The sequence below is a fragment of the Schistocerca cancellata genome, chromosome 4, assembly GCF_023864275.1.
Source record: "Schistocerca cancellata isolate TAMUIC-IGC-003103 chromosome 4, iqSchCanc2.1, whole genome shotgun sequence".
Classification (NCBI taxonomy): Eukaryota; Metazoa; Arthropoda; class Insecta; order Orthoptera; family Acrididae; genus Schistocerca; species Schistocerca cancellata.
Window position 1 is genome coordinate 95,503,883 of NC_064629.1, and position 72,089 is coordinate 95,575,971.

Sequence of the window (72,089 nt, forward strand, 5' to 3'; positions counted from 1 at the left end):
ATGGTAATGAGATGGGGAGCCATTAATATCAATGGGGGCTACTCTGGGGAGAAGGTAGAGCTGGCAGAGGCTGCAAGTAAGATGGGGCTGGACGTTTTAGCTGTTAGTGATATTCGGATAAGGGGTGAGAAAGAAGAGGAAGTGGGAGAATACAAGGTATACCTGTCAGGAGTCAAAGCAGGAATAGCACAGTGGGGTGTAGGGCGTTACATCAGGAAAGAAATGGAACCCAGCGTAGTTGCAATAAAGTATGTAAACGAACGACTGATGTGGATAGATTTGACAGTGTCTAGCAAGAAAATTAGGATTGTGTCAGTATATTCGCATTGTGAAGGGACAGATCAAGATAAGATGGATAGTTCTTATGATGCACTCACTGATGTAGTTGTTAGAGTAAAGGACAAGGACAGTGTTCTGCTCATGGGTGATTTTAATGCCAGGATTGGAAATCGAACAGAAGGGTATGAAAAGGTTATGGCTAAATTTGGAGAGGATACGGAGGCCAATAGGAACGGGAAACAACTCTTGGATTTCTGTGTCAGTATGGGCTTAGTAATCACAAACTCCTTTTTTAAACATAACAACATTCACCGGTATACTTGGGAAGGCAGGGGAACCAGATCTGTCATTGACTATATAATAACAGATCAGGAATTCAGGAAGGCTGTGAGGGACACACGTGTATTCAGGGGATTCTTTGATGACACTGATCGTTATTTAATCTGTAGTGAAATTGTTATTGTGAGGCCGAAAGTGCAGGAGGTCAGGGCCATATGTAGGAGGATAAGAGTGGAGAAACTTCAGGATAAGGAAATCAGGCACAAGTACATAACAATGATCTCAGAAAGGTACCAGTTAGTTGAATGTAGTCAGATACAGTCATTGGAAAAGGAATGGACAAGGTACAGGGACAAAGTACTAGAAGTGGCTAAAGAATGTCTTGGAACAGTAGTGTGTAAAGGTAGGATGAAGCAAACAGCTTGGTGGAATGACACAGTCAAGGCAGCCTGTAAAAGGAAAAAGAAGGCATATCAAAAATGGCTACATACTAGAACTCAGGTAGACAGAGAAAGTTATGTTCAAGAAAGAAACAAAGCCAAACAGATAATTGCAGCATCCAAGAAGAAATCTTGGGAAGACTTTGGAAACAGGTTGGAGACTTTGGGTCAAGCTGCTGGAAAATCATTCTGGAGTGTAATTAGCAGTCTTCGAAAGGGAGGTAAGAAGGAAATGACAAGTATGTTGGACAGGACAGGAAAACTGCTGGTGAATCCTGTGGATTCCTTGGCCAGATGGTGGGAATATTTTGAAGAGTTGCTCAATGTAGGTGAAAATACGATCAGTAATATTTCGGATTTCGACGTACAATGGGATAGGAATGATGATGGAAATAGGATCACATTTGAGGAAGTGGAGAAAATGGTCAATAGATTGCAGTGCAATAAAGCGGCTGGGGTGGATGAAATTAAGTCGGAACTCATCAAATACAGTGGAATGTCAGGTCTTAAATCTCTACACAGGATAATTGAAATGGCCTGGGAGTCGGGACAGGTTCCATCAGACTGGACAAAAGCAGTAATCACACCAATCTTTAAACATGGAAACAGAAAAGATTGTAACAACTACAGAGGTATCTCTTTAATCAGTGTTGTGGGTAAAATCTTCTCAGGTATTGTTGAAAGGAAAGTGCGAGTATAAGTTGAGGACCAATTGGATGAAAATCGGTGTGGGTTTAGGCCTCTTAGAGGTTGTCAGGACCAGATCTTTAGCTTACAGCAAACAATGGAGAAGTGTTATGAGTGGAACAGGAAATTGTATCTATGCTTTATAGATCTAGAAAAGGCATATGACCGGGTTCCTAGGAGGAAGTTATTGTCTGTTCTACGAGATTATGAAATAGGAGGCAAACTTTTGCAAGCAATTAAAGGTCTTTACATGGATAGTCAGGCAGCAGTTAGAGATGACGGTAAATTGAGTTCATGGTTCAGAGTAGTTTCAGGGGTAAGACAAGGCTGCAACCTGTCTCCACTGTTGTTAATATTATTTATGGATCATATGTTGAAAACAATAGACTGGCTTGGTGGGATTAAGATATGTGAACACAAAATAACCAGTCTTGCATATTCGGATGACTTAGTGGTGATGGCAGATTCGATTGAAAGTTTGCAAAGTATTATTTCAGAGCTAGATAAGAAATGTAAGGACTATGGTATGAAGAGTAGCATCTCCAAAACGAAAGTAATGTCAGTAGGAAAGAGATATAAACGGATTGAGTGCCAAATAGGAGGAACAAAGTTAGAACAGGTGGACGGTTTCAAGTACTTAGGATGCATATTCTCACAGGATGGCAACATAGTGAAAGAACTGGAAGCGAGGTGTAGCAAAGCTAATGCAGTGAGTGCTCAGCTACGATCTACTCTCTTCTGCAAGAAGGAAGTCTGAAGCGAGGTGTAGCAAAGCTAATGCAGTGAGTGCTCAGCTACGATCTACTCTCTTCTGCAAGAAGGAAGTCAGTACCAAGTCTAAGTTATCTGTGCACCGTTCAATCTTTCGACCAACTTTGTTGTATGGGAGCGAAAGCTGGGTGGATTCAGGTTACCTTATCAATAAGGTTGAGATTACGGATATGAAAGTAGCTAGGATTATTGCAGGTACTAGTAGATGGGAACAATGGCAGGAGGGTGTCCACAATGAGGAAATCAAAGAAAAACTGGGAATGAACTCTATAGATGTAGCAGTCAGGACGAACAGGCTTAGATGGTGGGGTCATGTTACACGCATGGGAGAAGTAAGGTTACCCAAGAGACTCATGTGTTCAGCAGTAGAGTGTAGGAGGAGTCGGGGCAGACCAAGGAGAAGGTACCTGGACTCAGTTAAGAATGATTTTGAAGTAATAGGCTTAACATCAGAAGAGGCACCAATGTTAGCACTGAATAGGGTATCATGGAGGAATTTTATAAGGGGGACTATGCTCCAGACTAAACGCTGAAAGGCATAATCAGTCTTAAATGATGATGATGATGATGATGATGATGAGCATGAGAAGACAACTGAGAGATACAATTAGCGTTGGTTGTCTTCAGGATTGGGAGGGGTTGGGAGGGGAGGGACCCATGTGCCAGCTGGGGAAATCCCATGACGGCATCAGGGGTTGGGTCTAATTTATTAATCAATTTTCATAATTAATTTGATGTCAATTTGATATCAAAATTGGGTTTGGAACCCCATTGCTCCTCTACTTACATATACTTCGCAAATGGGAAAATCTTAAAAAGAAGCTGTGCACATTCATTAGAAGTTGAAGAACTTGCAGTAGGAAATGATAGAAAAAGAAACGTTAAGAAGGTTAAAGATACGGCTATACTCTTTCGTGAGGGCGAGAATAGAGCTTCTCACTAGTGCCACAAAGTGAGAAATAAATACAGCATTTGTTCTGTAGCTAATGTCTCCTGGCTTGGAACCCCATAGTAATCTCTTCACCCACAGTTGGTGGTCGTACTGCTGCTCAGCAGCGTTGATCTTTGGTCGAGGACACTTCTTGGATCTTCTTACCGCCTCTGCTGCCCTTCCAGGAAGCTACCGTGATAGGAATTTGGTGTCTTCTCGAGTAGTCTGCTCCGCTAAGGTTGATGGGTGTCCTTTCTTGCATACTTCAGGCAACAATGGCTGTCCTAAGCTAACCTCTCAAATGCAACCTACTCAGAAACAATGGTGAGAGGTGGCTTTATCTTTTTTCTGTTAAGAGAAATTCGACGGCAGTAGTTGCTATACGGCTGACGCATGAAGTTCGTTATCGTTGAATTGGAATTATTCGCCCTAGTGGGTCTGACTTCATAGCGACACTCTCTTGCATAGCGCATTCTCAGAAACAAGTTGCGTCTTACGTGACACCCTCTAGCAAACTAGAGGTCAAAGCGTTATAGTATCATGGTGGGCAGCAACTTCAGTACAGTGATTTCATATTGACAAAAGTTGTACAATAACGAAAAAAAGTTTCTTATTAAGACAGTCAGCCATGCTTATTTAACTACAGTACGGTTTTGTCATGTTTTCAAATACTGATATTATACGTTTCTTCTCGCGAGTGAAGTTCACATTATACTCTTTAAGAAGAAATTATGCAGATATAATGGAACGTTAACGCTTCGTATGTGAGTAAAGGTGTATAGCTCATTCTGACTGGCTTAATGTGCCTGTGAAATGAGGTATCGGAAGAATTTAATAAAACATTATCGCTTCATGCACGAGAGATCACTTATCGATATTTCACAAACACTCTTAATTATATTACACGTTTTCCTCGGGTCTCTTTTGTTATTGTTGAGTTGTGGTACTGGAAAGAATTATTTCTTTTACATTTCATGCTATCTTTTGCAACAAGTCTGTGCTGTTATACGAGGAGAGAGAATTGTTGGAAACAGCAGAAAACGCCATTTTTCCGTTTTATATTCCCTGCGTTACAGTTCAATCAGCTCCTATTTCCTGGTCGCGATGACTTCTGGGAAATGGAGGGCGTTGTCCTTTCACGCTGACGGAGTAGACCTGAAAATAACATCGGTTCAAGACGTAACAGGGGGTCGTGTATCAGTTCATGATTTTGTGAACATGTACTGGAAAACGTTAGGTGATACGGGATGTGCTTATTATGAATATACTTATTTCGCCTTCAATGGGAATAAGCAAGCACTTTTCCTGGGCTGCCTCACTTACTGTGATCTTAAATTTCTTCAATGTTTGGTGCAACAGTAGTAGAATTGCGACGTAGAATCACTTAGTACGGTAGTGCTTACATTATTACTAAAGTAACTATCATGTAAGAGAGCAAGTCTTGTTCAAAGAGTTCGACTCTTGAATACCTCTGAAATTTATTGGCGGCGTTTAGTATATATATATATATATATATATATATATATATATATATATATATATATATATATGAGCACTATAATATATATATATATATATATATATATATATATATCGAAACCCAAGAATTGGACTGATTCCGAATTTAACCTTACTACTGTCGTAACGTTAGTAAACTGAGAAGTACCGTTTCTGAATGAACAACACGGTTTTATTTAACATACCGAAACGCCGAAATAATCTAGGCGTCATCTGGGAACCAAACATTGGCTGATGACAGCGAGTACGATAGATCAGTCTATAAAATGGATTTGTATGCACTGATTAGTCAATGGGCATTATGGGGAAAGACGATAAATGCGGTTGTGAATAGAGACGGGAAATAGCTAGACTGGAAAATATATTCGAATACCGAGACAAACACGGCAGGAAGGACACAGTGGCTAAAAGGAAGCAGCGTCGCCCTGGTAGCAAGAGGGCGTAGACGGGTACCTGTGGTACTGACTGCTTAGGGTGCACTTGTATCCGTCGCTGAAGAAACTCTGCCAGTAATCCGCAACATGTGTTGTGCTCGACTCTTCTACAGAAGATGTCGATATTAGAACTACTAACTCTACGCGTTTCATATGATCTACCAGCAGTACTCGTCTTCATCTGGCCTCAGTGGTAGCTGCACTTTATTTTGGCAGACATTGTGCTACAGTCTTGTGCTCAGAAGTAATGGAGCCGATTGGTGACATTAAAACTATTTGGAACTTTTAAAAGAATTTATGTTATTATATTATTAATTGTCTTCTATGTGTATATATATATTTATTTGAAATTTACACGTCACACACAGAAATGTATGTTACTGAGATCAGTGAGATATTAACAAGAATTTCAAAGTTTGTTCACGAGCACAAATAGGAATAATAGCTCAGAGACGCAGTCTGTTAGCTCTCCTTTCATAATGTTTGATGTGTTGTAATAATGTCGCTAGTAATGCACTTATTTTCGTGCCTTTCACGGTGACACCCTTCCATAAAAATCAGTCCTCCATCATCGATCCTGCAACGCCCAACTTTTCTGCAATTATCTCCGGAAAGGCGAAACTGCCGAAAAATATGGGAATAACTCCTTAAATTTTGACTGAAAATTCACAATTGACACAGCTGTAAATGAGTTTGTTTATTGCTAGAAGTGTAAAGAGTGTAAATACCATCTCTAATCTTTTAAGAAGCATGCCATGTAGCTTAGCTACACAGTGACTTACATTTCTTCGTCATCCATATGTTACATCTAATTTTGAGTTTTCTGTTAATGCAATTATAAATATTTCTGAGATAAATTAAATTAAATCTAAAAAGGGGGCAAGGGAAAAATTTTGTCGTGTGTATTGTTGGAATTGGGCACATTTATGTCATACGTGACTGTCTTTGACCCATATTCCACCACCGCCCAAGTAACATGTGGCCAAATTTTGGTAACTACTCTGGTAAGAGCGAATAAATTCTCCAGTAATTTTAATGTTTCATTTCCTCTTTGTCGCGCACAGACAGAGTAAATTTTAACGACATTTAAAGATGCTATGCGTTCATTAACAGACTAGTGCGCCAGGAAGTGCTGACGCACGTATACACGTTTGCTACGTAAAATGCTTAAAATAGTAGTTTATGCAATTGCGGGACACTAGTATGTACTTTAGCATTGGTTATATGTGTTACTTCATCCTCTGTGTATAGAGGAGAGTGTTTTCCCTCGATACACTTTTCAGCCATGCAATAGTAGTTTAATACATTTTATGATTCTGTTTTGTAATGACAGCATTCACTTTTTGTGTACCGCAGGCTTTCCTGAAATTACAGAAATTACTGCAGAAAATAAATATTTTTCAAAATGTGAAAAACTGTTCCAAGGTACAATATGGTCATATACCTAGGAACCAATAGTCTCTCCAAATTTGAAAGTGTTGCAGTCTAGAAAATCTTCTCAATACTTTATTTAATAGTATATGTGTTATGTTATTACTGTAATATATACCAATGATCAGTAAGTGAAATCAAAGTAAGAAGTACGCATCATTTAAATCCATTTGCAAGCTAAATAATTTTTAAAACAGAAACTATTGGAAAGAAACACGAATTTCCATTTTCAAGAGAGGGAAAATTGTTAATACATTAAAGAATCTCATATTTTGCAAATATCACGTGTTCAGTGGCAGAATACCTTCTGTTTCAATGTCCAAGATGGCGTCCACACTTTATGTAACTAGTTTTAAAAAAAATGTAGAATTTCACTCGCCATAAAACTTTGTAATTGACGAATTAACAATATCCTCAGAATAGCTTTAATGCATTATACATCACTTAAATATGTCGGACTCGTAATACTTTCAAACGCAGCACACAATACAAACTCATGCCTCAAAAGAACAAAAGCAGTGGAAAGTGCCCGAAACTGCTTATGGCAATCGCTACCGCGCGATCCATTACAGGATTTCAAAATCGGTCACTAGAATGAAGCACCGACCAGGAGACATCATGTATTCCTAGGTACACTTTTCTCCAGAAGCAACATTCTTCCATACATGTAGTCAGTGTCTCTGACAAAGCCGTGAATTGGAAGTACCGAAATAGATGGAGTACAAGTTAAGATACTGGACGACTATTCATTAGGACTGCAACTGAAATCCTCATTCGGCCTTCGAGATTTATGTTTGCAGACGAATGTCGAGTTGGTCAGTTGTATATGATACGGTCAACGTCCTCCCCTAACCTTCCACAAAATGGTTAAAATGGCTCTAAGCACTATGGGACTTAACATCTGAGGTCATCAGTCCCCTAGACTTAGAACTACTTAAACCTGACTAACCTAAGGACATCACACACATGCATGACCGAGGCAGGATTCGAACCCTCGACCGTAGCAGCCGCGTGGTTCCGGACTGAAGTGCCGAGAACCGCTCGACCACAGCGGCCGGCTAACCTTCCACAATCCGTGCCTTCCCTAATTACCGTAACGTCGACGAAACATTAAGCTCTGGTTTGTCTTGCATCATTTGAATTGAAAATATCAAAATTACTAGCCACTGAGGCGCTTACAAGAAGATAGCGCGAAGGAACTTTTTAACAAATAACTAACAAGAAAACCTATTTGAATTACTCTACTTAAAAGCAGTAATTGTGGGCAACAACTGTTTGTACTGCAAGCGAGGAAGAACGAAGAAACTTAGTATAGACTTATATAATTGAGAGGAAGATTATCAAAACTGCAATGCAAAATTTGAAATATGAGCATTGTATAACGATAGCTAATTTTCTTCTCTTTGCCTACTTCAGTGGACCATTTGAGAAACGTGAATTTTCAGACTTCCCTCTTAACAGAATTACAGCTACAGAAAAAGTAACTGTGTTCTTTGAGGAACGGTACAGAAAATAGTCCTAAATTCTTCGGTAATCTTTCTATTACTCCCGATTCACAAAATGACTCTATTTAAAGTACAACTCCCGACGCGGTATGCGAATGCTGCTAGGTTTATTCATATGTCCCTATGAATATGAAGGCGGAAAGCGTTTTAGATGTAAATTGCTGCGATAAGATAGTCAAATATCGTGAAAAGAGTTTGTTAAAATGCAAATGCAGGCCGCTTCTGCTGAAACACGCACGTGCCGGCCGCGGCTGGGCGCGTTAACGCCCGCAAGATGCTATCAGCGGCGCCGCAATCCCTCATAAGCGCCAGATCTGCGCCCAGCTGCAGACAAAAGGGTCGTCCGCGCCTCCGTAATCTAGCACAACGTTCGCCTCACTTGGGTGGCTTCCACAGAAACTGCCTTGTGTTAAAATGCCGACTGTGACATGCGCGTGACTCACTGTTCATCACAGTATTTGCCGCGACAACAAATGGTAAAGGATAACTACCGAATTCGTTAAATCTGTGATCTTCATTTGTTACATAAAAATCTTCTCTGCACAAGACTCACAGCTATTATACCTCATATTTTAAATGAAATATCATCATTGTTATAACAACTTGTCCTACATACCTGCATTAGCCATCGATAGAGGCCTGCGGGGATAAGAGAAATACTATCCACATCCGATAGTCTTTTATCTGCATCTGCATCCGCGGATATTAAAATTTTGTAAATTACTTTAATCCATTCAGTACCCAAGACCTCTGTGGGTAGGCTTGCTGCTGGCCTACACTTTCGAGTCGGAAATCATAAATTACAATCTGTAGCCTAAGAACCACAAACCAGAGGCACTGCAGAGGTGCATCCACAACGGGGTGGTCACTGTGGAGAGTCCAGACACATGTGTGGATCCTGAACAGCGGTAGCAGCCTTTTTAGTAGTTTCAGGGCAACAATCTCGATGATTGATCAGGCCACGTAACATCAGCCAACACTGCCTTGCTGTGCTGGTATTGCGGACGCCTGAATGCGAGGGGATACTATAGCCGTTACTTTTCCCGAAGACATGCAGCTCTTTCGCATGGTTAATTGATATGGAATCTTGTTGGTTAAATATTCAGGAGGAAAAATAGTCTTCTGTTCTGTTTCCGGGTGGGAAATACTCAGGATATCGTATCAGGAAGAAACAAAACTGGCATTCTACGAGACGGAGTGTGGAATGATAGATCTTTTAATCGGATAGGTGGGTTAGAAAATTTGAAAAGGGGAACGGGTACGTTTAAGTTAGATATAGTGCGGGTTCTAGGCGCTTCAGTCTGGAACCGCGTGACCGCTACGGTCGCAGGTTCGACTCCTGCCTCGGGCATGAATGTGGGTGATGTCCTTAGGTTAGTTAGGTTTAAGCAGTTCTAAGTTCTAGGGGACTGATGACCACAGATGTTAAGTCCCATAGTGCTCAGAACCATTTGAGCCATTTGATATAGTGCGGATAAACGAAGTTCGGTGGCAAGGGGAACAGGGCTTCCCATCAGGCGAGTATGGATTACAAGTACAAAACCAAGTAGAGCCAATGCAGAACTAGGTCGAATAATTAGTAAGGAAGTAGGAATGTAGGTAATCTACTACAATCAGCGTAGTGAATGCTTTATGGTAGCCAATACATACCCGAAGTCAACAGCCACCACAGTAGTTCAAGTTTATATATGCGAACTAGCTCCGCAGATGATGAAAAGATTGAAAATAATGTGTGATGAGATAAAAGAAATTATTCACAAAGTTTAGGGGAAGGAGAATTTAATTGTGACGGGTGACTGAAATTCGGTGGCAGGAAGAGGAAGAGAAGGAAAAACACAGGAGAATATGGACTGGGGGAAAGGGATGAAAGAGGAAGCCAGCTTGTAGAATTTTGACACTTGGTTTAAGAATCATGAAAGAAGGTTATATACGTGAAAGACAACTCTGGACGTTGGACGTATTTCAGATTGATTATACGTATAATGGTAAGACAGAAATTTCGCAACCAGATTTTAAACTGTAGGGCAATTCCAGGGACAGATGTGGACTCCGAGCACAATTTATTGGTTAAGAACAGTGGATTAAAACTGAAGAATTTGCGAAAAAGGAGGAAGTTTATGAGATGGGACCTCGATAAGCTAAAACAAGCAAAGGGAGCGTTTGGCGGCTATTGTCTGAAACAGGGGACGTGATGCAGTAGGGCAGCTTTGAGAGATGAAATAGTGGAGGCAGAAAATAATCGAATAGGTAAAAAGGCAAGGACAAGTAGAGATCCTTGGATTTCACAGGAGACACTGAATTTTACTTGTGAAAGGAGAAAATATAAAAAATTCAGCAAATGAAGCAGGCGAAAGGGAACACAAGCGTCTAGACAGAAGGTCCCAAATGGGTAAACTGGCCTGGCTAGAGGACATATCTTAAGCATGCAGAAACATGTGTAACTAGGGGAAAGATACATACAGCCTACAGGAAACTAAAGACGTCTTTGGAGAAAAGGGAAGCAGTTGTATGAATATCAAAAGCACAAATGGAAAACAAGTACGAAACAAAGGAGGGAAAGCTAAAACGTCTAAGGAACATATAGGCTGACTACACAACGGAAATGAACTTGAAGGCAATATTGTAGAAGGAGAGGAGGTAGATTATGGTGAGATGGAAGATATGACACTGCGAGAATAATTTGACAGAGCACTGAAAGGCCTAAACCGAAACAAGGCCCCTGCAATAGGCGACATTACCTCTAAACTGCCGATACTTTTAAAGGAGCTAGCCTTGACACAACTATTCCACCTAACGTGAGAGATATATGAAACATGTGAAATAACCTCCGACATCAAAAATTCTGATTCCAAAGAAAGCAGATGCTTTCATGTGTGAAAATTACTTAACTATCAGTTTAATGAGTTGTGGTTGCACAATATGTTCACGAATTACTTACAGACGAATGAATGAAGTTGTAGAAACCGACATCGTGGAAGACCACGTTCGGTTCCGAAGAAATAGTGGAACACGTGAGGCAATACGTACCTTACGACTAATCTTTGAAGATAGATTACTGAAGAGCAAGTCAACGTTTATAGCTTTTGTAGACCTAGAGAAAGTGATTGACAATGTTGAGTCGAATACACTCTTAGAAATTCTGAAGGTAATGCTGGTAAAATACAGGGGGCGAAAGGTAGTGTACTACTTGTACAGAAATCAGACTGCAGTTACATAAGTCGAATAGCATGGAAGGGAAGTAGTGGTTGAGAACTGAATGGGGCAGGGCTATATCCTATCCCCGATGTTATTCAGTCTGTACATACATTGAGCAAGCAGTAAAGAAAGCCAAAGAGAAATTTGGAGAAGGAATTAAAGTTCTGGGAGAAGAAATAAAAACTTGCGATGACACTGCAATACTGTCAGACACAGCAAAGGATTCGGAAGAGCAGTTGAACAGGATGGACAGTGTCTTGAAAGGATATAAGATGAACATTAACAAATGCTAATTGAAAGCAGTCGAATTAAATCAAGCGATCCTGAGGAAATTAGATTAGGAAATGATACACTAGAAGTAGTAGCTGAGTTTTGCTATTTGGGCGGTAAAATAACTGATGATGGCCACAATAGAGAGGATATAAATTGTAGACTGGCAACGGCAGGAAAAGTGTTTCTGAAGGCGAAAAATTTGTTGATACAGAATCTAATTTTAAGTTCTAGGAATATATTTGTTTGGTGTGTAATCTTGCACGGAAGTGAAACGTGGTCGATGAGCAGATGAGACAAGATTAGAACTGAAGCTTTGGAATGTGGTGCTACACAAGAATACGACAAAATCGGTGGGTGGATAACGCATAACTGATGAGGATATACTGAGCAGAACTGAGCAGAAAATAATTTGTCGCATAACTTGACTAAAAGAAAGGATCGTTTGATAAGACACATTCAGAGAAATGAAGGATTCGTCAGCTTAGTAGTGTTGTGGTGGTGGTGGTGGTGGTGATACATATAGGGCGCTCCACAGCGAGGTCATCAGCACCCGTATTCAACTAATAGAGCACAAGTGTGGTTACGAGTTGTTAGAAGCATGCAACAGAATGCTGATTAGAAAATTTAAACCGCAGCTGTCCTGAGACTCTCTCACTCGCACTGTCGCACAAAACATTAAAAGACGTACGCGTGAAGGCAATGTATGACTAAAATAATAGTGCAGCAATGAACTGAGACAAAACGATCAATTGCAAAATAAAAGATGAACAAACCAGCCTTGGAACACTTTAAAACCTTCTACCTAAGGCATTAATGACAAGATCAGACGTCACATAGAATTTTAAAACACGAACCACATTCGATTCATCATCATCTAAAATAGAGGGAAGGCTTAATGGTAAGTGGGTTGCAGACCGCACGGCTTAGTAAAAACGCATTCAGTTAAAATGTGGCGCACAGAAACCTGTACACCATAAGCAATGCATAACGGTGAGTTTTCCTGCCGAAGGAGGAATTCTTGCGTCAGAGGACATTGTCCTAATTGGAAGCACGTTAAAAGTACTTGCTGCCGCCGCAGTGGTCGGAAATAGGAACGCCATGATTGTGTCGTTGGTTTCACGGTCATCGGCTTGTTGTTGTTCTCCGACCGTAACCACTTCTCCTCGCACAGACGCATTATGTTGTGTGTCAATAGCTAGGTATCAGCATGGACAGGGGCAGTACATTCGGAAATTGTAACTTCCAAGCAGGCATCCTAAGCTGCTGCATCTGCTGCCTCATTCTAATGAATGCAGAAGTACCCTGGTACCCTGCAGAATAAAACATCCTATCCCTTCCTCTATAAGTAGAAAAGGATATCATGAATCAACTGGAGATACTTTTCGGCTGGATGCATGTGATCGGCAGCCTGAAACGGTATCGGGGCAGTGGGGAATTTGGTAGCAGGAAGGCACAACGTCTTCTTGAATGCCCTCAAGATCTCATATAATTAAGCGTTATATACTGTGAATGTACCAGGTAAGGGAATCTTGATAACACAGTGTGGAAATAACACATCACAGCCCATGGAATTATCCTGCTGAGGCCCATTGGTGTAAACGACCACATGGTCACAGTGTTCGGCTAAAATTATATATAACACAGAATTAAAAACAGAGGGAGGAATAAAAATGTATGTACAAAGCAGATCTAAAATGTTTCTGGGTCTCCGTATTAACCAGGGTGGCGAACGACTACAGCCTCGATAAAACGTAGAAATACACTATTTGATCAAAAGTATCCAGACACCCCAAAAACGTACGTTTTTCATATTAGGTGCATTGTGCTGCCACCTGCTGCCAGGTACTCCATATCAGCGACCTCAGTAGTCATTAGACATCGTGAGACAGCAGAATTGGGCGCTCCGCGGAACTGACGACGATGATGATGTTTGGTCTGTGGGGCGCTAAACTGCGCGGTCATCAGCGCCCGTACAAGGGCCCGAGTTTTACACAGCTCAATTTTTACACAGTAAAATCTAGCCACTATCATGAAAGACGATGAAATGCTGAGACAACACAAACGCCCAGTCCCCGGGCAGAGAAAATCACCAACCCGGCCGGGGATCGAACCCGGGACCCCGTGATCCAGAGGCAGCAACTCTAGCCACTAGACCACGAGCTGTGGACGCGCATCCCATGACTTCGAATGTGCTCAGGTGACTGGGTGCCACTTGTGTCATACGCCTGCAAGCGAGATTTCCACACACAAAATGGCTCAAATGGCTTTGAGCACTATGGGACTTAACTTCTGAGGTCATCAGTCCCCTAGAACTTAGAACTACTTAAACCTAACTAACCTAAGGACATCGCACACATCCATGCCCACGGCAGGATTCGAACCTGCGACCGTAGCGGTCTTTAAACACTCCTGAACATCCCTAGGTCAACTGTTTCCGATGTGATAGTGAAGTGGAAACGTGAAGGGACACGTACAGCACAAAAGCGTACAGGCCGTACTCATCTGTTGACTGACATAGGCCGCCGACAGTTGAAGAGGGTCGTAATGTGTAATAGGCAGACATCTATCCAGATCATCACACAGAAATTCCAAACTGCATCAGGATCCACTGCAAGTACTACGACAGTTAGGTGGGAGGAGAGAAAACTTGGATTTCATGATCAAGCGGCTGCTCATAAGCCACACATCACGCCGGTAAACGCCAAACGAAGCCTCGCTTGGTGTAAGGAGCGTAAACATTGGACGACTGAACAGTGGAAAAACGTAGTGTGGAGTGACTAATCACGGTACACTATGTGGCGATCCGATGGCAGGGTGTGGGTTTGGCGAATGCCCGGTGAACGTCATCTGCCAGCGTGTGTAGTGCCAACAGTAAAATTCGGAGGCGGTGGTGTTGGCCTACATTGATGTTTTAAGCACCTTCTTGCTTCCCACTGTTGAAGAGCAATTCGGGGATGGAGATTGCATCTTTCAACATGATCGAGCACCTGTTCATGATACACGGCCTGTGGCGAAATGGTTACACGAGAATAACATCCCTGTAATGAACTGGCTTGCACAGGGTCCTGACCTGAATCCTGTAGAACACGTTTGGGATGTTTTGGAACGCCGACTTCGTGTCAGGCCTCACCGACCGACATTGATACTTCTCCTCAATGCAGCACTCCATGAAGAATGACCTGCCATTCCCCCAGAAACCTTCCAGCACCTGATTGAACGTATGCCTGCGAGAGTGGAAGCTGTCATCAAGGCTAATTGTGGACCAACACCATATTGAATTCCAGCATTACCGGTGGAGGGTGCCACGAACTTGTAAGTCATTTTCAGGCAGGTGTTTGGATACTTTTGATCACATAGTGTATTGTCTGCACCGAGAGCCACTAAGTCCTGCTACACTTGAATCCCGAATGGCTTTTTGCTTGTTACCTATTTGTAAACAGTCGTTCCATTGGATGGCGAGCAACAGTGTGGAATGCCAGTCATAGTGGCGTGGAGAGTGGGCTGCACACATGATTCATCATGAGGACTCGCCACCGATTGGCAAGAGATAGTTCACCAGCCTCAACACAGAGGCTAGGATTCGTACTCTTCCTATACGCTCCTGTCGCCGACCGAATCCCCTCATGGTGAACAGCATCATTAATCTTAAGACAAGATGATCGAGCGGAGCCATAAGCTGTGCTACCGTAGTCAAGGCGCGATCGCACAAACGTCTTGAAAAATTGAAGCAGACATGTTCGGTCTGCTCCTCACGACCTGTGGAGGAGGAATTTTAAAATATTCAATGCCTTTAAACCTTTGGCCTTAATAGGCTTCTGTTGTGTTAACCAAGTGAAGCGTTCATCAAAAGTGAGACCGAGAAACTTCAGTGAACTTTTAAAATTAAGGACTGTGTCCCTCATTGTAAGAAGAGGCAGGTTAAACGGGCGACAAGAACAATTAAAATTAACACAAACACGTATCTCTGAGGAAAATTCAAAAACTGTACTGTCGGCCCCCTCCCCCAATCGCCATATCGTAACTTGCAATTGACGAATGGACGTCGCAGAGTTAGAGGAGGAGCAGAAGATGGCAAAGTCGTCCAAAAACAATGCACATCGAACAGAAGACTTAACTGCAGACGTAATGCCATTGATAACAATAGCGAATAGAGTTATACCTAAAACAAGTCTGTGATAACTACTGCGCAATATGTGGTCCTTCCCTGGTTTCTGAGGGAGCACTAAAATTGCCTCCTTCCACGATTCGGGTAAGTCCCTGGTCAACCAAGCCGCATTAAAAGAGGACACAAGTATTTCCTTTACATACTGGTGAAGGTACTGTACCATGCTGTATGGGATTCGATCCTTACCTAAGGTGGTCTACTTGACTGGAGACAGGAAATACTCAAGCTCCTACTTGGAAAAGGGGCAGTTGTAGTCCTCTGTGCTGGTACAATCAAAATTCCAACTACCCCTCTTCACCAATGCCAGATGGGGGCAGAAAGCTGGACCATGATTGGCAGTGGCAGTGATCGAATCGAAGTAATCTGCCATGGCTTTCGCTATGCACCAGGTATAAATTATAAACATCCCTGCCTCAGTACAGCAGTTATAGGTCGTCTGGCACATTTGCCTCTTGTGGCTTCCCACACCTCCGAAAAGCTAGTGGAACGATTCATCGAGTCCAGAAACACTTGCCAAGACCTATTTTTATTCTCCCTGATTGTCCGTCGTGCCTGTGCCTTCGCGATTCGAAAGGCTGCGAGGTTCATTGCAAAAGATTGGCATTTGAACCATCGCAAGGCTGCCTGATGGCTGAGCGACACTCATCGTTCCGCCATGGGACATGTCGTCTATGAAGTCGGTGTGAGGATCACTCTCTCAGTGTTCAAAACCAGCTAATTGACTGGACAGTGACCAGTTTGTTCCGATAAGCATCCTTCGTGGCGGTTTCCTTTCAGGGACAGCTCTGTCTGAGAGGTGGATCTAGATAATAGGGAAGTGGTCACTGGAATGCAAGTCATCGACAACTTCCCAGTGAGCTGCATCGATAAGGGCAGGAGAAGAGAAAGCAAGGTCTGTGGCCGAAAATGACCCCATGGCAGTGGTAAAAAGTGTGCTACCACCAGCGTCAAGAAAGCATAACTCCTCCAACACAATAAGGCTTTAGTCAGTCCGACCCCTGAGACACACTGATGGAAATCGTCACAGCAAGTTGTGTGCATTACAGTCTCCTACAAGTAGGAAAGGTGGAGGCAGTTGTGAAATCTGGTCAGAAAGACTTGCTCTACCCAAACTTTCGTTGGGTGGCAGATACACACAAAAGATGGTAACAGCGAATGGAATACACACCGTGACAGCTACTGCCACCATAGCTGTTCTGAGACCGACAGAAGTGGAGTGGGGTAATGTCACTCACGAAGATAGCGACTCCACCTTTACCAATGTCTCCACTGAGGTCATCTTTCCGGTGGGGCTGTATCTCGTGATCACAGGGGTATCGCTAAGTTTAAAATGTGTTTCCTATAGACACAGATAGAGAGGTCCCTCATGTGCCAATAGTTTCAGCTCCACCACATGTTTTCTGTATCCGTTCATGTTTCATTGAAGCAAAAGAGCCATTTATCTGGGAGGTTTATGTTTTCCCCTTGCCCTTCGGTTTGTAGGAGAACCCACTTCACAAAGGAAGGAACTGAGTGCACTCGAGGGGTCATAGGGGCAGAGTTCTACGTCCAAGTCCGAGTCGTCATCCTGCAAGTGTTTCTGGCTTTGACGATCCACCTGTTTCGATTCTGCCTTCTTGTCAGTACTCCTTACCATAGTCTTCTCCTTCAGGTTCTAAGGCGCCGAGGTAGGCTGTGCTAACCCAGTGTTCGTCATTTGCTTTGCCAAAGTGGCACCAGCGGCAGGAGCGGAAGCAATTGTCCCCGTTGGAGTTTGTGTGGAGCCACCAACTTTTGCATCTGAATTGTAGCTTCCAAAGGTGCACTTGCAAAATCATTTATTGCTATCAAGTTCCATAGGTGATGTCTGGGTGTAAGCACTGGCTGTCACATGTTTCCTCGTGAGAACTGCAGCGAAGTAAGTGAAAAAGATTGGAGGTTGAAGGGAATTGTACATCTTCTTCGCTTCAGCGTAAAAAACGCTCTAAGTCATCTATAGCTCCTGTATTTTGTTTTCTTCCTTGAACACCATACACTCTCTGTGCAAAGCTAGATGTGATCATGAACAATTGACACAAAGGTCAGGGAAGGTATATGTAGTTCCATCAGCGTGGGGAGCTGCACGACACTTACCAAACGTAGCTCGTTCATTACACCCACGAGTGGTGTGCCTGAATTTCAACTCCTCACAGGGCTGGGGAAGTATGATCTGACTTTCATTTTTAAAAGTCCTGCGTTAATATAATCTGGCAAAACCGGCAAATCAAACGTCGATGAAAACTGGTCTGATTTTTCCAGTTATCCATCCACAGGACGCATTACATATTTCACCATAATGATTCTAGTTAAGGGTGTGGTTCTGTTCAACGATAATAGGATACTAAACCAAAACCAACGACAATAGGATACTAAACCAAAAATTTGGACTTTATAAGCTTGTTAACTTGCTGTGATGTCGCTATTTCGACTATCAATGTGCCATTACACAATCATTTAACGTATCTGAGGGTTCCAGTCAAACCATCCTGGTTTTTTGGATATAGAAACCCGATACCTTCTTAAACGTACCATATTCTCTCCTTATCACAAGAAACACATTGTAACACGTTGTGCGTGCCCTGTTACGACACAATTCCTGAACTTTAGATGAAGATTTCTCACGAGGGCTATCCTCCTATGCTCGCTTCGAAGGATAGGAATTAGTACTACTCAACGGATCAACCGAAGCGTCGAGTGCAAGTGTCTGTTAAATCATGGGTGCCATAGTGATCTCAAGAGCATATAGGAAAACAAACAGTACACCCAGACACAGCTCTGATGCCTAAGTACGGCTTACACGACTGACGGCGGAAGGTTCCCCAAAGGTTGCCAGTTAACGAATGTTCCGCTTCAACAGGTATGCATCTCATCGACGCGCAGCAAACCTTAAACAGAAGGTTTTTTTTAGAGAGCTTAGTACCGTCGTCGCCAGACAGGCGGTGAAGCCAAGATCCCCGGCCCCGTGATAGGTAATGTTCCACCTGCCCAGAGGTTACGGTGACAGAGGCCTGGCGGCGCTTAGCAGCTCAGAAACCCAGTTTCGTCAAGTTCATACTCAGCAAACAAATGCTGAATCCCTTGTGTGTGTGTGGGGGGGGGGGGGGGGACACAGAGGGAGACGAAGCGATGGATAGCCTACAGTAAGCCCGTACAAACAGATGTGGGTTGCATAGTTACACGAATATGAAGAGGATTTCGTGGTACAGAACAGGATGGAGAGCTCCACCAAGTCACAGACTGAAGACCACAACAACAATACTCTCAGAATGTAGCATCCTACAGTGATCATATTTAATTATAATATAGGCCCTCACATTATTGATACATTTCGTAAGTTATGCAACCTTCCGCCGTAGTGAGTGAAATGGGTTTTTCCAGATTTCTTTGGAACTTTCTGTAATATTGTGAAGTCAGATAAAGTCATCTTAAAAGTTGTTGTTATAATTTGCTTACTTTTATATGTTATTGATATACACTGAAAAGCCAAATAAACTGGTACACCTACCTAATATCTTGTAGGGCTCCCGCGATCACGGAGAAGAGCCGCAACACGACGTGTATGGACTCGACTAATGTCTGAAGTACTGCTGGAGGGGACTGACACCATAAATCCGTAAGAGTACGAGGGGGTGGAGATATCTTCTGAAGAGCACATTGCAAGGTATCCCAGATATGCTCAATAATGTTCATGTCTGGGAACACTGGTGGTCAGCGGAAGTGTTTAAACTCAGAAGAGTGTTCCTCGAGCCACTATGTAGGAATTCTGAACGTGTGGGGTGTCGCATTGTCCTGCTGGAATTGCCCAATTCCGTCGGAATGCACAATGGACATGAATGGATGCAGGTGACCAGACAGGATTCTTACGTACGTGTGACCTATCCGAGTCGTATCTGGACGTACCACACGTATATTAATTCACCATCATGTAAAACGATTTTAACGTGCTAAATTTCTCAATTTAATAAGACTCGTAGTGTTTACGTGTAAAAATATTTCCGAGAAACATAGATAGACTCACTGATTTTGTATTAAACATCATTCATTTACATGTAATGCAAGAAGACAAATATCGTAAAACTGACACTGTCCTTTAATGTTCAGCCTCAAAGTAATTATTATTGCAGACATTCGTGGATATTCGCGAATGCGCATGCTTTTATCGGCAAAGTATTGTTACTGCGCAATTCCGTGGATATTTCTCCCGATATCGGCAGGAATTACATTTGACCACAAGAAATAAGATGAACGAATGTGCGTCATGTTCGAATCATATCAATGGGAATAACGTCAGAAAAACATAGAGTGTAGGTTCTGCGAGTTAAGGTGCGAAACTCTTCTGGGGAGGAGTGATTTCCAAACCCCAGTACAACCATATTGATTTAGAGTTTTCCCAGTTCCCGCTAAATCACTCTCGGCGACTGCCTTTGAGAAATCCACTCCCATTCCTGCATCCTATATTCCTCTCAGCCTGAGCTAAATCCCAGTCATTTACAAATGACAAAGACCGCTCAGAAACAACCCTGAAACATGCTGTAAGGAGAGAGAAACGGACAGATTTTGAAACGGAGGTAGTGTGTAATGCATGGTCAGCTGTACCTGGAATTTACAGGAAGTATGAACTGGGCTACTGTTGGCGTTAAATACGTGTGTTATCGGTTGGTAGGTGGCTGCAGTATGAATTACTTGCAAATAGCCAGTCCATGGCCTTATGGGAAGTGTGCAGTAGAAAGAACGGAAGACAGATTAGGATTTAACGTCCATAAGAATATTATTTCATTAAAGGGGAAGCACGATATCAAATTGGACAATGATGGACCAAGAAAGCAACCATCCCGGTGTTCATCGCATATGGTTTTGGGCAACTGCGGGTAGCCTAAATGAGGATGGCTGGACAGGTATTTGACCCCCACAAGTCCTGTGCTTTCACTAATGCGCCATCTCCATTTGTAATAAGCATAAGATACATTGACAGTATACAGATAATTTTTTTCGGGAAAATATCATATAAACACGCACCTGACATTTAGTTCTTCTTCTCTCAAGCAATAAACAAAACGAAAAGGAATCACGTGCTCCGACTGCGTCGACTCAATGAATTATAGCTAGTATTTCGTGTGAGGCACCTCGTGTACTGTATATCTAACTGGAGACTAGGAAAGGTGCGTGAAGCAATTCATGTCTATGTAACTGCAGACTAGGAAAGGAGATTTTTCTGCATAAAATTAGCGACTGATTAAATTTTGGGTGTATTTCTGTTCTTTGTTATTGGAGATCTGCTTTGTAAAAATTCTGTGACTAGAAATATCCGAGGAAAAAAAGTAATATTTGGATTTCCGTATAAGATTTGAAATGAGGATCCATTCGCTAGAATGCACGCAGAGTCGTTTCCCCTGCGGTGTACAACACGTCTCGTTCGACCAACTACCGTTTTTCACTATGTTGGCAGGTCTTCATAATAAGAAGACGTATCGGCAGTACATGGAACCGCAAATATTTTCAGCGTGCATATGCGACATTTTGTGTTTACTAGAACTGCGAATGAAGAGGCCTGATAATTGGAGAGAGCAGTGGTTGTTTTCTGGAAATCTATAACACGCTACGCTACACATGTATTTATGTACAGCCGATTAAGCCGTCTTAGTTATTGTTCTAAATAACATTTGACTTTTTCTGTTTTAAAAATGAGACTCATGCGATAGACGCGGGCTACTAAAAATTTGTCTTTAGTTATTTTACGGCGACCGTCCTTGAGTAAGCAATAACGCAGGTGGGACACAAAAGGACAATGAGAAAAATCTACTATTCTTCAGAAATTCGGCAACTAACCAGAAGATGGTATCATTTCTCTAACTCAGTTTTTACCACTACAATTTACTGAACCATATGACTGTTTCTTTTCTATTTGTGAAAAGGTATCTGCCACTGTACTACGCCTGGCACAAAATGCTCGTTATTGTGTAAAGAAATATTTAAATAGCTAACAAGAAACAAAGACATTTGGGTAAATAACTTGTCCGCAAATGTGAATTAGTGTTTAGCCTTGCAGAAATGTTGTCTTTTCTGGTTTCCTTAATAACAAGTAATACATATTTTGCATTCATACATATTGAATTATGTAGCTACAAAACAGACAGTAGCTAGAACATTCACTAGGATCATTAAGACAATCTACAATACAGAATGTTTAAACCCTGCTCCTCCCCAATGAGAAACCAACGCCATTTTCAAAGTCACCTCACTCGGTAGATCCGTTACATATGACAGTTCGTTCTTTTCTAATGAACCTGTAGAGATATATGTGATGGTAATCTTTGCTAGTTCCAGCCTCTCTACATTTTTAGTAATCGAAGATCGTTCTGATCATATCCAGGATACATAAGCTGCTACAAAGTAAAAAACTATTTTGGGGTTCATTCTTCTTTCAGCAATTTATTCACAGTAACACATTGTATACTATTATTGTGGCTTCAGAACATACGCGTTAAAGTTTGTAAAAACGACTGAAGAGCTTAACTATTCAAGCTGCCAAGTTCCACCAAAAAAAATTACCACACTGATATGACGCTGGTCATGGTATAAATGACAATTAAAGTTGTAAAATGTAGTGGAATAACAACCGATTCCTTGTAATTCTCTCACTGTTCTTTTCGATTTTGAACATTATACGTCTAGTTGTATGTCTAGTCCATGTGGATTTTGTGTTATTGACTATACACGAGTCTAGGAGCTACAGCAGCAACATGAAAAGGGTCTAGGCGTGAAACAGAGGTGGTGTAATAACCATTTTTAAATGTCATCCAAGCTCAGTATCGTAAGCCGGATATGAGCCTGATCTGAGGAGTATTTTTGTTTGTACCACTTTTCAGAACGGCCTTACTGAGTATGTCTTGTTCATGTCAACAAACTGGAGTAACGTACCGTCATAAAATGCTTTGTTCTGGACGTTTTATCGATAACGAAAATACATCAAAACTTGTTTAGTATCTGCAAAGGCTAGAGAACGTTAGCAGTTAAATTTCTTTGTTTACTTGCTTAAATTACTTAATATTGCTACATTTTTCTAGATATAACCTCAACATCAAGTAACATTGCCAATACAAATCATTTTACATGGATATATATGAATCTTAATGTAGTAATTTCCAGAAACAGAACAGAGAAGGGCAAAGCACATCCCAAGCGACAAAACTACTACACTAATGTGAATGTGTATACATTTGAAATGTTTTGTATTAAGGATTTTCACCTGATGATGGGGTTATACTTCGAAAGTGTTGCAATTTTATATACAGTACATGAAGATAGCTAACAAAGAAGTATAGCTAGAAGCGGTCCTTGAAAATGTTGTTTATAAAAAGCTATCTTCATCTGTTTCCAACAAATAAGATAAGGGCGGCTGCAGTCAAACGTAAGCCAACCGAAAGACGTAATATAAGTAAAGTCTCTAAAATAAGTACAGTGTATGAAAATGTATATGAGACGGATCCTGGGTTGGAAAATCTTTCATCATCAGAGGAATGCGCCTATCCAAATGCTTTGACCAGTAGAAAAACAGAGATATGAAATATTGATGGAACATACACAACAGTCACAAGATATGTAGTGTCTGATTTCCATCAATTCAAATGGTAAAGGAAATCAAAGGATTATTTTTGCTATGGATGGACATTTGTCAGAAGTTAGAGGACCGCAGTTCACGTACGGCATCCACTCACCGAAAAGTGCGTTTACCGAAAAGGAGACTACATCGATAATTTTTTTTACCTAAGAGACACAGTTGCCCTCTGTCATTCCTAGAATATTTCAGCTCGACCCCGTATGTTCGGGTACTGAAGCCTGACGAATTCATTGTTCGTCTGGGGCAGCTGTGGCGGTCTGACGACAACGTCCAGTGTGATCCGGGTGCGGTCAATACGAGGGAGAGTGGAGGGCGCCGTGAAGATGGCTTGTTAGGCGAGAGTGCGGCGGCCGGGTCCGGCGTCCGGTGGCGAGCGCGCTCAATGAGGCGATAATTGCAGCCGACCCATCTCTGATGCCGGTCAAGTGCTCGCATTGTGCCTCCCTTATGTGAATATGGCTCATTACGCGCCGTAATTGCCACAATTATTCGCAATGTCCGGCATTGTTTATTCCGTATGCTGGTACCGCGCAGCGGGGGATGGTGGCTATCGATATGTGGGCCATTCAATATTTTACACTCTTTCTGTCGATCGTTGTTAGGAGGCGAACAATATGGAGTCATCCATTTTGACGCAGGAGCGACGCCAGATACGGACGTAATATGTGAGTCAGTTTAGATGCATATAGCACTTGAGTACATTTGAGGGTCCGCGTTACGATCCCTGGGGCGCCCTGCTGCTACCGGAGGGATCTCGCCGGCTACTGTCGCTATTTATTATCAGTCGATAAGACACGCGCCGCAGAAGTACTCCATTAACGTCCTACGCAAATGCGGAGGAGAGCGTCACTCTCCAGCCTATGCGAAATACCGCACAGATGCAAGTTGACGGAATAGTTATTGAGATCGTTTGCTAGATCTATCTCAGCCGTTCACAAAAGTGAATTGCGATTACGAAATGCGACGGCAGGCTGGTGGACGAGAATCTTTACGTCCCCTGTCAACATTTTCCCGTATGAGAGAGTACTTATATAAATAATGGGTTCGTGGATAGGACTTGTTCGGAATCGTTTACTTTAAAGCCTTGTCGTTGTCGAAATACTAAAAGTAGATTAAGTTGTAATCTGGGAGAGTGTTTCTTTGTAAGTACATATTCACAACAGCACAGCCATGACTGATATAGAGCGTTTCTTTGTAAGTACTCATTCTCAACAGCACAGCCATGACTGATGCCTTTCACAACACGACCGACAGAGGTGTTTGACCTGTCGTAAATTTAAATTTTTTCTCACTGTCATTAAACATTACAACTGATGTCAAAATTTCAGTACAAAATATTTATTGGTTGTGAAGTTATAGAGGAGTGTATCTGTTGGTATGCGTGTGACATTTGAACATTCTAGGCCCACTTCATCCATTAGTTCCTAATTCTTAGATTTCTGACTGTCAGTTTTAGTTTGAATGTATTTCTCATACTTCGGTGTCGCAGGATGGCACTGCAAATATCTTATAATTGTAAGGCATAGTTTAGTTCCTCAATTTTTCGCCTTAGAACTGTTCGTTGCTTGAACTGTGATGTGTTGTTGAGGGTGCAGACTATATTTTGCAGCTGTTTCAGTGCGATATCTGAGATGATTCATTTTGATTTAGAAATGGGAAGCCTTAAAACATCTTATAAAAGTAAAAGGCATGCTTTAATGGAAACAAAGTAATTTGAAGGGGAATGCTAATAATCGTAACCACACAACAAGACCTTCGATAAAAAAAAGTGAACACGTATTTCAGTCCTATGGAATCTACAGAAATAGTTCTAATGTGTAATATAGATTTAATTTTAAGGAAATAAAAAGGTGTGTGGGTGGATTCACTCAAAACACTTATGAGTCATTCCATTCCAAAATCTGGGAAATGTATCCAACTACTGGCTTCTTTGGAATAAGAATAATGAAAAAAGGGACGTTTGATGCTGCGATTACTTTTTATGATGGAGTGAATGGCACATTAAAAGTTATTGAAAGACTTAAAATACCTGTGTGCAAAATATGATAAAATATTTGAAGAATGAAGGCATACAGAGAACAAACTTCTCCAAAAAAATGGACAGAATAATCCACCAAGGAGGCAAGGAAAGCAGGAAAGGGGCTGAAACTTCAAAATGAAACAAGAAAGTACAAAGAGCAAAGTGTACATTACTCACTCTGGCAGTTTTAGTTCATAAAAGTCATCCCAACGTAAAGTTGAACATTTTTCAACGTCTAAGTTGATGTTCGTATATTTAAAAAAAATGGTTTCCCCGGTAATTTTTTCTATAATGCATGTATCATGTTATAATTTTCAGAGGATACTCTACTTATGATGGTCTACAATACCGAAAATCACTAAAGGGAAATGTTGAGGTGGTTCCTTTGAGAAAGACAAAGCGGGTTTATTATCCCAGCCTTGTGTTATGCGTCTAACCATCTAGCTCTTTAAGTCCTAATCCTCCTTCATTCCTTCATTTTATCTACTTCCTTCCAAATGTTTCAGGAGTGTCACAGAACTATGTGCAAACAGAGATAACCATTTCCACGTTTTATATCATTTATTACGTAAGTCATCCGTCACATGAAGCGGTAAAATTTTAAGTTTGTCAATTTGAGAAGGTAGATACATCCATAAGGAAGCTACCGAGATAGATAAAGAGATTTTAAAGTTATGTCACGTAAGATAGAAGACGATTACTTTGTGTACGTCAATAATAAGTTCAATTTAACACAAACATTTTTCAGGCCTAAGATGACACAAAAAAAAATAGAAAACTATAACAGTTGTGAATGCAGTTTCCCGACGTATGCCACTGATGAGAAGCTCTCGGGTTTCCAGCCACGTGGCAGTGTTCAGATACCGTGACTTTTCAACAAGTGTTACATCTTTTGGCGAAGAAGAGGATCAATATGACACTCGTCAAAACGTCACGGTATTTCAGTACTTCAATGTAGCTGGAAAACCGAGAGCTTTTCATCACTGTAATAAATAGTTCACATGTTATATCTATGATAGGAACTGAAAACGAAGTAGAGACACCGATGTATAACGTCCGGTTGACTAAGTGGTGGCTAGAGACGGAAGACAAGTCCTAATATGGTGGAATGGGAAAAATATTCAGCCGTACGCTTTACAAAGAAACCATCTGGGCATTAATCTTTTCTGATTTAGAGAAACCAAGAAATAACCCAATAACCAACCAAGAAATAACCTCGCTCGACAACAACAACTGCTTCTGAGATAAAGAATAGCACATTCGTGAACACATCGAGTGGAAAATTTGTAAGAATGAAATGAAACGAAAAATAAAACGGTATTGATACTCTGATTACTTAGTAATAAAAGAGCATAAAACACTCAAGCAATTACGGAACTGAGTCGTACATACAGCATATGAATAAAGACGTGATAGTGAAAATAATTCAGCTCGTCTGAAGATGTGTTGCGACTCTTAAATTTTTTTGAAAAAAATATATTCGTTACTTTTCCATGTCTTCGATCGTAAAAAGTATTATTCGCGTAATACCTGAAAACACTGGGAGCGGTGATTTATGGGGCTAGCTGAATCGGCACAAAACCAAGTTACTCTAACGATATTGATCGCCTGGTTGGCAACAACATAGCATCGACAGCAGACAACACTCAGATTAGTAAGTCGTTTGCTTTTGTATATCACAGAAGACGTGTCATGCGGGAATAATGATAGACGAACAAAACTCAGAACAGCGAAGACGACAACATTGCCAGAGTACGCGGGCTACATGCTGACCTAAGATTGATTGCGACTCCAAATAATCGAATATCGGGGGAAACTGTTTTTAGACTTTCGTTGTTTCGCTGAGTGTCTTCCTGGAGTGTGCTATTAGTAAATCTGTTTGCAGTACAACGAATGTGTTGTACTGCGAAGAGACATAAAAGTTTCTCACATCTCTTCTACTGTGCGTTTTCAGCGGTGTCTTCTCTTTTGTTTCTGCAATGTTTATTTCACATCAAAACGGAGACTGTGAACAAAATCTGTCCAGCCATATACAGGGTGAGTCACCTAACATTACCGCTGGATATATTTCTTAAACCACATCAAATACTGACGAATTGATTCCACAGACCGAACGTCAGGAGAGGGGCTAGTGTAATTGGCTAATACAAACCATAAAAAAATGCACGGAAATATGTTTTTTAACACAAACCTACATTTTTTAAAAATGTAACCCCGTTAGTTTTGTTAGAACATCTGAACATTTAAACAAATACGTAATCAGTGCCGTTTGTTGCACTGTAAAATGTTAATTACATCCGGAGATATTGTAACCTAAAGTTGACGCTTGAGTACCACTCCTCCGCTGTTCGATCGTGTGTATCGGAGAGCACCGAATTACGTAGGGATCCAAAGGGAACGGTGATGGACCTTAGGTACAGAAGAGACTGGAACAGCACATTACGTCCACATGCTAACACCTTTTTATTGGTCTTTTCACTGACGCACATCTACATTACCATGAGGGGTGAGGTACACGTACACGCGTTTTTTCCGTTTTCAATTACGGAGTGGAATAGAGTGTGTCCCTACATGTCAGGCCAATAGATGTCAATGTGGTGGCCACAATTGCTGCACACAATTGCAATCTCTGGCGTAATGAATGTCGTACACGCCGCAGTACATCTGGTGTAATGTCGCTGCAGGCTGCCACAATACGCTATTTCATATCCTCTGGGGTTGTAGGCACATCACGGTACACATTCTCCTTTAACGTACCCCACAGAAAGAAGTCCAGATGCGTAAGATCAGGGGAACGGGCTGGCCAATTTATGCGTCCTCCACGTCCTATGATACGCCCGTCGAACATCCTGTCAAGGGTCAGCCTAGTGTTAATTCCGGAATGTGCAGGTGCACCATCATGCTGATACCACATACGTCGACGCGTTTCCAGTGGGACATTTTCGAGCAACGTTGGCAGATCATTCTGTAGAAACGCGATGTATGTTGCAGCTGTTTGGGCACCTGCAATGAAGTGAGGACCAATGAGGTGGTCGTCAATGATTCCGCACCATATATTTACAGTCCACGGTCGCTGTCGCTCTACCTGTCTGAGCCAGCGAGGATTGTCCACGGACCAGTAATGCATGTCCTACAGATGATGCTCGCCGACCGTGGCCCGTGTTTGTTACAACACGCAACTGAACGTCGGAGGTTTCAAGCGTCAACTTTAGGTTACAATATCTCCGGAAGTAATTAACATTTTACAATGCAACAAACGGCTCTGATTACGTATTTGTTTATATGTTCAGATGTGCTAACAAAACTAACGTGGTTCCATTTAAAAAAACGTAGGTTTGTGTTAAAAAACATACTTCCGTGCAGTTTTTTATGGTTTGTATTAAACGATTACACTAGCCCCTCTCCTCACGTTCGGTCTGTGGAATCGGTTCGTCAGTATTTGATGTGTTTTACGAAATATATCCAGCGGTAACGTTGGGTGACTCACCCTGTATGAAGAAAGTCTGGTAGAGTCTATATATGCATTACTCTTCGAAGAGAGTGAAACTAGCAAGCTAAATTCAAATTCTCTGTTTCCTGGTACCATTTCCAATGCGCTTACACGTAGTCTTATTGCGATGATGTCCTTTGGCAGTAACAAGGGAATCCTGAGTTATCTCCTCCCGAAGAACTATGACAGATTTTCATTAGTCAACGAAGAACCTAAGGCGCTACAGTCAAGGACTGTGCGGCAGGTTGCGGCGGAGGTTCGAGTCCTCCCTCGGGCATGGGTGTGTGTGTTTGTCCTTAGGATAATTTAGGTTAAGTAGTGTGTAAGCTTAGGGACTGATGACCTTAGCAGTTAAGTCCCATAAGATTTCACACACATTTGAACATTTTTTTTTCAACAAAGAACGCAAAAACAAATAAGGTCCTTCTTAATACGGTGGGTTACTGATGGAGGGATGAATGGACTGGAAGAGCGTGTACGGATATACTGAGCCACCTTAGGGCAACGGAGGATGTACTTGAATGATAAGTGGTGGCTCAAAAGCCGGAAAAACGCCATCTGCTGACAGGGCGGTGTGCTGACCACCGATCCTTCCATACCGCATCTAAACGACGCCATTACGCAGAGGATGACGCGGCAGCCAATCACCATTCTGTGGTCTGCGAGGCCTGGGCGCTCAGCTCTTCTTTATGTGGTGCTATGAAACGAAATTCCTCTATTTTTAACAATCATACAAATATCAGAAATCAGTTGTTTTAGGGCCACGTAATAACCTTTTCCTGACGCTAAAGGAGAAGAGTATTATAGAGCTATTTGTTATAGATGTTTTCATAATGTTCGGTCAATGGTGATGAATAAGAACCACCAGTCTAGAACTCCATGAGAGCCGGCCGCTGTGAGCGAGCAGTTCTAGACGCTTCAGTCCGGAACCGCGTTGCTGCTTCGGTCGCAGGTTCGAATCCTGCCTCAGGCATGGATGTATGTGATGTCCTTAGGTTAGTTAGGTTTAAGTAGTTCTAAGTCTAGGGGACTGATGAGCTCAGATGTTAAGTCCCATAGTTCTTAGAGCCATTTGAACCTTTTGAACTCCATGAGGTTTCAGCATTACAGCCAGATGACGTCGAAATTTCGGCTGACAGTCGTTGAGCCATCTTTAGGTGCGATTTACACTGTCCACTGCAAAACCCACCTGAAGATGGCTAAGTGGTTGTCAGACGAAATATCGTGGGAGGGTGTCGACATCATCTGTATTAAATCCTGAAACTTATTGGAAATTTTCAGTTCCACGGGAAAACTTCAAGAATGCCACCAGTCTAAAGCAGCAAGAAAAACTGATATAACTGACAGTATATATGGTTTCAACATATATCGTTAGTTCCCTTCGACATTGTGATTAGAATGAGAGACCTCTCGTATTGAAGAAAATCACGACAACGGAACGAGCTAAATTTTTTGGTGGCTAAGTCTGTAATTGTTTGAAATTGGAAAGGTCCTTTATTAGGATGCCTAATATTTAGTTCATGAACAGCGTGTCCCAGTAGATGTCACACACACACACACACACACACACACACACACACATAAGCTGAGAGTTTAAAAAATCACTTTTGCATAACCCCTATGCGGGAGTCGAACCCGCAGACATTAAATGGACACTGGTAGGCGACTACGCAGAGCACACCCCTGATTAAGGGAAAGACTATCCGGCAACTGTATTATATCGTACCCGTGGAGTGGACTGGCCGCCGGTGTCCACGTGTCCAGCTCTGAATCACGAGCATCCAATTAAAATATTCGGCGAGTCAGGGAGATGCGGGCGGCGGCCCACATGCGTTCGGGGGCGTTGACCCTTTGCGCAAAGACCGTCCTTGCGTCGCTCATCTGCAGGCTCGGCCGCTTCATCGTGCTAATGACCGAGCCGCTGTTTTTACTGCGCTGCAGGAGTGACCTCTTGTGCTGCTGGTAGAGTATCGGTTGCTACAACAGCGCCATAACACGACACAGAAAATTCCCTAGCATGAGGCAGTGTCCATGTAGGCCTAAGAGCAGACTGCGGAACTGAGTGTCGTAGTGCGTCCTTATACAGGGTGTTACAAAAAGGTACGGCCAAACTTTCAGGAAACATTCCTCACATACAAAGAAAGAAAATATGTTATGTGGACATGTGTCCGGAAACGCTTACTTTCCATGTTAGAGCTCATTTTATTACTTCTCTTCAAATCACATTAATCATGGAATGGAAACACACAGCAACAGAACGTACCAGCGTGACTTCAAACACTTTGTTACAGGAAATGTTCAAAATGTCCTCCGTTAGCGAGGATACATGCATTCACCCTCCGTCGCATGGAATCCCTGATGCGCTGATGCAGCCCTGGAGAATGGCGTATTGTATCACAGCCGTCCACAATACGAGCACGAAGAGTCTCTACATTTGGTACCGGGGTTGCGTAGACAAGAGCTTTCAAATGCCCCCATAAATGAAAGTCAAGAGGGTTGAGGTCAGGAGAGCGTGGAGGCCATGGAATTGGTCCGCCTCTACCAATCCATCGGTCACCGAATCTGTTGTTGAGAAGTGTACGAAATGTGCAGGAGCTCCATCGTGCATGAACCACATGTTGTGTCGTACTTGTAAAGGCGCATGTTCTAGCAGCACAGGTAGAGTATCCCGTATGAAATCATGATAACGTGCTCCATTGAGCGTAGGTGGAAGAACATGGGGCCCAATCAAGACATCACCAACAATGCCTGCCCAAACGTTCACAATAAATCTGTGTTGATGACGTGATTGCACAATTGCGTGCGGATTCTCGTCAGCTCACACATGTTGATTGTGAAAATTTACAATTTGATCACGTTGGAATGAAGCCTCATCCGTAAAGAGAACATTTGCACTGAAATGAGGATTGACACATTGTTCGATGAACCATTCGCAGAAGTGTACCCGTGGAGGCCAATCAGCTGCTGATAGTGCCTGCACTCGCTGTACATGGTACGGAAACAACTGGTTCTCCCGTAGCACTCTCCATACAGTGACGTGGTCAACGTTACCTTGTACAGCAGCAACTTCTCTGACGCTGACATTAGGGTTATTGTCAACTGCACGAAGAATTTGCCTCGTCCATTGCAGGTGTCCTCGTCGTTCTAGGTCTTCCCCAGTCGCGAGTCATAGGCTTGATGTTCCGTGCTCCCTAAGACGCCGATCAATTGCTTCGAACGTCTTCCTGTCGGGACACCTTCGTTCTGGATATCTGTCTCGATACAAACGTACCGCACCACGGCTATTGCCCCGTGCTAATCCATACATCAAATGGGCATCTGCCAACTCCGCATTTGTAAACATGGCACTGACTGCATAACCACGTTCGTAATTAACACTAACCTGCTGATGATACGTACTGATGTGCTTGATGCTGGTACTGTAGAGCAATGAGTCGCATGTCAACACAAGCACCGAAGTCAACATTACCTTCCTTCAATTGGGCCAACTGGCGGTGAATCGAGGAAGTACAGTACATACTGACGAAACTAAAATGAGCTCTAACATGGAAATTAGGTGTTTCCAGACACATGTCCACATAACATTTTTTTCTTTATTTGTATGTGAGGAATGTTTCCTGAAAGTTTGGCCGTACCTTTTTGTAACACCCTGTATAGCAATGCTTTGTCCTCTTCGATGAACTAAGGAGCGGTGCGTTTGCGATGAGGGTGGATAACACATGGGAATAAATCAATATATGCATCTACACCTATATCTACATACATACTCCACAAGCTACCACAAGGTGCATGACGGAGGGTACCTTGCATCATTTCTAGCCATTCACTTTCTTGTTCCACTCCTAAATGGAACGAGGGGAAAATGACTGTCTATATGTTTGCGTACGAGCCTTGATTTCTCTCATCTTGTGTTCGCGGTTCGTACGCGAGATGTACGTTTGTGGCGGTAGACTCTTTCTACAGTCTGCCGCAAATGCCGCTTCTCTAAACATCTTCTTTCCTCCAGTAATTCCCATTCGAGTTCAAGGAGATTTTCTGTAAAACTCGTGTGTTGATGCAACATACTAGCAACAATTCTAGCAGCGCGCCTCTGAAATTGCTTTGATATCTTTCTTCAATAACTGGCCGTAAAAGTGTTCTGTGTGCAATCTCCTTTATATATGAGCTACGATTTCCTAGAGTTCTCCCAGTGAACTAAAGTCGGCCGTTCGTTAAACAAATACCTTTACAAAACGACTCCTCAAGAATTTTTATCGCCGGCGGAGGAGTAAAAATTAAATGAATGTATGCAAAACAATGAAGGGAGTCAACCATGGCTTTATTCAAAAAACTAAGTGATATTCGCCTGAAGTGATTCGCGGAAACCGTTGAAATCATAAGTGCGATACCCGAGCTCATATTCAGGTGGAGGACGATTCTAAATCGCGTCCGCTCATCCTAGGATAGGTTTTCCATGGTTTCGTATAATCACCTGAAGCCAATACTTGGAGGCACCTTCAGTAAAGCCACGACTGTCCCATCCTTATCCAACTCAGCTACTTATCCCTCTCTGGTCTCGGTTGTAAATTACGTTGGTCGACTGGGATCGCAACGCGACTTCTGTGAATATGATGCAAGTGTTTTATCAGTGGGGCCTACCGTGTAGGCAGAAGATTTTGGATAATCAAAGATATGAATTTCGATGCTCTAAGCACCGCTTAAAAAAACCATTGAACGAAAGACTACATTCTTCCTGCTCCTGTCAGAACGAAGCGAGGATTCAAACAAAGAAAGAAATTCTTGCAGCGAGAGGGAAATATAATCGCTATGTAAACACATTTGATTTTCTCATAAATTATTTCACTGTGTGTGAGTTCATATAAAAAAGAAAATACAGTGTATCTCGATTCGATACCGCTTCGTTCTATGCCCCTCTACTCCTCTCCTGTTTTTCATCTCATAACAATATGCACGCCAATTCACATGCACGAAAACATAAATTTACTGAAGTTCCACGTCTAATCACTTTACAATTGATTTACTGAATTTCGATACAAGGCAAAACCTAAATTTTGGATAACTTTTCTCACATTATTGTAGCAGTTTTTATTTGTATTACTGAAACATACAACAGAACAGACCCTAGTGCATAAAATTTTATCATATCGCCAAGTAAAATTACGCTCCCCGTGAGATGGAGTGTTAATAACAAAAAGCAGAAATCTAACGAGATGAAAAATTAATTTGTCTGTGAACTTATATGGACAAGAGTTTCCAGTGTATATCGACTTAGAATAACCAACTTATGCTTTTACTAGCTGGCAGGTCCATTATTCGAAGAGTCACTCACTTTAATCTGATAGCGCATAAATATCTCTATCATGCTGTGGTATTAGAATCTGAGTTGTATCCTATGAAAACTACTGATACACCAACGACAGTGCAGACATCGTCTTGCTCAATAATAGCTACCGCACTGACGGACAATGGTTTCGAGTCGCTGCTCCGACCTAAAAATATTTTAGTCATCATAACTATTAACACAGAAGAGAATAGAAGCTCCTGAAATGTGGTGCTGCTGAAAAATATCGAAAATTAGATGGGTTGATCGAATAACTAATGAGGAAGTACAAAATGGAACTGGGGAAAAAGAAATTTGTGGTACATAATGACTAAAAGTGCCGATAGGTTGATAGGACTCATTATGAAGCATCAAGGAATCATCAGTTTGGTAATGGAAAGAAATGGTGGGAGGGAAGGGGCAGGTAAAAACTGTAGAGGAAAAGCAAGGCTTGAATACATCAGCAAAAAAATGATTCAAATGGCTCTGAGCACTATGGGAATTAACATCTATGGTCATCAGTCCCCTAGAACTTAGAACTACTTAAACCTAACTAACCTAAGGACAGCACACAACACCCAGCCATCACGAGGCAGAGAAAATCCCTGACCCCGACGGGAATCGAACCCGGGAACCCGGGTGTGGGAAGCGAGAACGCTACCGCACGACCACGAAATGCGGGCAATACATCAGCAGGTTCAAATGAATGGAGGTTGCAGTAGTTACAGAGAGATTAAAGGGCTTGCACAGAACAAAATAACATGGAATACTACACGAAACCAGCCGCAGAACTGAAGACTACAACAACAACCTACATGAAACCAGCCGGAGAACTGAAGACAACAACAACTACTATTAACAACAACAACAACTAACAACAGATTCGAGCGCAGTGACAGTGTCATCAAAGAGTGAGAGATTAGTGACCATGATGCTATAGTGGGGATGGTTGCGTAAGGTAGAAAAATCATCAAAAAACTCAGAGAGCATTTGTGCTTGGTGACGACAGTCATTATCAGCCAACCTAAAAGACGAACGGAGAAGGTTTAACTCACATCTGATTACGGTAGATTTGTGGTCAGCTTTCAGAAACGTCATAAAATACGCACTAGGTATGTCCGTACGAACTAAGGAAACAAAATTATCTACCTAAGTTTAATGACACAGTAGGAGAATATTGATGAAACAAAGATTGCTCTTCTTGCTCCAGTATGGAAACGGAGCTTCCTATGACGCCACTTAGTTACGATAAATTACAATTAATTAAAAAGTTTTCTCTTTCAGAAACCATCCCCTAATATAATTAGGAAAACGTGGTTGCGATTCGTTGTATTATAACATTGTTTAACTTCAATAGTGTCATTTTGTATAGGTTAAGGATGTCTGCTACCCTCAATGTGCAGGTGAAATACATAGTACAGTAACGTAGTCGACATAATGCTGCTTTAGACGTTAAATATTTGTTACTTAAGTTAATTTTTGGCAGGTAAGCACACGTAGGACTTGTCTTTGTGCGCTATGTGTTTGCGTGTCTCATAGATATTGCTGTTAAATGTAGAAGTTGGAGCAATTTTAAATGTTCTGAACCGATGCAAAATGGCACAACTGATGTTGAAAATTATTATGACATTGTGAAGCATGAATGTAAAAGCATCAATGTAACGCAATAACAAACATGTCAAAGAGCTTTAGAAACGAGTCGTGCTAACTCAGTTAGTAAACAGGTTCTTCAACAGAAATCCATGTTGAATGCAGATACTTATACACTCGATCCAGAGAGGGTAAGTTGAGAACTCAGTGAAAAAACTGATAATCAACTCGCTCATATGTAAGAATGGCTTTGTGTGAATTCTAGTACAATTACCCAATCAGATTCCGCGGAATAGCGTTTGGAAAATCCTTCGAAGCTTTGGTCAGATTTAAAAGGGATCGAAATGTTCCATCCAGCCTCTCGGATTTAATCTGGTATCGAAACATAAACGGAAGACAGAATGTGCAAAAATTATATTCTGTATCTGAAAGCGACAAAAATTCGTAAATAAGTAGAAAGGAAGTAAAAGCTCTTGGCGTTGAAAAATTTTTGAATCTGCCCGAGCAAACAAAGCCCCAACTCAATTTTATTACATTCTGCTACACTGAATATGCTGTGACGTAAGCATATGTACTGTCTCAGGCCTCTGCCGTTTACAGTGAGGGAAACAGAATGGCTCCACATAATGAAGAACCACCTATAACAACTGTTTGTTGCAGGATCATACACGTGTGAAACACAGCTGAGTTTCTTCACACTCGATATCTTGCAAACAGTATTTATGGGGGGGAAGAAAGATTTTGTCTTACTAGATTTTTGAACAGAGCTAAACGCTATACCACACTACCCATTAATAATTAGGCCATAATCAACTGGATTATCTTCTTAGATGTGTGAACGCCTCACAATTTTTGTTTTGATTGATAGATGCCCGTACATAATACTGGGCAGTGAGTATTCAATAAGATCGGAGACAACATCTACTGTGACGCAAAGAAACGTAAAAGAACTTCTGGTGTTCTCGGTGCATATAAATGATTTGTCTCTATAATTAGAAACACAGATTTATTGCACACGATGCTGATGCCTACTGGAAGTTATCGATGCTAGGTGATGGAAATGCAGTATATCGGCAGTACTCTCACCTGTTGTACTCAGTAGTAGCTTTCTTTATACGTTGCCAATACAAGAGGATGTTGACCATCAACAGAAAGAACACTATAAAATATGAATACAGCATTAGGTTTCGAGTATTTCACACATCGAAATAACTTGGGGTAATAATATTAGATGATACTAATTAGAGTACAATAAATTACAAATAAGGAAGACAAATCGAATCTTTACTTAGATTTCTTAGGAAAATTTTGGGAATTTCTATTTCATCAGTTAAGCAACAGGCATACAAGTTTCTAGTCCGAATTATTCTGGAATAGCGGCCCAGTGTTTGAGAAACTTACCAACTCAGTTTGATGGCTGACGTCGAAGTTAACAGCGATTCACTGACAGTATACTAACAGGGCGATATAGTTCTTACGAAAGTGTAACACTGGTGAGAACATTTAATTTGAAGTTCGGATAACCTGTATTCTGAGTGTGCGAAAAGCTACGATTATGCTTCATGAAATTTTCAGCAACTGTAAAAAATGGTAGTGTTACCAAGTAATAAAAAAATGTAAGGTGCTTGCTTGGTGGGTTTGTTGGAGAATAACAGTATGAGAGCATTTGTAAAGATCAAGTCTGTTGTTCTGTTTGTAAAAGTGAAGTTTGACTGACCAAATGAACGAATGGCGATCGCCCAAGCGTCAGCGCTGAAACGAAAAAGTAATGTTGTTGTTAATTCTTGGCCATGTTCCAGGTCGTACAAAACGTCCCGTACATACCGTTAATCTACTTCAGGGTAATAACAGCTTCCTGGGAAGCATGCAAGTAATCATTAAATGAATTTTATCCATAGTGGATGCTGTTGAACTCCGTGACTGTTCCTTTACAGGGTGTAGAAAAATTTCCGCTACCAGTCACAATAAAAGGTTATTTATCCGTCACACGACCGGTTTCGGGCATGCGCTCATCCTCAGGTGTTTATACATTCATGTACATGTTTATATTGCTGGAGATCACTGTATAAATACAAAAAAATATTTGCTGGTGACTAAACAGATACAAGTGGGACAATTGTAAGTGGCAAGGCAGCATATCTTTACTTACATAAAGACGAAGCATCATTATTAAAGTCACGCTGTGGTGACAGGGTTTTCCACTTAGTTGCACACTTATTATCATTTTCACGTCCATATTGCAGTTTTATAAAGTTTAGCTGCGTATTTCACTATTACGATGTGCACTCGTGAAATACACTGTGTTTACATGCAAACATGTGGGCTATGGTCAAAGAACTTAGACGTTGCAGGTCAATTTGACCATAAGCTACATGTTTCTGTATGAGCAACATCTTTACACCTGCTACGTTTTCTCGCATCGCGTTTGGAAGGAAGAAAAATTGGCGTTTAACTTACCATCGACGACAAGGTCAACATCGAACAGGTGAAGTATAGCACAGGAATTCTATCGTGTCCTTTCAAAGGAATCATCCCGGCGTTTGCCTCGAGCGATTTAGGGAAAAAACTTAAACTTTGATACTCGGACGAGCATTAGAACTGCCATCATCCAAGTACGACTCCAGGGTCTTCATAACTGCACCACATCGCACGGTTCAGTTTCGTAACGTTCTACTCAATCACTTGCGGACCAGAGTTTATTATCTCCAAGTGAAGTGTTTTGTTTTGTCCTTTATTCCTGAAAGCTTTTATGTACATCGCCAAAACGCTGTGTATAGTTTATTAAATACTGCTCCACGTCTTTCAGTCGTCCATCACTTGAAAGTTATATCCTACGACAGAAAATTTTGATGGTGTAAGTATGTGCCTTCGAGCAGGCTGGTGTACAAGGTATTTGGTTGGAAGACTCCAAGTTCTGGTGAAACTATCTCTCAACTTCATGTACAACGGCGGGTGCATGATATTTTAGCACCCTGTCATACCGGATCTACATAAATCTTGGCTAATGTATACATTCCATTCACAAACACAAGAAATATTTCCTCCACAGCTTGGCCAAGCTGAGTGTGTCCTGAAACGAAAAGGGTGCAGTTTAGATCTACTGTGGCTGTAACAGTCTCTTTTATGATTTGTTACCCAAATAGAACGAAATTTTACACAAAGTGCTCTTATTTTAACTTACTCTGAGTACACCAATATTTCAATGTTTCCTTCAGAAGTACGACATGACGAAGAGTTGTCACATTTTGCTTGGCTGAACCGCAAAAAACTTAGTAAGAGAAACAAACCCAACGAAACGTAGTTACACAGTAACGAGCCACTGGGGACCACACATTCCTCTACAAGAGGGGAACTCCATGAATAAAATACTATTCGTTTAACCAGACGTTTTACCGGTTTAAGCTTGTAACACTCCAATCGAAGCGCCTAACGATATCGGAAGGCTATTCCGGTAACATGTGGCACATTATCCGCTTGTAGACGATGTTGCCAACGCACGGAACTACAATGAAACTCGATACTTAGATAACCGATTCAGAATCTTGGACAGGAAAACATTTTATCTCTAGTAATTGCCTGAAAAAAAAACAGCAGACTAAGTGGGTGCAATTTCTGAACATAGACCCAAGTAAAGCAGGTTGAATTAGGTGAACAAGAGAATTTGTCAACTTGTCGCATATACAGCATTGATATCAATAATATTTGTATCTGATATATAGGAACATACTGCATAATAATGTATATAAAATGTTAATTTGTTCTGCGAAATGATTTTTATAGATCTAGTTAAGGTACTCGTGTTATGATGTTTCTATTAAATGCAGAAACTAGAATACAACGCAACCGTGAAAATCTGTTTTGACGGTTTATCGTCAGCTGAAAGTTTATACGGAGCTTACTACTTCATTTTTGACAGTTGGTAAATGTGCAACTGAATGCAAACTGTTCATACTTCTCTTGAAACTGATCGAGGTGAAGAAGGTCGGAAACTACAAACACAGATGAAAGTTTCTATAAAGTGCTCAAATAGTATTGGACGGTTGCAACTGAATGTGTATGAAATAATTGCTTTTAGGACCTTATCAAAAGAAGGAATGCATTAAAATTTATGTGAATGTGTTACCATTATTTTTTTCTTTTTACAAAACGAGTACCTAATTTGTTGAATGCTGAACAGCAGCGTATGTGAAGGCGAATCTATGAACTCTTTTAAGAGGCAACAAAGAAATTTTATATCCTAATTTGCTATTGTGTCGTCACCTTCAGCTCAGAAATGAAACGTGTATGGATGGAAGGTGATGGCCCTTCACCAGAAATGGCGATGTCTGATTAACCTACTGTAACTGGCGGTCTTACCGTTCACAGCGTGAGTTAACAACTTGTGAATACTCTGCACCAATAAGTATTAGGTTGGTGCATAAGTTCGAAGCGTTTTTGTTTTGCATGTTGATATTCCGGTTGCTATAGTTTTATTTATCAAGTGTCATTTTTTATTTGTCGTTCACTGTTGCTTGTTTAGTTTACATGTTGTCATTTTGTCGCTTGGAGATAGTGAGTGGAGCTGTGGACGCTAGAAAAGAGAGTACAAAGTTGAGAAAACGGAACATTTCGGATATATTCTTCTGTTTGAGCTCAAAAGAATGGTGACAGTTGCGGAGGCAGCAAGAAATTTTGCGCACTGTATGGGGGTAATGCCATTGGAGAGAGCACGGCTAGTAAATGGTTTTCTCGTTTTGAGGTGGATCGTTTTTATATTAGTGAATCTCCACGTTCAGGGAGACCTTCGAGGTTTGATAAAGATTGTTTAAACGCATTACCTCACAATGATCCACGTCAGTATATTCGAGAACTGGCAAATGTAATGAACTGTGATTATTCCACCATCGTGCGACATTTATATGCAATGGGCGAGCTTCAGAAATCTGGTGTATGGGTACTGCATGCTCTAAACAAAAATCATAAATATCAGTGCGTGGCGTAATGTGCATCTCTGCTTGTCATCATCAATTGGCTGGTGAGCAACACCGACCATTCCTGTCCTGTGTCGGTACTGGTGACGAGAAATGGTGTCTTTATGCTAACACAGAGAAAAGAAAGGAATGACTGAGTCCAAACAAAGCAATAATTCCCCGCATAAATACCTGCGCGCATCCACAAACGATTTTATACATCTGGTGAAACAGCGACGGTGTGGGGTACTACGAATTGCTTCCTGGAAGTTCAACCATGATCGCTGCCATTTTTTGTCAACAATTGAGACGTCATACAGACACAGTCCAAGAACAACGACCAGGAGTACTGTGTGATGCGATGCGAATCCATCCCGCCCGCATTCTACCAGACTGGCTAAAAAACATATAACACAGACAGGAGTTAGGTTGGGAAATCATACCGCACCCACCATAATCACCTGATCTTTCGCCCACAGATTTTCACGCTTTCCGCGCTCTATCGAACAGCCTTCAGGGAACTTTCTTTCCGGATGAAAACGCGGTCCGAACACGGCTCAGAGAATTCTTCGCTTCAAAACCACGTGCTTTCTACAGCCGCGGAATCGGAAAGTTACCCCAGCGTTACTAGACTAACGTGAATGGTGAAGGAGGATATACACTCCTGGAAATGGAAAAAAGAACACATTGACACCGGTGTGTCAGACCCACCATACTTGCTCCGGACACTGCGAGAGGGCTGTACAAGCAATGATCACACGCACGGCACAGCGGACACACCAGGAACCGCGGTGTTGGCCGTCGAGTGGCGCTAGCTGCGCAGCATTTGTGCACCGCCGCCGTCAGTGTCAGCCAGTTTGCCGTGGCATACGGAGCTCCATCGCAGTCTTTAACACTGGTAGCATGCCGCGACAGCGTGGACGTGAACCGTATGTGCAGTTGACGGACTTTGAGCGAGGGCGTATAGTGGGCATGCGGGAGGCCGGGTGGACGTACCGCCGAATTGCTCAACACGTGGGGCGTGAGGTCTCCACAGTACATCGATGTTGTCGCCAGTGGTCGGCGGAAGGTGCACGTGCCCGTCGACCTGGGACCGGACCGCAGCGACGCACGGATGCACGCCAAGACCGTAGGATCCTACGCAGTGCCGTAGGGGACCGCACCGCCACTTCCCAGCAAATTAGGGACACTGTTGCTCCTGGGGTATCGGCGAGGACCATTCGCAACCGTCTCCATGAAGCTGGGCTACGGTCCCGCACACCGTTAGGCCGTCTTCCGCTCACGCCCCAACATCGTGCAGCCCGCCTCCAGTGGTGTCGCGACAGGCGTGAATGGAGGGACGAATGGAGACGTGTCGTCTTCAGCGATGAGAGTCGCTTCTGCCTTGGTGCCAATGATGGTCGTATGCGTGTTTGGCGCCGTGCAGGTGAGCGCCACAATCAGGACTGCATACGACCGAGGCACAAAGGGCCAACACCCGGCATCATGGTGTGGGGAGCGATCTCCTACACTGGCCGTACACCACTGGTGATCGTCGAGGGGACATTGAATAGTGCACGGTACATCCAAACCGTCATCGAACCCATCGTTCTACCATTCCTAGACCGGCAAGGGAACGTGCTGTTCCAACAGGACAATGCACGTCCGCATGTATCCCGTGCCACCCAACGTGCTCTAGAAGGTGTAAGTCAACTACCCTGGCCAGCAAGATCTCCGGATCTGTCCCCCATTGAGCATGTTTGGGACTGGATGAAGCGTCGTCTCACGCGGTCTGCACGTCCAGCACGAACGCTGGTCCAACTGAGGCGCCAGGTGGAAATGGCATGGCAAGCCGTTCCACAGGACTACATCCAGCATCTCTACGATCGTCTCCATGGGAGAATAGCAGCCTACATTGCTGCGAAAGGTGGATATACACTGTACTAGTGCCGACATTGTGCATGCTCTGTTGCCTGTGTCTATGTGCCTGTGGTTCTGTCAGTGTGATCATGTGATGTATCTGACCCCAGGAATGTGTCAATAAAGTTTCCCCTTCCTGGGACAATGAATTCACGGTGTTCTTATTTCAATTTCCAGGAGTGTATTATTGATGACTAAAGTCTCTGTTACGTATAATGGTTCAAATGGCTCTGAGCAATATGGGACTTAACGTCTGAGGTCATCAGTCTCCTAGAACTTAGAAATACTCACACCTAACTAACCTAAGGACATCACACACATCCATGCCCGAGGCAGGATTCGAACCTGCGACCGTAGCGATCGCGCGGTTCCAGACTGTAGCGCCTAGAACCGCTCGGCCACACCGGCTGGCTGTTACGTATAATTGTTGTGTTTATTAAACTTATCGAAAAACGCTAAGAACTTATAAGCCAACCATGTAAGTGCTCATATGTATGTGGGCATGTACGTTCTTCATCTTCTTCTGCCCTCAGAGGCTCAGCATTCGTTTGCTGGGTACGGGCTTGGCGACACCGGGGTTCCCGAGCTGGGGGCTGGTAAGCGCCGCCAGTCCTTTTGTCACCGTAAGCTGTGCTTCAGCGTCTACCATGCGGCGTGGCGGTGGAAAGTTGTGTGTCGCGGAGAATGGGGATTTTGGCTTGACCGCCCAGATCTTGACGATGGTTGGAACCTCTACAAAAAAAGCCCTCAATCTCAAGGTGTTCTGCGCACTGATGAGATGCGTAGCTGTTGAGGTGGAACAGTCGTTAGCGCGCAACCTTTGGGGAACCTGCCGCACCTCAGTTGTATGAGGCTTACCTAGGCAAGCCGGACTTTGTCTAGGTGGACTTTTACTTCACTAGCTGCTCGTGGGGCCGAGGTGCAACCATCAAAATTTTCTCTTCGTTACCCCAGAAGAATGAGTGGGCCGCTGGTAGCTACCAACACCCAGACTAATGAGAGGTCTCGGGTAGCCAGTCCTCAAGCCTCAGTTAACAGTAACAGAACGCATGCTGGTTGTCAGAATGTGTTTCTAACAGTTAAACGAAAAGGGGGCAGCTTCGGTAAAGTTTCACCATTCTACATTCAGAAATATTTAGAAAAAATTGTTGGAACCTTAAAATCCTTCAAGCGCTTACAAAATGGGACTCCGTTGGTAGAAACGTCTTGTTCCCAACAAGTGAAGAACCTCCAGATATCTCAGTGCCTCAGGGAGTATGCAATCGAAAATCAACTGCATGACACCTTGGACTACAGCAAAGGTCTTGAGTGATATTACCAAAGAGGAAGAACTGGAAGCTAAGTGGGCCAAAGAAGGCATTGTTGATGTGCAAAACATCATGAAAAGGGTGGATGGCGATCTTATCAAATCAGGTTCTTTGAAACTTACATTTAACAGAATCAAACTTCCAGAGAAGGCCTTTGCCTAAGTGTACAGCCTTATTTCCCCAACCCCGTGCTGTGTTTTAATGTCACCACTTTAGGCACGTTACTCTTGGTTGTAAGGGAGAAGCCATTTTGGTAATTGCGGTGAAGCTGCCCATGATAGAATTGGTTGTTCATCTCTTCCGAATTACGTGAACTGTTGTGGGAATCAGCATTTCTGGAGTGGGGACTGCAATGTCCTCCTTGAACAACGGAAGACGCAGGAGATAAAAACGACAAAGCGCATCCTGATGACGAAACCAGAAAGCTATACAAGTCCGTGCAGCCACCCACGTTCGCTGTCTGATTTGCTTCCGTTCTCAAACAGCCAATCCAGGAAACGGAAGCAGTTACACAAACGGAGCTTGCGAGTGGCTGCACTAGTACATGCATATGTCAATACACTTGTGCTGCTGTAGCTATTTCCAAGCCTGTCCGTCCCCAGAACTTTAGAAAAGGCCGTGGTTGCAAAAAAAATCAAAGTCGAAGGCGAAGACTCGCCAATTGACAGAGACAGGAAGCAAACAATCCGATGATGCTGACGGCATCCTCTCTGACGTGTCTCTCGAATTTTCCTCAGGTGCGGTGGACTCTGACGTCCGAATGGGGGCAATGATCTTGCAGCAAGGCTGAGACTCCGCCTGGTGCGGGCTACCTCCCCAGGAGAAAGTCAGGATGAAAGTGTTACCCCAATGCTAGGTGGATCTCATCCTACAGTGGAACATTAACGAGTTCAGGATACATGTGGAGGAACTGAAACTCCTAGGACAGGAATGCCCCCTCCGCTTGGGTCTGTAAGATACACACTTTGAAGCATCTGATGCCCCTGTGCTACAGGGCTATACACTCTAAACAAGGATGACCTCACTAGGGGAAAGGCCAATGGAGGGGCCACTGTGTTTTTCAGTAACGCTCATCACTCCTCTTTGCTCCCCCTACCCCCTAGCTAGTGACCTGCAAGCGAATGCAGATGTAGTTCATGTGTGTCGCAGGATCACCGTTTGCTTGATATATTTACCTCCTCAAAATGCGACTGACACTGAGGATCTAACAGATCTCATAGAACAACCCAACCATTTCTCATACTGGTAGACTTCAATGCTCATCATTTATTGTGGGATTCGACTTCTTCTTGCCCTCAGGGTCGCGGTTTGGAGAACCTTAAGACGTCTCACGAGCTGTGCATCCTGAACATAGGCACTCAAACTCATTTCTGTGCTGCTACTGGGTCATTCTCGGACATCGATCTCTTTCTGTTCTCCAGCCCTTGCAGACTATGTTCAGTAGGAAAACTTCGACTACCTTCATTCCAGTGACCACTTCTCACTCCGCGTTCGCCTCCTGGATGGTGGTGTTCTCCCTGAAAAGACGCAGCAACGTTGGATGATCAGCAGAGCCAACTGGCCGCATTTTAGACAGCTTACTGTCTTTGAACTCCACGACAGCGTCCAGGAGTGGCTGAACCATATCACGCCTGTGATTCAGCATGCCGCTGATTTTTCCATACCAGTGTCCCTTGATCACCCTTCATCACTTTTCCCTTGGTGAACAGATGAGTGCCTTTCAATAACTGGCGTCAGGTGTGCAGCTCTGCAACAGTTTAAGTGGCGCCCAACGGTGTCAAACGTCGCAGTCTTTCGCTTAGCAAGTGCAAAGTTTCGACGCATCATCAAGAAAGCAAGAAAAGGTCATGGCAAGCGTTCCTGCACTCGGTCAGCCGCTCCACTTGTTCCACTTCAGTATGGGATGGGAAGATATCAGGTGGATTTCCGATGATGACAATGGATTACATATTTCAGCGTTTTGAATCAGGTGTGTCTCCAAACAATACGTACAGACATCGCGCAGACAATGGCGAAGCATTTTGCAACGTCTGCTGCCACTGCCATCCAGGATCCAGTGTTCCGTCAATACCTTGCCACCATTTAAAGAAGTAAGTTGAACTTCAGGTTTACCACTTGGAGTCATACAACTGTCCATCGTCCATGTGGGAGCTGTATTCAGCAGCCCGTCGCTCGTGGTACTGCACCCACTTAAGACTCAATCCGATAGAGCATGCTGTGGAACGTTAAACCAGCGTCAAAGGAATGTTTTAATTCGATATGGCAGACGGGCCACTTTCTCCACGCGTAGGGTGAGGCATTTTGATACCCCTCCTTGCGACTGTACCTGATGGTTGCTGCTAAGTGTACTTGCTCTTCCAAACAGCATCCAATGCGAGAAAGCCAGTTGCGCCTTTACTGCGGTTACTCGCACTATAGGTGCTTGGGCTCGATGTAGTCATAAGGTAGAGCCGCACACGTCTGCTTTCATATCCCGCAGCTAATTCGCTGCAAATAAGAACTTTTAGCTGTACTCCTTCAATCAAATAGTCTGTGCGTTGGCTAGAATTGTGACTAAATGAAATGCACAGAAATACAAAATAAAAGTTAAATGAATAATTTAATAATAAGGGCTCTATTCTAAAGTCTGTAATTGATGAAGACGACAGATAATTGCGTTGAATAATTAAAATACAGACAGAAAATATCCTTATCAAATGCAGTAATGTTACGTTAAGAGCGTTACGAGAACGGTAGCAAAACGCCCAAACTAAGTAGTCATCGAAAATATGCGAAAACAAATTCAATTTCGTAATCACAACTCACGAAATATTCACCAGCTCAAAACAGCTAAATGTTGAACATGATGATTCACAAATGAACACACGCGTTACGGAGAATAGTTGCTCATCCTCTGCCTTATCTCATTTCCGTAAATCAGGCAGTAAAAGTTGCAGAGTCCTACTCTGGAGCAAATTCAATCTCTCGAATTATAAGTCCATTCAGAAGGTAAAGTTTGGCAGCGGCCGTTCACCTCCACAATCGAATACATGCATCAAATTCACCTTACCTCGTAGCAATTCTAGGCGGCCGACTAGAGCGCCTAGATACGCGTAACGTTATATTCTCAAACCAGGGAAGCACCGAAGCAGTTCCAGTAATTACGGTGGCGTCGCCTTAACGAGCGTTGTAGGGAATATCTCGGAGCGAATGATTAACCGTCGCCTGGTCTGAATGTCAGAGACCAGGCAGTTCCTAAGTCGCACTCACTGTAGATTCAGGAGATGTCGATCCACTGTCGACAACCTGATTCATCTAGAGATGGCTATCCAGCGGACTTTCCTGCTTAAACAGCATTAAGAGGATATTTTTTGATATCAGCAAGGCAAACGACACTACTTGGAGATACATTATTCAAGAGGAGTTTCACCAATGCGTGGCTCTCTCCCCATCTGTATTTGGTCCTTCTTATTTTCTCGATACCGTGTTGGTGACGTGTTGTCGAATAATGTCGAGCAGGTGGATGGTATGCCTCACGGTAGTGTTATAGGTGTTACCCTCTTTGCCATAGCCATAAAAGGTATCACGTCTATGGTATGGTCAGTTGAGTCCTGATTTCAGTTGGTAAGAGCTGATGGTAGGATTCGAGTGTTGTGCATACCCCATGAAACCATGGACCCAAGTTGTCAACAGGGCACTGTGCAAGGTCGTGGTGGGTTCAAAATGGCTCTGAGTACTATGGGACTTAACTGCTGAGGTCATCAGTCCCCTAGAACTTAGAACTAATTAAACCTAACTAACCGAAGGACATCACACACATCCATGCCCGAGGCAGGATTCGAACCTGCGACCGTAGCGGTCGCGTGGTTCCAGACTGAAGCGCCTGGAACCGCTCGGCCACACTGGTCGGCGTGGACAATTTTGCTATTATCTGTTCTTACTCTAGTATTGTAACAGTAACTCGTCAATTGCAACTTACAGTAAAGAAGCTGCAGAAGTGAAATGGAAAGACTGGCTTTATGTTTCCTACAGAGAAGTCTGTGTGTTTTCATTTTAACCGTTCTCGTCGTATTTTCAGTTCACTTGAACTGCATAATTATGTGGAACAGCGTTTTCCCTTTTGAAGACTCTGTGCGGTGTTTGGGCCTAGTATTTGACCTGTAGGACCTGAAGGCAAGGGCCCAGAAGCCACCGAATATTTGTAAGTGTCTTACCCACAAATATTGGGGAGCGGACAAGGCGCGTCAGCTCCTGTATTTTCGGGCTTTTGTTCGATCAATAAATGGTGCTATTATACGTTTGCTAATTAATATTCTGTGGCGAATTATTGATTTTAAGTTAAAAATCTGTTCTTTGTAGGAATTTCCCTTTCGAAAGCGTCCCTTATATTCTCCCAATAGTAATGACATACTGGCCTTTACTGTGGTACCGAGAAGCTCTGGTAAACACGTGGAAGCCACTGTGTTTATCTGATTATGTATTAATGCACATCCTCTTCCTACCCCTGTTATTTTTCTCTTAATTGTCAGAATGAATGTTTGCTTTGTGTATGATTCTGTGAATAGGACAGCTGTAACGCAAAGATGCACATTGTGTTTGATTTGGTGCCAACTTAACTCTCGTAGATAGACTGGCAAAGATGCACAAGTAGTGGAAAAGTATATCCCCCTCAGGGATGAGCAGAGTGACTATTATGGGCGTTGCGCCATTTTTCGTCACTCCGGTTCAGGATGGCTGAGAGTATGGACGGAACCTGTGCTAGTCACCGTCAAGCAGTTTGCTAATTTAACAAAAGGATGAGGTATATCATAGATTAGGTCACTAATCGGTTCCAGTATCGTCACAGTTAGGCTTATGTTACGACCACCTTTTTAAATTGTTTTCCAACTATATTGGATAGTTACAGTTTACGATTCTGACGTGAGTATGGAGAGTTTTGTAAATGAGTTTTAAATTGTTGATTTTAGTTTGCTATGTTGCTCCCTCCAAAATCAGCACCTGAAATTCGTTTTGAATATATTATCTTAAAATAGTAGTTCTTACCCAGTGTATGTGTGGCATGAGTATGAGAGTGTCATATGAAGACGGTAACAACAGTAACGTAACATTCCTCCCCATCCCGTGCATTTCACTGAATTAAGAGACCATTTAGACTAGAAGGAGTGAGCATCATGTCCTTGTAACTGAAGGAATGAAAGTAGGTGCGTGTGGCCCAATAAAAGTGATACTCAAATTACAATCTTAAGTATACAGAACATTAATTCCACCCCTTGTCGTGTACCCAGTAAATGTAATCCTGAAATGTGCCCTCATAATATAGTAATGTGAAATCAGAAATTAATGAAAGTAGGGGAGATCCCATGTCGGAGTATACCGTATCTGATGATGGAGCAGATGCTCTCGGTCAGCTGAGTTCTTTGGTTGCTTGTGCTCCCCCCACCCCCCCTTTTGCGTCATAGTTGCGAAATAGATTCATTGACTCATCTTTAAATGAAATAACCAATTAAATAATCTGGGCTGCCCCTTTAGTGATTACTTGCAAACCACTGAATCAAGGAGTGTAGCGAGTGTATCAGTATCAAGCTTAAATCTCCAGAGCCAGGAAACGACCCCTTGGCAGATTCCAGACAGAGCAAAATTTCGTCACTAGACTTGTCCACAAGCAAGAAAGACACGCAGGACCAATGGTAATCGTTCAATATTTTGTATGCCACTGACAGAAGTGTCACTTCTCTGTACTTGTTGACATTTTGTTTGTCTCCCATTTTATGTAGCTGGTGGATTAACGCTGTTTTCCACTCTTCTGGAATCTTTTCACATTTTGAAATTCTCTCAAAAAGCACTTGTAGATCATTTATCTTTGATTCCGACCATTTCAGTAATTCTGCTGTAATGGAGTCTTCACCACTTGCTTTGTTGTTTCTGAGTGATTGAGTGATTTGATGGCCTGATGAATTTATTGCTGTGTTGGTGGGAAGTCTTCCTCCAAATTTTGTGGTATTGCTGGAAATTCCAATTTAACTGTTGAAGCTGGACAGTTTAACTGTCTGCGAAAAGTGTTGCTAATACTTCGCAATGTCTTTTTTTCTTATTTAAACCTATTTAGCCATTTTCATCTTTGCTACAAACACTCAGTGCATCATACGCTTTAAGTACATGTTTAAAAGTTAGATAAAAATTTCTGGTATTAATTTTGGTGAAATCTTTTTGTATTTCCATACTGAGTTTTTTTAAAGATTCTTTTAATTTTTCGGACATTTTTTGTGTTTCTTTTCTTTGTTGTCTAAATTCTTCTAAATGTTGTTCATTTCTTGAACATCTCCATTTTTGAACTCTTTATTCTAGTGCTTCTCCTCACTCTTAGTTCCACCACGTTCTTGGACAGTCCTAATGTTTTTCTCTTAGTTTTAGCATTTTGTGCCTGGAGTTCATGTCAATCACGTCTTTCAGTTGTTCCAATTTCTTCTCAAAATTTGTCTATATTTTCCATTGCAACATTAGCTGTATTGGATTGTATCTGATTACTTTCTTGGCTGTATTTTTGTTTTAGATGGGAGAAATCGTATTTCAAGATTATAGAGATAATGATCTGAATCAAATCCTCCATTTCTGATTACTTAAACACTCACAATTTCGATGTTCTTCCTTCTAGATATGGCTATGTGATACAGTTGAATTTCTTCTAGGTTTGGATTTTTATTATTTCATATCAGCATCCCATGTTAGCCTCCATTCATAAACCTTACCATGGATGTCTCTATGATGTATAAATGTGTGAATGGTTGGAAGTGAACGTGCAATCATTGAATCAGAATAGCCTTCTTGGTTCCCATTGTAAAGGTGCAGGAAGGTTTGTTACATTTAGTTTTCAAAGCCACCCTGTTGCATGACCACGCCAGAGAAAACTGTTTGTCCCGCTAAAAATTCGGAATCAGTTAGTAATCAAACGATACATAGCATGAATGAGTATAGTGAAAAATAAATACAAAGAACTATGGTAATGTTCACTGAAATGATCAATTACAGTCATATTTATGGTAATTTTTCTTCTGTTTGTACAGTAACTATTGATAATGAAATGAAATAATAAAATTATAACAACAATAAATAGTATTTATAGCTGTCATCAGTCCGAAGGCTGATTCGAACAGCACAGGGCTTAGCCAGGCATGGTCCTGTAAGAGGTGGCATGCTGTTGTTTTAATCTGATCTGATGGTCGGTTTGAATAGCATAGGGCTTAACTAGGCATGGTCTTGCAAGAGGCGGTATGCTGTTATCTTCCTCTCACCTTCGAACGGCCTTAAACAGCAATTTATATGGGAATCCACAATTTAACATGGACGCAGAGACATTTTTCACGTTAAGAAACATTGCCATGTGTGAATGAAATGTAAAGTGGAAGCAGGCAAAACTCCTAAGAAAGTCCAAGGATCAAACAAGAGACCTTTAGATCGGTAGCCTGGCACTTTACCAGATGATAGACTCATATATATATATATATATATATATATATATATATATATATATATATATATATATATATTATACAAATTTGGCCGTTAAAGACCGTGAAAACAGTTATTTCTTGCGCTTCTGGGAAGTCTTCTTTCTCTCAGTCCACACTTCTTTCATTCTTGCGCTGAAGGCGGCTTTTCTCTCTTCAGACCATTTAGTTCCACAAGTCTTCTTAATTTTCACACCGAAACCCGTGAATGAATTCAGTTTTTTTCTAAAAAGGGTTCTGTTAAATATTGTTTCCTGATCTATGTCCATTTCTTTTAGATCTCTTTCTGTGTTGATAAACCATAAATTTTTATTTTTTAGATTTGCGATGTACGAAAATATTTGTTTTGTACGCCTATTCGGGTTCATCCTCATGATGTGAGCATAAAAGGAGCATCTTCTTTTTCTAATTTCGTCTGTACTTTTGCTGCACTTCGTATACACTTCTTTGTTGCTTTTTAGTCTGTATACAGGCTTGCCTTGATCATCTGTTATTTTCCTGTGTCCAAGAATTTTCCTCACAATTCTTCTTTCACGATTTTCTATCTGTTCTGCGTATGTAAAATTTGCCAGTGTTTCTGATGCATATAGTATCTGCGGTCTAATGACAGTCTGGTAGTGTCTGAGTTTAATGTTTTTGGATATACATTTTTTTGAATACATTTGTCTGCAGTAGTGAGTTGCTGTCTCTAGTTTTTGTATTCTAGCCCTGCAGGCTGGATGACCTTTTGCCACAGGCTGAATTAGTTCACCAAGATATTTAAAATGTTTAGATACCTGTATTTTCCCTTATTTCGTAGTTATTTTCTTTGGTGGATTTTTGATATTTGTAATGATTTCTGTCTTTTCAAATTAAATTTGCAAGCCTGCTTTTTCAGCAGTTTCTTTAAGTAATTCTATTTGTTTTATTGTGTCTTTTTGTGTATAAGCTAAACAGGTGAGATCGTCAGCGAAGGCAAAACAGTTGGTTTCAATGGCTTTGTAGCACTTCCCTCCAATTTGGACTTTCTCAACTCCATGTTTTTGCGTGAGTTTTCTCCATTCTGCAAAAGGTACGGCCAAACTTTCACGAAACATTCCTCACACACAAATAAAGAAAAGGTGTTATGTGGACATGTGGCCGGAAACGCTTAATTTCCATGTTAGAGCTCATTTTAGTTTCTTCCACCTACGCTCAATGGAGCACGTTATTTTGATTTCGTACGGGATACTCTAACTGTGCTGCTAGAACATGTGCCTTTACAAGTACGACACAACATGTGGTTCATGCAAGATGGAGCTCCTGCACATTTCAGTCGAAGTGTTCGTACGCTTCTCAACAACAGATTTGGTGACCGATGGATTGGTAGAGGCGGACCAATTCCAAGGCCTCCACGCTCTCCTGACCTCAACCTTCTTGACTTCAATTTATGAGAGCATTTGAAAGCTCTTGTCTACGCATCCCCGGTACCAAATGTAGAGACTCTTCGTGCTCGTATTGTGGACGGCTGTGATACAATATGTCATTCCCCAGGGCTGCATCAGCGCATCAGGGATTCCATGCGACGGAGGGTGGATGCGTGTATCCTTGCTAACGGAGGACATTTTGAACATTTCTTGTAACAAAGTGTTTGAAGTCACGCTGGTACGTTCTGTTTCTGTGTGTTTCCATTCCATGATTAATGTGATTTGAAGAGAAGGAATAAAATGAGCTCTAACATGGAAAGTAAGCGTTTCTGGACACATGTCCACATAACATATTTTCTTTCTTTTTGTGTGAGGAATGTTTCCTGAAAGTTTGGCTGTACCTTTTTGTAACACCCTGTGTGTATATATAACAGGATGTATGTATGTCCTGCATGTCCTCCTGCACCACTGGATCGATTTCAGCCACATTTGGTGGACATACTGGTTACTATATAAGCATTGTGGTTTTTATAACCTCCTAGCTGCATGGGAGTGGAGATGAGGGCAAAAACGTGTTTCTTCAACCCCTGACATATAGGTTACACAGCACAATAGACCAGTTGTGCAGGTAGTATCGGCATGCCTTGCAGCGGTTACATGTGTGGATGGTCATGGATTAGAATAGAAAGGGAGAGGATATGGATAGTGTGATAGAGGAGGAGGAAATGAGCAGAGTGAATACGGAGGAGGAGAAGATGGACATAGGTAGAGGAGTGAGGAGGGGACAGAGAGAGGGAGAGGAGAAGATGTACAGAGGGAGGGTAAGGAGGAGATAGATGGGGAAGGGGGAGGAGGTGGAGATGCAGGAGGCTGGTGAAGGCAGGCAGGTATTTAGAAGGCCGGTATTTAGAAGCTGTTGAGAGAAATTTTACTGAAACACATTTTTCATTGTTCGTAGCGAGAGCCGTCGGATATTAATCACTATGACGAAGCAGATTTGTAATAGACGGTAAACCACATGCCGGAACGCGTTAGTTGTCGGTGTAAAGGGATTCGGGAGGAAACATTTCCTCACAAAAAATTGCCCTGTGATCCAGTGTTTGGAGGGCCCTTTCGCCCTGTGGTGGTGGTGGCCTTATTCATACCTAACGCCACGCCACACAAATCTTGACGTAAATGCGAGTAACGAATAGTAAGGTGGCGGCCGATAGTCGAGGCGAGACAGAGTAATGCTCGGATTATGAATTGCGCGGGAGTCGGGACGCAGATGATGGCGCGCGCTAAATAGCAGCGCTGCCTCGGGCACAATTACGGCGGGCTCCTTGTGCGCCAACAATGGGATTAGGGCCCCGCATAACCTTGGCGGGGGTTAGCGCCAAAATACGATACGATACGATACGGCCACGGCGACGCCGCACCGCGCAATTGGGGGCGCAGTAAAACCAGATGGCCAATGCGGCGCACGGCGCCCGCTCGCAGCTGAGCCACAGCGCCCTCCATTGTTCATAAACACGTCTCTGTCCCTTCTTGCGGCTGCTGGCTGCCTGACTACGAATAATTTACTTCGCAGCTTCAAACTCGTTAGTCTCGAACACACGTCTCCCTACCGAAATGTGATGTGTATAACTTACAAGGATATACAGGATTTTTCAAAACGAAGGACGCAGTTTAATCAATCTCTATTTCGTGAAATATAAATTGGGTACGAATCATACACACGCCGTCGGAAGAAGATCTAAAGTTTCGATTACCATCGTCAGGGCACTAATAATTGCGTAAACGGCCACTACAGTGCTCACACCGAACAGATAGCCAGTCCGCTGCAGTTGTAATATAGCTGCCAAGAATAATAATGTTGTCGGCGTTCTTCAGTTCTGAGGAAACGAGAGGATAATTTCACTGCAGAGGGCATTTCGTCTCCAAGTCAGTATTGAATCACCAACTAGGAAAAGCATAAGCCGCTGATCTAAGCAATGTCAACACACTGGGTGTTTCTGAATCCATCGTCGCGTGTGCGACGAGTTCAACTACCGCTTAAATGTTTGCAGTGTATTTGCTTCCATCTATACATCGATTATTTATTTCCAATTTACATTTCGTGGAATAAAAATGAACTGCATCGGGTCCATCATTTTGAGTAACACTGTGTACCAAATAATACGTTTCTCTCATATAGAATTCATTCCTGGGGCTATTTATTTACGTCACTAACTTTACGTCATTTCCAAGTGTACTAACGGGATGTGTAGAGTAGTGTACTAGCAATAAGTGATGTGATGGCGAGAAATGTAGCATCCACACACGCCTATCAGTAGTTCTGTGAGCAGAGAGGCCAGTATCATTTCATTTAAGTTAGTGAACAGTTACCGAATCATTACAAGTACCGCTATGCCTTATTCGCGTCAAACGGTGTGGTAATGAGGTCCGAGTACGTTAGAACGACGATCGGTCTGAGGCAACGCAGGATCCACTCAGCAATATTTGAGATATGCTTAACAGGACTAAGGAATTATAGTCTTGTAATGGTCATGTGTGGCCCGCCGCGGTGGCCGAGTGGTTCTAGGCGCTTCAGTCCGGAACCACGCGACTGCTACGGTCGCAGGTTAGAATCCTGCCTTGGGCATGGATGTGTGTGATGTCCTTAGGTTAGTTAGGTTTAAGTAGTTCTAAGTTCTAGGGGACTGATGACCTCAGATGTTAAGTCCTATAGTGCTCAGATCCATTTGAACCATTTGAATGCTCAGGTGGAATACTAATTTCCTTTCTGTGGACTGGAAGGAAAAAGAAGGAAGATTGGGTTCAACGTCCCGTCGGCATCGAGGTCATTAGAGACGGAGCACAAGTTCGGATTGTGTCAAGGATAGGGAAGGAAATCGGTCGTCCCCTTTCAACGAAATTATAACGGCATTTGCTTGGAAATATTTAGAGAAATCACGGAAAACCTAAATCTGGATTGCCGGACTCAGGTTTGAACAGTCGTTCTACCGAATGTGAGTCTGTTATTTCTGTGAACTTAACGTAATGCACTATCTGAAACCATTTATCGAAATGTCATACTTTGGATTTCCTCTTTGCGATGAATATCTCATTCCTTCAACGACCCCTGAAGGTTTGAAAGAATTCGTGTGAATATCAATCTTTATAACCTAACCTCAACGGCAGTAACAGACTTATCATGTACTAAAGTAAAAGTTAAGCGACACATCGCGCATTTTTAAAATTTCTGCTTCATAAGACTTATCCGAAAATTAATCGAGGGTGGTCGCAGGGAAAGCTTTTGTTGTTATCTGAGTCTCGAGAGGCACCATTCCACGGGACCACCACTGAGAAAGAGCGTGTAGCAATCTGCAAAAGGAGCACTCAGGAACGGGAAGCAAAATTAGGCAGGCGGTCGCGAGTATCGTATGCTAAGATACTGCCTGTTTATGCAGCAGGCGAAATGAGCACAATGAGGGAATGCGTGGGTGTGTCGCCGGGCTGATTTCCTTAATCACTCAGGCTGTGCGCAGCCCGATCGGCGCTCTCCTGCAGTTGCAGGCTCTAATCACGGCCCCGGCCACCCCTAATGTTCTTCCGAGGAGCTGCGTATTCATGAGCGTGCTGTTGTGCGCCAAACATCCTCGGATGCGCACCGCCGTTAACAGTTTGCGCGACTCGCGATACGAAAAATTTATTTCCTCATCTGGATCTCCCCACGCCTTACATATCTGCACATCCCGTTCTTCACCGAGAGCAGGAACTGAGAGAATTTGTTTCTTCAAAGAGGATCTGAAGATTTTCAAGAGTTATTAATATTCCAAAGGAGATAGTCTGAAGTAAATACACCATTGTGACATTATGCTTCCACGTGTTTTGCTTGAAGTACGGATGCAGTATTGGAGAGATGGTGCAGACGCGGGTCCTGGCAAGAAAAGGGGTACGAGAGTGACATCTAAATGCCCTGTAGAATACTTTTCTGTAGCTCAGTAAGTAGAATACTTTCATTATAGATTATCCAAGTTCACAGTTTCAATTTTCCCGCTCCCTCCCTATCGACAATTCTCTAGAAACATAACTTTCAATAACAGTAACGTATATAAAATATTTTAATACAGCAATTTATCCTTGCCAGTGCTTAAAACATCGTTATAAGTCCACAGGAACTAAAACTCATCGGATAAATGATATGAAAAGTTCTCGTCACAAAATTAGGATGCAGTTGATTTCAGAATTATAGGAGCATCGAACTTCCACAATTTTGGGAGCGTCATAATTTGTCTCTAGGTATACAAATCGAAGTTACACATCCTCGGTCCATTTGTATATCGAGGATGATCTCAGGAACTGCTGTATACATTTTAATGTAGTTTTGACCAATACACTACTGACCATTAAAATTGCTACACCAAGAAGAAATGCCGATGATAAACGAGTATTCATTGGACAAATTATTATACTAGAACTGATGCAATTTGGGTGCATGGATCCTGAGAAATCAGTACCCAGAATAACCACCTCTGGCCGCAATAACGGCCTTGATACGTCTGGGCATTGAGTCAAACAGAGCTTGGATGGCGTGTACAGGTACAGCGGCCCATGCAGCTTCAACACGATATCACAGTTCATCAAGAGTAGTGACTGGCGTATTGTGACGAGCCAGTTGCTCGGCCACCATTGACCAGACGTTTTCAATTGGTGAGAGATTTGGAGAATGTGCTGGCCAGGGCAGCAGTCGAACATTTTCTGTATCCAGAAAGGCCCGTACAGGACCTGCAACATGCGGTCGTGCATTATCCTGCTGAAATGTAGTGTTTCACAGGAATCGAATGAAGGGTAGAGCCACATGTCGTAACACATCTGAAATGTAACGTCCACTGTTCAAAGTGACGTCAATGCGAACAAGAGGTGACTGAGACGTGTAACCAATGGCACCCCATACCATCACGCCGGGTGATACGCCAGTATGGCGATGACGAATACACGCTTCCAATGTGCGTTCACAACGATGTCGCCAAACAAGGATGCGACCATCATGATGCTGTAAACAAAACCTGGATTCATCGGAAAAATTACCTTTTGCCATTCGTGCACCCAGGTTCGTCGTTGAGTACACCATCGCAGGCGCTCCTGTCTGTGATGCAGCGTCTAGGGTAACCACAGTCATGGTCTCCGAGCTGATAGTCCATGCTGCTGCAAACGTCGTGTAACTGTTCGTGCAGATGGTTGTTGTCTTGCAAACGTCCCCATCTGTTCACTCAGGGATCGAGACGTGGCTGCACGATCCATGCGGATAAGATGGCTGTCATCTCGACTGCTAGTGATACGAGGCCGTTGGGATGCAGCACGGCATTCCCTATTACCCTCCTGAAACCACCGATTCCCTATTCTGCTAACAGTCATTGGATCTCGACCAACGCGAGCACCATTATCGTGATACGATAAACAGCAATCGCGATAGGCTACAATCCGACCTTTATCAAAGTCGGAAACGTGATGGTACGCATTTCTTCTCCTGACACGAGGCATCACAACAACGTTTCACCAGGCAACGCCGGTCAAGTGTTGTTTGTGTATGAGAAATCTGTTGGAAACTTTCCTCATGTCAGCACGCTGTAGGTGTCGCCACCGGCGCCAACCTTTTGTGAATGCCCTGGGAAGCTAATCATTTGCATATTACAGCATTTACTTCCTGTCGATTAAATTTCGCGTCTGTAGCACGTCATCTTCGAGTTGTAGCAATTTTAACGGCCAGTAGTGTAGATATAATGATTGACGAGGAATATTTTTTATATAAGTTATAAATATTTCGTACGTATTGTCTGAATTATGATGAATTAAGAACAATGACAGCTAGCGAACAACAGCCATGACTCGAGGGGACAGCTGTGCCTCGAGAACGCTGCAAGTCTTATGTAAATTGCATTTGTTGTGTCGCTCTAGCTCTTGAGAGTCTGGCTGGAAAATGAAAGGTTGTAGAAAAAAATCACGGTTGGATCCAAAAAAGTTTCCGTTTGAAGGCTGTACCCTCCATAATCGGTAAGCCAATCAGGCAAAATCGCCGTGAGCATTCAGGCAATCATCTCAACGACGCACGAAGTTGAAGATATCCATTTGGTAAAACGGGTTGGTTGGTTGGTTTAAGGACTAAAGGGACCAAACTGCAGAGGTCATCGGTCCCGGTAAAACGGGTATTACTGCTCGAAGTAGTCCGTAACTGCCAGCTGCACGTTCTCGTCCGACAGGAATCGTCGACCATTCAAGACTCCTTTTAAGGGACCGAAGGGGTGATAGTGCATGGGTAGAGATCAGGTCTATAGGTCGGATACTCCGGGTGCTCGACTGTCTCCCACTTTAGTTAGCGAAAACCTTGCGTTACGACATTTGCGATATGGGGTCGTGCGTTATCATGAAGCAGCAGTATTCGTTGTTGCAGTTTAACTGCACCCCATACACATTCTTCATTTTGCGATGGATGTATACTGGTGTTTGTCCTGCGACAGCCCAGAAAAGTATAACAGCACGTAGGTCCTGTTTGGATGCATCTGGTAGTAACATCGCCATAATTCACGTTTCCGCACTTACTGCACGCATGCCGGAAACACACAAATCCTTTGCCTATGAGTTGGTGCTTATATACGAGCATCGGAATAGCGCTACGTTGCATATACGCTGCAGCAATGCCCTCAAACGGAAACTTTTTGATCGCCCCTTATACGACATCAATTTCAGTTTGCTAATTTCTGCTTACGTCCAAAATATGTGTTGTTTTTATTTTTTATGCCACATATAAAACATACAAAATCACAACAACATGCATATTTTCAAGATATACAGGGTAGCTTCAAGCAACACAACCTCTGACATCTCACGTCACTCAGAACACATGAGAAAGCTGCATACAAAAAAAAAAAAAAATAAATAAATAAAAAAGAGGCATAGAGAGTAAATAAAGTTCCACTGAACAAAGAGGCCAGAGCGAGCGAATTAGACATCATTAATAAAACTGCAATGACTAATAAGTTCCCCAGCTCAATAACAGACAATAGGGGTAAAAATAGTAAAAAAGAAAGAAATTTCTCGCTCTTTGGAGGGAACCAGCAATAAAAGCAAGTGTAAGGCCAGCATACCTAATGTGGGTAAGATTTCCCAAAAAACAGCAAAGATACTTAGGTCGCATAAAGTGAAAGTAGCTTCCACCGCAAGAAACAAACTATCACAAAAATTAATGTGCACCTTAAACAATGAAGAAGATAAATCCTCACACTGAGGAATATACAAAATCGCATCTGAAACTTGCTCGAATTACTACTTAGGACAGACTGGCGGGAACTTTCATACTAGATGCACTGAACACAACAACCGTTATACACATTACTCATTCAAAACATGAGCAATAGCAACATACATAAGAACACTGTTCACCCATTCAGAAACACGTAACATCTTAAGATACTGCACCACTTCGGAATATCGCATAAAATAGATTTAAAGGAGAAGCTGGAAATTTTTGTACACCATACAAAGCAAGGCGAAGAATTCTCAGTGAAAAACTAGATAATGAATCAGTTAATTTTTTTCGGATATTTCTCTTGTATATAAGAGCTGTAGTGAATTCTATAAATATATTTCATTTCTTCATAGACTCCACTCAACATTTGCAACAAAAAAGAATAAAAACTATTATCGATCATTTAAAGGTCAGTAACAGTGAGTAAAATAAATTTATAATTGACAAAAAAGTGTGAGAAATGATTTGTGTGTGTGTGTGTATGTGTGTGTATGTGTGTTTGTGTGTGTGTGTGTGTGTGAGAGAGAGAGAGAGAGAGAGAGAGAGAGAGAGAGAGAGAGAGAGAGAGAGAGTGGTGGTATTCTGCGTTATGGAGGACTACTGCAGTGCGAGAAAGCAAAAAAAAAAATAAAAATAAAATAAAAAATAAAAAAACACGGAAACATCACACAAAATACTTATGTGAAAAAGTATGTAGTGCTGAAAACTAAAAAAATGCATAACTGGTGCAGTATTTAATTATTTACATCCAGAATGACACGACTGCAGGCTTTTCAAAAAATATCTATTATGATGAATAAAATTAAAAGGTGATTTAGTTGCCTTGAATCATGTGTTGATGTTTTCAGTAAGAAGACTGGTTATACTCATATTGTCTGCAAAAAATGTTAAACTTTTATCTTCTGACACTTTCCTTAATGTGCATCTGGAATAATCGGTGATCCGCGAGACCATATAGCAGGAAACTGACGTGGGATACTTGGTCTGTATAGGAATTCTTCCGCTGTGTACTGCCGGCGACCCGCGGCCTGCGCTACCGCCAGCGGGGTAAGCAGGGGGGTTTCTGTGGATGCACCACCTTAGAAAAACTAAATTTATCCATAAAATAGATGTGCAAATACTACAGCCTTTCCAAACTACTTCGTGGACACAGATAGCCGTTATTAAATAAATAAAATACAATATCCACTAATTCTTGATGGAAGTGATTTTTAAGCAGCTTTGAACTGTTCCCATATGAGGAACAAGGGAGTTGTTGTTACTGTTTTATGTGATTCTGTACACCCCTCAATGAGATTATTCAATGAGCCTAACACTTACGTGTCGTAAGAGATCGTATGAAATTAAAATCCAACAGTATTCATTACGTACTATAACTGCAAGTTGACACTTGTGACATTCCACTTGCCGAGTTACTTGTAACACCAGAACGTATACTACTTCGAAATTTTCGTCTTTGAGTATTCGTGTTATTGAGACTTTCTAGTTAGATCAGGCGAAAAAAAAAAAAGAAAAAAAAGAGAGAGAGAGAGAGAGAGAGAGACAAAGTGAGCAGTGGAGAGCAATTCGGATGAAAGAACATCTGAAACAGTTATACAATGTTTCATTTATTACCCTTACATTTACTAATACGGGTAGGAGCGATTGGTGACGCAGTGGAAGAAATGTTGTGCTAACTGATTCTGAGAGCTGCGATTCCAAAGCCTAGCAGCCGTATCAGGAGACTGATCTGAGCACGCGCGCCGTCACGCCAGCGCTTAATAATTCATTTGGCAGGTGGCTCTCTCGTTTGAGTCCCATAAAGCCCCCGGCTTGTTTATTCATGGATGTTGTTCCTCGTAATGTATCACGATATTTCTTCCTATTTTACTTCATAAATAGCTACTATAATATTTAGAAGGTTTTAGGCAGCTATACACGCAGACTGCATGAAGAAGCGTGTAAACACCGCGTTGATGTCAAAGATTAAGTTGGGAGATTCGCCGCCCGGCTCCTCTCGCTTTACTTCTTCCGCCTTGTAAGACTTCTTAAGGGCATTCACAACGAATTCCCCCTTGTATTGGATACAATGCTCGCTGCCTAGCGGGTTTCTTTCCCCACCAGATTTTCATTCTTTCTGTCTGCTCAAGAAAAATACGGTGAAATTCTATTCGTCTTATCACTACTGTAAGCAAAACCATGGCTTCTCTTCGGAAAGAAGGTTTCACTGTGTATATGTAAGGTAACTTACGCAAGCAACATTTGAATGTAGCGGGGTCTAGTGCCGCATAGACTGCGTGTCCTTTGTACGTAACTGCTGTATATACAATATAATTCTGCCACTGTGCATAGTACGTAAGTTCTTTGAAGCAATTTTACATGTTATGACTTTTGTGTGTGTCTGTGTATTCAGAGCCTATGGGCACTCAACGCCGATGTTATCAGCGCCATTACACACATTAAAAGAAACTAAAAATGAATAAAATTGTTGTCACATGGTGATGAGGAAACCTGTGTCACTCATTCATTCAGTCTCTCCTCACTCGCGTTGACCCACACACACACTATCTCATAGGCCTTAATAAGACAGAGAAGGGTGAAAGGTGTTATTCCTGATGAAAACGGAAGTAAAACCACACAAGAGCTAACACTAAGGTACAAGAAAATGTGACGGGCTGACCACTTACAAAAAACATGGGTGAGCCAGTCACCCTGTTAACACATCAAGAACATCTCCCTAAAATTTTTCGAAACAAGTTGAACAAATCACGGAACCTTAACAATCTAACCAATTTCGTTTGAACTTACTTAACATAGAGGGCAGATTCTGTCGGTAAATCTGCCGCTACTCTCTGATCGGTAAACAAAACACAAACTATTAAAATATGGCGCATAGTGATCTGTATGCCACAAGAACAACACATTGGAGCGTCCTGTCGCCGGTGCAAGAAGCCATGCGTCATAGGGCTGTGGCCTATGCGAAGACGAATGACAGTTTCGTCCCGTCTGCGTGGCTGGGAGGAAGTACAGCACGGCCGTTTTGTGGGCTTTACAAGACCTAGATTATTGTTTTTGACTTCCAGTCAGTCATCTTCCAACCTACGCAGGACCCTGTACCTTAAAAGCGAGACAACAGCATGCAGGGGGTTGGTACACTGAACTAACGGAGGATTGCAACATGCCTCCTGGGCTGCTACATCCGTTCTTTCGTTCCCCTGAAGACCAAGTCCCCTGACGCTCAGTAGAAGGGCACCTCCGTCGCCAGACTTTGAAAGTGCGGAGAGCCTTCCTTAGTATCATCGACTATTTTATCCTCTGCATACATATGTTGCAGAGACTGAAGGGCACTCAGGCAGTCAGAACAAACGAGGAATTCAGCAGGCATCTCAGATCTCATCTATTGCAGTGCAAGGTCGTGCATAATTCGGCATCGAAGACAGTGAACTCTGGAGGTAACCGAATATACAGGACACGATCCGGGAAAACAAAACAGAAGCCCCCTGTTTGGACCCATCCGTGAACACCATTTGCGGTGCTCATTCAAAATGACGGAAAATACTATATTACAAACAGAATCAGGAGTGCAATCTCTCTCATACTGCACTAAATATAAAATTACCTTGTGGCTTTGTAATAAACGTGGTGGCAGTCGGTTAAAACCTCAGAGCTGGGCCTGTACATGGCCGAAACCAAGGGACTCCAAGACACACTTCGCACAGATCTCTAACGACCTCGTTGCCAGTAGATGATTGGTGAAGTGGCATTCCATAGCTGTACAAGCAACAGTATGGTATTTTGGGGAAGTGGGAGTAGCGATGGACATACAAGTCTGATGCGCCATGAGAAGTTGCTGTCAGATGGTAAGAGGTGGTTCATCAGCCTCCCCACAGAGACTGGATGTGGGGCTGATCCGGTAAGCACCCATTGCCAGCCTGATCCCCTCATGGTGTACAGCGTCAAGGATCTTCAGATACAAAGGCCTCGCTGACGAGTACACTATGAAACCACAGACCAGTCACGATCTCACGAAAGCCCTATAAAGCTGGCTCAGAAGCGCCCTGTCCACTCTGCAAGACCTGTGCCTAAGACACTTCAAAATGTTCGCTGTCTTCTGAGACCTTGCTTGCAACTCCATCAGCTGTGATAACCACGACAGTATGTAGCCAAACATGGGCCCAAAAACTGGTCAGTCTATAAAAGAAAGAATGCTGTTCCACATACGCAATTCAGGTAGATTAAAAATACGACGAGGATGATTAAAATGAACACACACATACACCTTTGATTTAAAAAAAAACAGTGTGTGTGTGTGTGTGTGTGTGTGTATGTGTGTGTGTGTGTGTGTGCTAATCAGCGTTATGGAGGACTAGTGTAATGTGAAAGAAGCAGAAAATGAAAAACCTCTAACCACTCCTCGCACTTCTTTACCCAAAAGTTACTGTTGCAATGTTGGAGGAGCAACAAAACACTGCCAAATCGTCTACAAATAAGGAACATTCTACAGGGCTGCTTACTGGAGACATAATATTCCTGATGACAATGACAAAGAGGGTAACCCTTGAAACACTACCCTGAAGAACACTGTTCTGCTCGGCACTGTTTGACAGCATTTCCCCAACTCGCTACCGGGAAGGCGCGTTATCTATATAAATTATTTAGGAGACAATATGAGTAGCCGTCTTACTTTGTTTGCAGATGATGGTGTCGTTTATCGACAAGTGAAGTCGTCAGAAGATCATAACAAATCGCAAAACGATTTAGGTAAGATATCTATATGGTGCGAAAATTGGCTATTGACCCTAAATAATGGTAAGTGTGAACTCATCAACATGAGTGCTAAAAGGAATCCGTTAAACGTCGGTTACACGATAAACCAATCAAATCTAAAAGGGCATAAATTCAACTAAATACCTAGGAACTACAATTACGAACAACTTAAAATGGAAAGAACACATAAGAATGTCGTGAGGAAGGCAAACCAAAGACTCCGTTTTGTTGGCAGAACACTTAAAAAATTTAACAGACCTACAAAGAGACTGACTACACTACGCTTGTCCGTCCTCTTTAGAAGTACTGCTCCGCTGTCTGGGATCCTTATCAGATAGAATTAACGGAATACATCGAGAAAGTTCAAAGAAAAGCAGGCAAAATTTGGGGTGGACGTCATTGAAAACGTGGTGTCACCGCCAGACACCACACTTGCTAGGTGGTAGCCTTTAAATCGGCCGCGGTCCGTTAGTATACGTCGGACCCGCGTGTCGCCACTATCAGTGATTGCAGACCGAGCGCTGCCACACGGCAGGTCTAGAGACACTTCCTAGCACTCGCCCCAGTTGTACAACCGACTTTGCTAGCGATGGTACACTGACAAAATACGCTCTCATTTGCCGAGACGATAGTTAGCATAGCCTTCAGCTACGTCATTTGCCACGACCTAGCAAGGCGCCATTACCAGTTACTATTGATACTGTAAAACATGTACCGTCAAGAGCGATGTTTACCAATTATGGATTAAAGTTAAGTATTCCAGCAGCTACGTACTTTTTGGGCTAGCATAATTACCTTGTCCTGTTCCAGACCTCACGCCAGCCTGCGTGAGCTTAAACGCGTGCCTTTCGGCTTCCTCATAGTGGGTTGGCTGTCTTGCCAATCCACAACAGAAAAGGCGGAATCTTCTCACGTAATTTCAATCACCACCTTTCTTCTCCTATTGCGAAAATATTTTAATAATATCGATCTACATAGGGGGAAACGATCATCATAAAATAAGGAAAAACAGAGCTCCGACGGAAAGCTATAGGTGGTCGTTCTTGCCGCGTACTGTTCGAGATTGGAATAATAGAGATTAATTGTGAAGGTGGTTCGATGAACCCTCCGCCAGGCACGTAAGTGTGACTTTCAGAGTATCCATGTAGATGTAGATGTAGATATCTTCACTTACTTGCAACACTTTTAACTTAAGCGTCCTGCTGCTGTACTTGCAAGCTATAAACATTTCCGGCACTGGCACCCCCTCTGGCGGGGGAGGGGGAGGGGGGGGGACAAAAACAGTTTGTTACTGTCTCTCTTTCATCCCTTCCTCCTCAAATATAACTTGCGTGCTATTGTTGTGTACCATATTCATTATGAAGATAATTAAATTTATGTAATATTTTAATGTAAAGATAAATTATTTAACTACCATAACACATATAAAATATTATAATTTAATAACAGTAATCTGCTTATGTACTCGCCTGGATTGCCATGCGTCTTAGTACACCTCTTCCGAGATTCGGAAAGGCGGGCATTACCCGGATCGAATGCACCTGACGGATTAGCGACGAGGGCTGGTATGTTGGCCAACCTGGCTGTGGTTTTTACGCGGTTTCTCATATCCCACACGGTGAATGCGTACCTACTACTACCGTTCCGCTTCAGTTTGATGACTCGCAAACGTTTACAAAACGTTCACTTACTTTCACGTGGATACATACATTCAGTTGGGGTATACAAATTCTGTCCCGAGGGGCAAAAGGAAGGCAACATGAATGGCATCCAGCCACTCTCTGCCATTAACAATGTCAAATCACATAATAATTCTGCCGACGCCTTGTAGGCTCGGAATGAAGGCAAAAGAAAAAGAAGAATAACTTGTTTGCATCAGTGAATAGTGCAATACATTACTGTAGCATAGCGTCGAAAAATTACAGTTTCGACAGAATGTAATCTTTGAAAAGGATACGTCCTTAAATTGAAGCAATACACGTATCACAGAATTAATTTAAGTTCTGCAACAGCAAAAACTTTCACAATTGATCGCACTTTCCAGAGAAAAGCAAAGCTTCCAGCTTTAAGTTCCGATCTGGCACACTGTTCTAATCTGCCAGGAAATTCCAAACTTTCATAACATGGTAATTTATGTAGTATGAAATCGAAAAGTTCACTGATAGATATCGTTATCTTAACAGGCATTACTGTTGTGAACACTGGTTCGGTTTGCAGACTATGGCAATATGAGCGTGTCAGCGACAGGAATGTTGTTTCTTTCAGTCGTTCCTGTCTACACTCAGAAAGTCAGTTTTCTACTTTTTCCCCTCTCTTTACGGATGACCTTTCTGTCTTCCCTTGCTCAATAGCGTGTGGTTTGCCGGACCCATCTATAGACTCATGAACCGTGTCAGATTTGCCATTGACAGCAGCTACGATCAGCCGGTGAATGTGCACTTTTAGTTGCCTAGAATGTTCCCTGCGGGCATTCGGGGTACGTTAAATGTAGCTTGTGACTTTTTCAATTCCTTGACATTTTAGGAACTCTTAGTTTACATTTTGTTTCATCCTCCGAAAGTTAGCTGTAAAATTTGGAAATCGTTAGCTATGTGAAACGAACAATTCTATAAGGGGGAATCAGATTAAAACGAGACAGATGGAAAAAAGTTAGTAAACCGTTTATTATTTCCAAAGTAATCGCCCAGACAGTTAATACATTTATTTCACTGTGAACATGGAGTGAATGCCTTCATGGAAGGATGTTTGCGGACAACTAAGGGCCATGATTGTATCCAGGCATGCACTTCTTTGTCCGAAACAAATTGACGAGCACAAATGTCTTTCTTCAGGCCTCCAAAATATGCAGATGCTTCACTCTGAATCCATTACGCATCCTCCGTACAATACCGACTCTCCACAAGCGATTTCCATACCTCCGGAACCCAGAAGAAAGACATTCGTGGCTGTTGATTTACTTCGGACGAAATATGCACGCCTGGGCACAATCATGGTTCTGTAGACAACTGCAAACATTTGTCTCAAAGTGAGATACACTTCTGGTGATTAAAATTGCCACACCAAGAAGAAATGCAAATGATAAACGGGTATTCGTTGGACAAATATATTATACTCGAACTGACGTGTGATTACAAAAAAAATGGTTCAAATGGCTCTGAGCACTATGGGACTCAACTGCTGAGGTCATTAGTCCCCTAGAACTTAGAACTAGTTAAACCTAACTAACCTAAGGACATCACAAACATCCATGCCCGAGGCAGGATTCGAACCTGCGACCGTAGCGGTCTTGCGGTTCCAGACCGCAGCGCCTTTAACCGAACGGCCACTTCGGCCGGCTGTGATTACATTTTCACGCATTTTGGGTGCATAGATCCTGAGAAATCAGTACCCAGAACAACCACCTCTGGCCGTAATAACGGCCTTGATACGCCTGGGCATTCAGTCAAACAGAGCTTTGATGGCGTGTACAGGTACAGCTGCCCGTGCAGCTTCAACACGATATCACAGTTCATCAAGAGTAGTGACTGGCGTATTGTGACGAGCCAGTTGCTCGGCCACCATTGACCAGACGTTCTCAGTTGGTGAGAGATCTGGAGAATGTGCTGTGCAGGGCAGCAGTCGAACATTTTCTGTATCCAGAAAGGCCCGTACAGGACCTGCAACATGCGGTCATGCATTATCCTGCTGAAATGTAGAGTTTCGCAGGGATCGAACGAAGGATAGAACCACCGGTCGTAAGACACCTGAAATGTAACGTCCACTGTTCAAAGCGATGTCAATGCGAACAAGAGGTGACCGAGACGTGTAACCAATGGCACCCCATACGATCAGGCCGGGTGATACGCCAGTATGCCGATGACGAATAGACGCTTCCAATGCGCGTTCACCGCGATGTCGCCAAACACGGATGCGACCATCATGATGCTGTAAACAGAACCTGGATTCATCCGAAAAAATGACGTTTTGTCATTCGTGCACCCAGGTTCGTCGTTGAGTACACCATCGCAAGCGCTCCTGTCTGTGATGCAGCGTCAAGGGTTACCGCAGCCATGGTCTGCGAGCTGATAGTCCGTGCTGCTGCAAACGTCATCGAACTGTTCGTGCAGATGGTTGTTGTCTTGCAAACGTCCTCATCTGTTGACTCAGGGCTCGAGACGTGGCTGCTCGATCCGTTACAGCCATGAGGATAAGATGCCTGTCATCTCGACTGCTAGTGATACGAGGCCGATGGGATCCAGCACGGCGTTCCGTATTACCCTCCTGAACCCACCGATTCCATATTCTGCTAATAGTGATTGGATCTCGACCAACGCGAGTACCAATGTCGCGATACGATAAACCGCAATCGCCATAGGCTACAATCCGACCTTTATCAAAGTTGGAGACGAGATGATACGTATTTCTCCTCCTTACAAGAGGCATCACAACAACGTTTCACCAGGCATCACCGATCAACTGCTGTTTGTGTATGAGAAATCGATTGGAAACTATTCTCATGTCAGCACGTTGTAGGTGTCGCCACCGGCACCAACCTTGTGTTGAAGGCTCTGAAAAGCTAATCATTTGCATATCACAGAATGTTCTTCCTTTCGGTTAAATTTTGCGTCTGTAGCACGTCATCTTCGTGGTGTAGCAATTTTAATGGCTAGCAGTGTAAATGTATTCAAAGTTATGGCGATCATTACAGAACTAATAACCAGTTTACCTTCTTTTTTTCTCTGTCTCGTTTTCATTTGACTGCCTTTTACATTAAGTGGTAGGGTTATAATCATCATTACCTTCGTCCCCCTCCCTCCACCTCCTCTTTCTTGGTTCTGTATCTGTACTGAATATGATGCAGTAGGCATGTATTGGCTATTCTGCTGAAAACCTCAGCACTTATTGAGTTTCACACAGATATGGCCTCAAATTCATAACTATAATTAGTGGGTAAGGTGGAGGGGCAAATAGGGCCCGACCGACAGCCGAGTGGTCCTTTGCCAGTGGCGTCATTGAATACGATAAGGAGGGTCATGTCGTCAGCACACCTTTCTTCCGTTCGTTGATTATCATATACTTTGGTATGCGATTCACGTGGCATTACGTATATTTAGACTATTAATTAACTTGATTATCATATACTTTGGTATGCGATTCACGTGGCATTACGTATATTTAGACTATTAATTAACTCTGTCGTTGTCGCTATAGTTCGAAATTAGATAGTCGGAGGTGTCCAGAAGCAATGTCGAGAGTGAAATCATTATTTAGATATTACATCATCAACCACTGATGGTGCTACGTACCAGTAGTTTGGTACGAGGTATCTGCTTTTGCCCGAAAACTCTGTGAAAGCGAGTGTACTTCAGTTTCGGCCATTTATTGATCGGTATTTCACTACAACCACATGCATCATTCAATTGTAGCATTTAATTCCGGAAGCAGCCGTAGGTGAACAAAAGTGAAAGGTGCGGGTTTAGCTGCCATAAACTGTGTCCGGAACCTTCTGTTGCCAAAGAGGTCTGCCATACGACACGTGCAGCAAAGCGACAGGTGGTCACCTCCGTTCTGGAAACGCCCCTCGGCAGTTACTCTGTTCAAAATTGTGACGTATTCCTGTCGTTTAAAACGTTTATCGAGCCACGGGAGCCAATATTTCTGCCAGAAATTTCCCGCCTCCTAGCGTGGAGTGCCGGTCGAGAGCGCAGGCAGGGGCGCCGCTGCAGATTTGCCACCTTATTGGCCGCGGCGATATTTGTGCGCCCAGGGAGGCGGAAAATTACAGGTTGCGCGACCCGGCGACTGCGTGTCGCCGAGCCGTTAGCGGGTCACGGCCGCTTATGGCGCATCGTCACGGAAGCCGCTCCGCGACACCCGCCTGATTGCGGCTGCGATTGCAATCGGAATTAGTCAATTACCGCGTGCATATTTAATGGTGCTGTCAATACCGGTAACGTTCTCGATAAGGGCAGCCCAGGCGGCACCAGCCAGTGCGTCGTCCTCGCCACACAAAGGACGGCGGTCTGCCTCAGTACTCTGCACATTAGCAAACTTGTGAGCCAACATAGCAGTGGCTTGTCTTGGTAACCTTAGACTGTGAGATAAATAAAATACACTGAAGGTGTTGGCAAGTGTTACACCTTGAACACCTTGACCGAAAGGTACCAAACTGATATTCCAGTATTTCTGTTGTGGTTGGCAGGAGAGCCAACACCGTTTTACTAAAGGAGGCCGAAAGGCACGCGTTTTAGCTCACGCAGGCTGGCGTGAGGTCTGGAACATGACAAGGAAATTCGAATTTAGAAAAACGGACGTAGCTGGTGGAATACATAACTTTAATCCATTAATGATGAACGTCGGTCTTGACGGTACATGATTCACAATATCAATAGTAACTGATAATCGCGCCTTGCTAGCAAATGACGTAGCTGAAGGCTATGCTAAAACTATCATCTCGGCAAATGAGAGCGTATTTTGTCAGTGAACCATCGCTAGCAAAGTCGGTTGTACAACTGGGGCGAGTGCTAGGAAGTCTCTCTAGACCTACCGTGTGGCGGCGCTCGGTCTGCAATCACTGATAGTGGCGACACACGGGTCCGACGTATACTAACGGACCGCGGCCGATTTAAAGGCTACCACCTAGCAAGAGTGGTGTCTGGCGGTGACACCACAATTTCCATGGCTGTGGAATACATCGGTTAAAATTGCAGTCATATGCGAGCTTATTTTCGGTACAGATAAAACTCGTTACTACAGAAGAAGAATGAAGAGAGTACGTGATAGCTTTAGGTGTGTCTAATGATGCTGGATCCACTCAAGTGGAGCAACTCAGCATATCCTGAGGAGGTATAGGTGCAGCCTATCACCATCGTTCGGATTCTAAGAATGGTCGAACTATTGGCATGAGGAACATTGGAACATACCGACAGTCTGGACAAAGAAATGAGACGTAACTTCTGAGGTCGTCAGTCCCCTAGAACTTAGAACTACTTAAACCTAACTAACCTAAGGACATCACACACATCCATGCCAGAGGCAGGATTCGAACCTGCGACCTTAGCGGTCGCGCGGTTCCTGACTGTAGCGCCTAGAACCGCTCGGCCAAAACG